A 51,292-nucleotide genomic window follows, 5' to 3' on the forward strand; every position below is an offset into this window, starting at 1 on the left:
TAAAACAAGATATAATTTGCAAGAGGAAGGGCTCAAACTAGATTGGTGGCAATATATACAGATACAGTCGAAATTCCAAAGAGACAGTAAAACATATATATTTAATAAGAGTAAAAAAATTTTAGGTAGTTTATTAATTACAAACCAAAAGAAATTAATAGGGAAAGCATATAAATATATGATCGAATATAAAAATATAGATTTGACGCTAAAAGATAATATGATAAAATGGTGCCAAAATATTGGCAAAGAATTTGATGTAGAGACATGGGAGAAAGTATAGATTACAAATTGGAAAATGACGAAATCAGTATGTTTAAAAGAAAACCAAATTAAGATGTTTTATAGGTGGCATCTCCCACCAAATAGAATTGCCAAATTGTTTCCAAACACATCCCCAAAATGCTAGAAATGTAAAAAGGAAATAGGTTCCTACTATCATCAATGGTGGACCTGCAATAAAGTCAAGACATATTGGAAAATGATAGAAAAAATGTTAAAAGAGATTACATTACAAGAGACAGAAAAAAAACCCCAGAATTTTATTTGTTAGGCATAACTAAGCAGAAATATAAAAAAATATATTTTTATTTAGTTGTACATATTTTAACAGCGGCCAGGATAGTCTATGTACAAAACTGGAAGGGGGAAAGTATCCCCAAAAAAGAAAACGTAGTTTAAAATTTTTTGGATTGTGCAGAGATGGATATGATGACAAGAAGGCTGAGTGACCAAGAAGAATCTGATTTTTATATTATTTGGAATATGGTTTATAAGTGGATAGATAAAAATTAAAATTAAAATTAAATGTTATGAGAAATGTATGAACATATTTGAAATTACTTTAGAATTTTTTTCTTTTGATTAATTCAATTTTATGTTTATTAGAATATATAAACAAAATTCTTCTTTTCATCTAGATTAATATGTTGATTTAATGAACTAAGAATATATTATTTTTCTGTATTTAAAATTAACTTCTAAGAAGAGAGGGGTAATTGTAACCCCTACTACATGTTTAAATGTTTGTATGTCTGTGTGTTTTTTTAATGAAAAAATCAATAAAGTCTATTATATATACATAAAAAGAATGTGGCCTCCATGGACTGGCACAACTGAACCGGTTCTATGACATCATTGTGATATCACCAGCAAATTTACTACTGGTTTGGTTGAACCGGTCCCAGCTGGGATAAACCCACCTCTGATTTACATTTACATATATCTACTGTTGACCTCACCCTATTCCTAAGAGGTCTTTAAGGGGTATATATTCCTGTCCTAATATCCCCTTTTATTCATATCCATTTCATGTATTAATAACCATGTTTATAGCTATATCTGTTATCTAATACATGTTTGACAAATACCGTATTTTTTGCTCCATAAGACGCAGTTTTTTTCCTCCCAAAGTAGGATGAAAAATCAGCCACGTCTTATGGAGCGAAGATGCAGGCAGGGAGGGGGGGGAGGCGCTGGAGCAGAGGGGGGGGCGGCGATATACTCATCTGGAGACCGCCGCCTCTGTTGCCGCCTCTCCTCTTCCCAACCCCGAAGAGAGCCGCGCCTTTCGGCCTCCGGAAGTGCTGGGCCGGGGGACGCCTCCACCCCGCAGGTTTAGGAGGCGGAGCGGCACCAGAGGAGCGTTGGCGGTTCCGAGCCTTTGGGAAGGCTACGGGAATCGCTTCAGGAGGCGGGGAGGTCTCGAAGACCCAAAACCCAGCCAGTCGCTCACAGCCGGCCGCCGCCTGTGCAAAGTTTGGCTGCGAACTCGGCTGGCTAGCTGCTGCCTGGCCCCCTCCCTCCCGGAGGAGGGTCTCCCTTCTCACCACCAGCGGCGCTCCCCCCGCCAGCCAGCCAGCCAAGCCCCGCGCCCGCCGGAGCCGGCTCTTCGCTCTCCCCCCGCCGCCCGCCGTGTTTGCAGGAGGTGGGGAGGGTCGGGCGGCCCGCCAAGGCCAGGAGGGACGCCACTGTCCCCCCTTCCCTCTCTCCGCCCACCGCTGCGCCTCCTGCTGAGCCCCCTCGGCCCCGCGCGGCGCCTGTCAGAGGAAGCTGCCCTGTCCCGGCCAGGATCTGGGGGCGAGGTCGTCGGGGTTTGAGGGGCCCTAAACCGCCCACAGCAGAAAAACAGAAAAAATAAGGGAGAAAGAAAGAGAGAGAAAGGAAGGAAGAGGAGAGATAGAAAGGGGGAGAGAGAAAGAGGGAGAGATAGAGAAGGAGAGAGAGAAAGAGAGATACAAAGAGAGTGAGTGAGAGAAGGAGAGATAAGAGAGAGAAAGAAAGAGGGACAGAGAGAAAGAAAGAGAGGGACAGAGAGAAAGAAAGAGAGGGACAGAGAGAAAGAAAGAGAGGAACAGAGAGAAAGAAAGAGGGACAGAGAGAAAGAAAGAGAGGGACAGAGAGAAAGAAAGAGAGGGACAGAGAGAAAGAAAGAGAGGGACAGAGAGAAAGAAAGAGAGGGACAGAGAGAAAGAAAGAGGGACAGAGAGAAAGAAAGAGAGGGACAGAGAGAAAGAAAGAGAGGGACAGAGAGAAAGAAAGAGGGACAGAGAGAAAGAAAGAGAAGAACAGAGAGAAAGAAAGAGAAGAACAGAGAGAAAGAAAAAGAGAAAGGGAGAGGAGAGATAGAAAGGGGGAGAGAGAAAGAGGGAGAGATAGAGAAGGAGAGAGAGAAAGAAAGAGAGAGATACAAAGAGAGTGAGTGAGAGAAGGAGAGATAAGAGAAAGAAAGAAAGAGGGACAGAGAGAAAGAAAGAGAAGAACAGAGAAAGAAATAGAGGGACAGAGAAAGGGAGAGGAGAGATAGAAAGGGGGAGAGAGAAAGAGGTAGAGATAGAGAAGGAGAGAGAGAAAGAGAGAGAGAGATACAAAGAGAGTGAGTGAGAGAAGGAGAGATAAGAGAGAGAAAGAAAGAGGGACAGAGAGAAAGAAAGGGACAGAGAGAAAGAAAGAAAGAGAGGGACAGAGAGAAAGAAAGAGAGGGACAGAGAGAAAGAAAGAGGGACAGAGAGAAAGAAAGAGAGGGACAGAGAGAAAGAAAGAAAGAGAGGGACAGAGAAAGAAAGAAAGAGAGGGACAGAGAGAAAGAAAGAGAGGGACAGAGAGAAAGAAAGAGAGGGACAGAGAGAAAGAAAGAGAGGGACAGAGAAAGGGAGAGAGAGAAAGAGAAAGAAAGGTAGAGAGAAAGAGGGAGAGATAGAAAGAAAGAGAGAGGGGGGCTTGTTTGTATATTTTCCCAATTCCCCTAGGGCAGTGTTATTGTAATAAATATTTTAGCCTACTTTTTGGCTCAAAATATTTTTTTCCTATTTTCCTCCTCTAAAAACTAGGTGCGTCTTATCAGCAGGTGCGTCTTATAGAGCGAAAAATACGGTAAATAATTAAATAAATGAATTAAATGAATGAAAAAATAAATAGCAACAAAACTTTCAATGAAACAGAGGCTCAAGATCCAGAAGGACTTGAACACTGAGCCCTAGACCAGCAAACTGTAGGTATGTCTTTTGATAGCCTAATTCCATAGCCAACTCATCCAAAATAGCAGCTCCACCTACTTTGTTCCATGGAAAAAGTAGTGTTTTTCACTTCTGCTGTTAGAAATACTTTATTCCATTGCTGATTTTCATCCTCCAAAGCAGGGTCTCCAAGCTAAGCAACTTTAAGACTGAATTTTAATTTCCAATATGTGAAGCAGTGTAAAACCAAAATGCCTCCTCCTCTTCCAATAATTTCATAGATGAAATTATGACATTAAAAAAAGGAATAACAACATAAAGAATTTATAGCTGGAGGAAAGCGAAGAAACACACCAATTTCATCCACACAAAATCATTCATACCAAGAATAGTTTCAACCACAAAATGCATTTCATTGAAGGACGTGTTTAATGAGACATTCTACTCTTGCTCTTTTTTCAGATGCAGAACAATGTACCAAATGTTCAGAAGATCAACACTCAAACAGCAATCGGGATCATTGCATTCCAAAAATCATAAACTACCTTTCTTATAAGGAAAAGCTGGGGATCATCCTGGCTTCCATTGCCTTGTATCTCTCTTTAAGTACAGGCTTTGTCTTGGGAATCTTCATTAAATTCCTGGAAACACCAATTGTCAAAGCCAACAACCGGGACCTCTCCTACATCCTCCTGGTCTCCCTCCTGCTTTCCATATTGACCACTTTTTTCTTTATTGGAAAGCCACAAAGGGTGACCTGTCTCCTCCGACAAACAGCTTTCAGTGTCATCTTCTCAATAGCCATTTCTTCAATCTTGGCCAAAACAATCACGGTGGTGTTTGCTTTCTTGGCCACAAAACCAGGGAATAAAATGCAGAGATGGCTGGGGAAGAGCTTTGCTAATACCATCATCCTTTCTTGCTCTGGTGTCCAAGTTGTCATCTGCACCATCTGGTTGAGCATCTTTCCTCCATTTCCTGACACTGACATGCACTCCCAACCTAGCGAGGTCATCATACAATGCAATGAAGGCAGTGTCACCATGTTCTATTCTGCCCTTGGGTACATGGGATTTCTGGCTACTGTCTGTTTCACAGTGGCTTTCCTGGCCAGGAATCTACCTGGAGCTTTTAATGAAGCCAAGTTGATCACCTTCAGCATGCTGGTCTTTTGCAGTGTCTGGATCTCATTTGTACCTGCTTACCTGAGCACCAAGGGGAAGTATATGGTGGCTGTACAGGTCTTCTCCATCTTGGTTTCGAGTGCTGGCCTCCTGGGCTGCATCTTCATCCCCAAGTGCTACATCATTATTCTCAGACCAGATCTAAATACAAAAGAACAAATTATATTGAAATGAAATATAAATGACTTTACAGATATCTCTTTTTCTATTCTGTATTCAGCAATTGCAAAGAACAGTAATAGGTATATCAATCCAATTAGCTAGTTTTGATAGAAATCATAGTGATGGATAAATGTAATGGACTATTATTTGTAATGAATATTTTCTCTTTTATTTTTAATAAAAAACCATGTATATGAATAATATAGAAAGAAATGAAAGGAAAAGGAAAATTAAAAAGTAATAAAGGAACCAAAATTATATTTGTTTACTTATAAATTATGTAGAAAACATACTATATAATTATATATGAAATGATAATTATTAGAATAAAGCTGACTACTTTTCATTCTAATCATCACAATATAATCTAAGATTGTAGGTTATTCATAATTTTCTAATTTTGAAAGAATGGAATTTTTAAATGACAATTCTATTTAATAGCAGCATAATTCCAAAGAATATGTCAAACAGCATTATCCCCTGTCTCCAAATGTTACAATAGAATTAATGTGTTCTAGATAATTGCCATTACATGTTAGCTTTTTCTTAAAATGTTTCTTACATCTTTGGTTCTTGTAAATAAGACTCAGTTAATTTTCTTCCAAACACACTCAAATATATAAGATTCTAGTTTGCACTTCCAAAATTTGGGGGATGATTCAGGATAGATTTTTGCCAGTCTAGTCAGAGAGAGATGCTACTGATAAAACATTTTGTATATATATTTCCTTGTTTGCTGTGGAGATCATTAATTTGAGATTCCAGTTCCATATTTTTTTTCCCAGTCATCCAGATCAATCGCTTCTCCTATGTTTTAGGCCCAGGTGACCATGTCTTCTTTAACCCTTTCTTCTTCCATATTATAATTTAAAATATAACTGTAAAATCTCGAAATTGTTTTTTTCCTCCAGACCTAATAAGATTTTATCTATTTCTTGGTAATTTAATTGGAAGCCAAATTATGCCAAATCTGATCTATATATATTTATGGTCAACAATCAATATTTAGACCCTCTAATGTCAAATTCTCTGTCAGGTTTGGGGACCCCTACTCTAGAAAATAAAATAAATAATGCCTGAAACCTAATGTTTGGCCAGAAACCTTGATTTTGTTTAGTAGTCTGCAGGAAGAAGGGTTAAGACTGTTATTTATTTATTTATTTATTTATTGGATTTGTATGCCGCCCCTCTCCGGAGACTCGGGGCAGCTAACAGCAACAATAAAACAGTGTACAATAGTAATCCAATACTAAAACGATTAAAAACCCATTAATATAAAAACCAAACATACATACATACATACCATGCATAGAATTGTAAAGGCCTAGGGGGAAAGAGGATCTCAATTCCCCCATGCCTGACAGCAGAGGTGGGTTTTAAGTAGCTGAAAGGCAAGGAGGGTGGGGGCAATTCTAATCTCTGGGGGGAGTTGGTTCCAGAGGGCCAGAGCCGCCACAGAGAAGGCTCTTCCCCTGGGTCCCGCCAAGCAACATTGTTTAGTTGACAGGACCCGGAGAAGATCCACTCTGTGGGACCTAACTGGTCGCTGGGATTCGTGCAGCAGAAGGCGGTCCCTGAGACAATCTGATCCGGTGCCATGAAGTGCTTTATACGTCATAACCAACACTTTGAATTGTGACTGGAAGCTGATCGGCAACCAATGCAGACTGCGGAGTGTTGGTGTAACATGGGCATATTTGGGAAAGCCCATGATTGCTCTCGCAGCTGCATTCTGCACAATCTGAAGTTTCCGAACATTTTTTAAAGGTAGCCCCATGTAAAGAGCATTACAGTAGTCGAGCCTCGAGGTGATGAGGGCATGAGTGACTGTGAGCAATGACTCCCGGTCCAAGTAGGGTTGCAACTGGTGCACAAGGCAAACCTGGGCGAATGCCCCCCTCACCATAGCTGAAAGATGTTTCTCTAATGTGAGCTGTGGATCAAGGAGGACGTCCAAGTTGCGAACGTTCTCTGAGGGGGTCAGTGATTCTCCCCCCAGGGTAATGGATGGACAGATGGAATTGTCCTTGGGAGGCAAGACCCACAGCCACTCCATCTTGTCTGGGTTGAGTTTGTTGACACTCATCCAGGCCCCAACATCCCCCAGGCACTGGCACATCACTTCCACTGCTTCGTTGGCTGAACATGGGGTGGAGATGTATAACTGGGTATCATTGGCGTATTGATGATACCTCACCCCACGCTCTTGGATGATCTCACCCAGCAGTTTCATGTAGATATTAAATAGCAGGGGGGAGAGGACCGACCCCTGAGGCACCCGACAAGGGAGAGACCTCGCGGTCGACCTCTGAGCCCCCACTAACACCGACTGCGACCGACCGGAGAGGTAGGAGGAGAACCACTGAAGAACAGTGCCTCACACTCCCAACCTCTCCAGCCGGTGCAGAAGGATACCATGGTCGATGGTATCGAAAGCTGCTGAGAGGTCAAGAAGCACCAGGACAGAGGACAAGCCCCTGTCCTGGGCCTGCCAGAGATCATCCATTAACGTGACCAAAGCAGTTTCCGTGCTGTAGCCGGGCTTGTATCCAGACTGCTGAGGACCTAGATAATCAGCTTCTTCCAAGGACCGCTGGAGTTGAAGTGCCATCACCTCCTCAACAACCTTCCCCATAAAGGGAAGGTTGGAGACTGGACAGTAGTTATTGAGCACGACAGGGTCCAGGGAAGGCTTCTTGAGGAGGGAGCGCACAAGTGCCTCCTTATAAGGAGCTGGAAAAGACCCCCTCCCCAAGGAGGCGTTGATAATCTCCTGGACCCAGCTCCGTGTCACCTCTCAACTGGCTGAAACTAACCAAGAGGGACACGGATCCAGTAGACAGGTGGCGGAACTTACAGCTCCAATGGCCTTGTCCACTTCATCAGTTGTCACCAAGTGAAACTCCTCCCAGACAGATGGACAAAGACTTTTAGCCCCAGTCACCTCAACTGACTCATTGTCAGTCGACGGTGTTTTATAATTGGAGTCGAGGTCCGCTCAAATCCGAGTGAATTTATCAGCGAAAAACGTGTTAAAATCCTCGGCACTACTCTGCAAGGGCTCCCCAACTCCCCCCTGGTTAAGAAGGGAGAGGGTTACCCTAAACAGAGCGGCCGGGCGGGATTCCGCTGATGCAATCAAGGAGGCATGATACGCGCATCTTGCCGCCTTGAGCGCCACTTTGTAAGTCACAATATGAGCTCTTACAAGTGTTCGATCGGATTCGGACTTACTCTTACTCCATCGCTTCTCTAGATGTCTCTTCTGGAGTTTCAACTCCTGCAGCTCCTTGTTGAACCATGGAGCTCTATGGGGTCTAGTGCTGCGGAGAGGTCGCAGCGGCGCAATTCGGTCAAGGGCCTCCGCTGCAGCCTTGTTCCAGGCCTCAGCCAGAGACTCTGTCGAACTGTGGACGAGTGCATCTAGAAGAACCCCAAGCACCTTCTGAAAGCCTTCTGGATCCATCAGGCGCCTGGGGCGGAACAACTTAATCGGTTCCGCCTCCCTGCGAGGGAGGATTGGAGCCAGGAAGTCAAGCTGCAGTAGAAAATGGATTTATTGGAATGGATCATTTTGGGTTGTTCCTTTATGCTGTGAAAGTAGCAAGGAACACTTTAGATTGTTGCAATTGAGTAAGTGATTATTTTGTGAGTGGCCATTTTAATCATGAAGGCACCTTTATGACAATGCTCAAAATGTGCTTTCAAAATTCTAAGTGAGATATTTTTGTCATTTCACTGTTTTGTAGCTGCTCACTTCTAGGATGTGGGTGAATTGAATGACCTGCTTGTTTTGAGTCCATTGATATTGATATTGTTTTGAGGTTCTTGGAAAATCCTCGATGAAGTCACATTTATTTATTTATTTATTTATTTATTGTTAGAGTTGAAAGGGACCATGAAGGTCATCAAGTCCAACCCCCTGCCCAAGCAGGAACCCTTTAGCACACCAGTCAAGTGGCAGTCCAATCTTCTCTTAAAAATGTCTAGAGTGTTGGAGTTCACAACCTCCGCTGGTAGGTTGTTCCATTGGTTGATCGCTCTGACTGTCAGGAAGTTCCTCCTTATCTCCATGTTGAATCTCTCCTTGGTCAGCTTCCAGCCCTTGTTCCTCGTCCAGCCCTCTGGTGCCCTGGAGAATAAAGTGATCATGATTGTCAACATGATTGTCAAGCCACTCCCATCTGGTCACATGGCTGCAAGCTTCTCTAACCGGGTCACACGACCATCAAGACACACACACAAAATAACCCATGCCCACAGTTTGGTAGCAAAAAATTTGGTAGCCCTTCACTGGGCACATACTACCACATGTGGTGGACATGTCATGTGGCCAGGATCTATTGGAAGAAAGTTCAATGTTGGTTAAAAGAAATTACACTAATTAATGTAGAGTTAAAACTGGAGATATTTCTATTGGGTATAATAGATTAAAAATACACAACGAGAACAGATATTTGATTATAATTCATATGACCACCACGGCAAGAATCTGCTGTGCACAAGATTGGAAAAAAGAAATCGTTCCCACCAATCTACAGGTTATAAACAAAATATTTGAAGTGGGAGAAATGAATAGACTAACAATGAGAATAAAGAAAAAGAAGATTCAGACTATTACAAAATATGGGACAAATGGTATAACTGGTTGGATAATGTGAACAAAAATAAATAAAATACATAGCATAGAAGTGATATTCATAAGAACATATAGAGATGGAAAAACATGAATACACGATAATATGTGATAGTTAGAAAAGTTTAGAATTGAAGATTGTTTATTGTATTTATTTATTTATTCAATTTTTTTAAATATAAAGGTGAAGTGAATTAACTATAGTATTATTTAATATTAATAATTGTAATATTAATGATAAAAACTACAAAACACCAAATATGAGTATGTAGCTAAGTTAAACAATGTGAATAACTGCATAAGATATGGAAAGATATAAGTAAACAATAAATATTTATATAAAAAACAATAAACATTTATATAAAAAAAAGAAAAGCAAAATTAAGATCTTCTACCTACACAACAAGAACAATTGAACATTGAATGCCATTGAATTTTAATACTTTGCCCAATAAATGAATATCTGATGCATGATGTCTGAATCTGTTTGTTAACTATGGGGATTTTTAGTTGTAATTTTATATAGATTTCTATCATGTGTATATTGTTGTAAGCCCCCCTGAGTTGCAGGAGAAGGGTGGCATCAAATGAATGGATGGATGGATGCATTTGCTAAGAATACATGCAGAACAATGTACCAAATGACCACCAGATCTCCATTCAGATATCAATCAAGTTCATTGTATCCCCAAGATTGAAAACTACCTTTCTTACAAGAAAAACACAATCCTAAGCTGCATGAACAGCGGGATACACTCCAAGACCAGAGAGGTAATAGTACCACTCTATAAGGCCCTGATCAGACCGCAACTGGAGTATTGCATCCAGTTCTGGTCACCACACTTCAAAAGAGATATAGAGACTCTGGAAAGGGTGCAGAAAAGAGCAACTAAAATGATTAAGGGACTAGAGACCAGGCCATACGAGGAAAGGTCGCTGGAACTGGCATGGATAGTGTAGTAAAAAGAGGGGCTAGGGGGGACATGATAGCTGAATACAGGTATTTAAGGGGTTGCCATGGAGGGGAGGGGGTTACACTATTTTCCAGGGCACCAGAGGGCCAGACGAGGAACAATGGTTGGAAGCTGACCAAGGAAAGATTCAACCTGGAGATAAGGATGAACATCCTGATGGTGAGAGCAATCAACCAGTGGAACGGCCTGCCAGCGGAGGTTGTCAACTCCCCAACTTTGGACATTTTCAAAAGGAGATTGGACTGCCATTTGGCTGGGGTGCTGTAGGATTTTCTGCTTAAGCAGGGGGTTGGTCACGATGACCTGTAAGGTCCCTTTCAACTCTAATAATTAATAAATAAATAAATAAACAAACTGTGGGAATCATTTTGGCTTCCATTCCCTCATTCCTGTCTTTAACTACAGGCTTTGTCTTGGGTATCCTCCTTAAATTCCCGTACTCACCTATTGTAAAAACCAACAATCGGGACCTCTCCTTCATCCTCCTTGCTTCCCTTCTGCCTGCTTTCCTTCTTAACCTCTTTCCTGTTCATTGGAAGGCCAACAAAACCAACCTCCCTTTTCCGACAAATGGCTTTCAGTATAATCTTTTCATCTGCCATTTCTTCCACCTTGGCCAAAACAGTCACAGTGGTGTTAGCCTTCTTGGCCACAAAACCAGGGAACAAAGTGCAGATATGGTTAGGGAACTGGAGGCTAAAACATACAAAGAACGGTTGCAGGAACTGGGCATGTCTAGTTTGATGAAAAGAAGGACTAAGGGCAGTCATAGGCTCCTCCCCCAATGAGGGAGGGACACCATCTGAGGAGTGGAAACCATCAGATTTTGGCACAGGAACAGCACGACTGACAGATTCCGGGCAAAAATTGCCATTTTTTTGTTTCTGTGAACGCAGCCAAAAAAACTAAAAATAGCCAAAATCTTGTTTACGCTCACAAGATTTATTTATTTATTATTTGGATTTGTATGCCGCCCCTCTCCGAAAACTCGGGGCGGCTCACAACAAGTGAAAAAACAATCCAATACATTAATCCAATTAATTAAAATATTATAAATTTAAGAAAAACCCTTATACTAACATACACACACACAAGCATACCATATATAAATTCAACGTGCCCAGGGGAAGATGTTTAGTTTCCCCATGCCTGACGGCAAAGGTGGGTTTTGAGGAGTTTACGGAAGGCAGGAAGAGTAGGGGCAGTTCTGATCTCCGGGGGGAGTTGGTTCCAGAGAGTCGGTGCCGCCACAGAGAAGGCTCTCCCCCTGGGGCCCGCCAACCGGCATTGTTTAGTTGACGGGACCCGGAGGAGGCCCACTCTGTGGGACCTAATCGGTCGCTGGGATTCGTGCGGCAGAAGGCGGTCTCGGAGATATTCTGGTCCAGTGCCATGAAGGGCTTTAAAGGTCATAACCAACACTTTGAATTGTGACCGGAAACTGATCGGCAGCCAATGCAGGCTGCGGAGTGATGGTGAAACATGGGCATACCTGGGTAAGCCCATGACTGCTCTCGCAGCTGCATTCTGCACGATCTGAAGTTTCCGAACACTTTTCAAAGGTAGCCCCATGTAGAGAGCATTACAGTAGTCGAACCTCGAGGTGATGAGGGCATGAGTGACTGTGAGCAATGAGTCCCGGTCCAGGTAGGGCCGCAACTGGTGCACCAGGCGAACCTGGGCAAACGCCCCCCTCGCCACAGCTGAAAGATGGTTCTCTAATGTGAGCTGTGGATCGAGGAGGACGCCCAAGTTGCGGACCCTCTCTGAGGGGGTCAGTAATTCCCCCCCCAGGGTAATGGACGGACAGATGCGATTGTCCTTGGGAGGCAAAACCCACAGCCACTCCGTCTTATCCGGGTTGAGCTTGAGTCTGTTGACACCCATCCAGGCCCCAACAGCCTCCAGGCACCGGCACATCACTTCCACCGCTTCGTTGACTGGGCATGGGGTGGAGATGTAAAGCTGGGTATCATCGGCATATTGATGATACCTCACCCCATGTCCTTGGATGATCTCACCCAGCGGTTTCATGTAGATGTTAAATAGCAAGGGGGAGAGGACCGACCCCTGAGGTACTCCACAAGGGAGAGACCTCGGAGTCGACCTCTGACCCCCCACTAACACCGACTGCGACCGGCCAGAGAGGTAGGAGGAGAACCACTGAAGCACAGTGCCTCCCACCCCCAACCCCTCCAACCGGTGCAGAAGGATACCATGGTCGATGGTATCGAAAGCCGCTGAGAGATCGAGGAGCACCAGGACAGAGGATAAACCCCTGTCCCGGGCCCGCCAGAGATCATCCATCAACGCGACCAAAGCGGTTTCCGTGCTGTAACCGGGCCTGAAGCCCGACTGCTGGGGACCTAGATAATCGGCTTCTTCCAAGGACCGCTGGAGCTGGAGTGCCACCACCTTCTCGACAACCTTCCCCATGAAGGGAAGGTTGGAGACTGGACGATAGTTGTTGAGTACGGCTGGGTCCAGGGAAGGCTTCTTGAGGAGGGGGCGCACAAGCGCTTCTTTATAGAGTGATGGAAAAACTCCCCTCCCCAAGGAAGCGTTGGTAATCTCCTGGGCCCAGCTCCGTGTCACCTCCCTGCTGGCCGAGACCAACCAGGAGGGACACGGATCCAGTAGACAGGTGTCGGAACTCACAGCTCCAATGGCCTTGTCCACTTCATCAGGTGTCACCAGATCAAACTCTTCCCAGACAGGTGGACAAGTACGTGCCCCAGTCACCTCGACTGACTCATTGTCAGTCGACTCTGTTTTACAATTGGAGTTGAGATCGGCCCGGATCTGAGCGACTTTATCAGCGAAAAACGTGTTAAACTCCTCGGCACTACTCTGCAAGGGCTCCCCAACTCCCCCCTGGTTAAGAAGGGAGCGGGTCACCCTAAACAGAGCGGCCGGGCGGGATTCCGCTGATGCAATCAAGGCGGCATGGTACGCGCATCTTGCCGCCTTGAGCGCCACTTTGTAAGTCTTAATAAAAGCTCTTACAAGTGTTCGATCAGATTCAGACCTGCTCTTCCTCCATCGCTTCTCTAGACGTCTCTTTTGGCGTTTCAACTCCCGGAGCTCCTCGTTGAACCATGGAGCTCTACGGGGTCTAGCGCCACGGAGAGGTCGCAAAGGCGCAATCCGGTCAAGAGCCTCCGCAGCAGCCGTATTCCAGGCCTCCGCAAGAGACTCCGCCAAACTGTGGATGAGTGCCTTTGGAATAACTCCAAGCGCCGTCTGAAAGCCCTCTGGGTCCATCAGGCGTCTGGGGCGGAACATCTTCATTGGTTCCGCCTCCCTGCGGGGAAGAATTGGAGCCAGGAAGCCAAGCCGTAGTAGAAAATGGTCTGACCATGACAAAGGCACTGCTTCTAAGCCCCTTAGTCTCAGACCATTACTCAATTGCTCGGAAAGGAATACCATGTCAGGTGCATGCCCCCCCTCATGAGTCGGACCCCGTACTACTTGAGTCAGGTCCATGGCTGTCATGGTGGCCATGAACTCCTGTGCCAACCCAGAGGTTTTGCCGAGTGACGGCAGGTTGAAGTCCCCCAAGACAATAAGTCTGGGGAACTCCACCGCCAACTCGGCTACCTCCTCGAGTAGCACAGGCAGGGCTTTTGACACGCAGCTGGGAGGCAGGTACGTGAGAAATAAGCCCACCTGAACCCCTAAGTCCAACTTCATCAAGAGTGACTCGCAACCCGCAATCTCTGGAGCAATGAGTCCACGTAGGCAAAGGCTCTCCCTGGCTATAATAGCCACTCCTCCCCCCCTTCCCTGGGGTCGAGGTTGGTGCCATATCTGAAACCCAGCTGGGCAAATTTCAGATAGAGGAACACCTCCCTCTGGGCCCAGCCAGGTTTCAGTAATACATGCCAGGTCGGCCTCCTCATCCAGGATCAGATCCCGGATGAGGAGAGCTTTATTTACCACCGACCTGGCATTAAGCAGCAGCAACCTGAGTCCAGGGCCAGAGTTACACTCATCACCAGTACCCAAGATTGGGCTCACAGAGCCGGAACAAGGGACCGTTATTAAGCAACGGTCTCTCGTTCCCCTGGAACGGCTAACTCTGTGACCCCCGCCATATCTGCCTCTCCCCAGCAACACAGGGATATTCCGGCCCTCTGCCACCCCAGAGATCAATGCCCCTTCCTCTCCTGTCTCCCGAGCGTCAGGTGGGCCAAATCTATCACTCATACTACTGTCGCTCATCCCATCCATACCATACTCCCCCCCACCCCAACCATTACACTCATACCAATCATTCATTCCATGCACAACATTGAATCTACTCCAATCATCCATTAATTAGAGACCCCCCCAATGTTAAAAAAGGATTAAATTAATAATAGATAAAAATGCTGATAAAATATGACATAATATAAATACATATAAATAAAAATAGAAAATTTCACAAGATTAATAATTAATAGTATAAAATAGTATAAAATAGTAAAAATTGTATAAAGATTAATAATTAATAGTATAAAATAGTATAAAATAGTAAAAATTGTATAAAATCAGTTCTTAATATTAATTATTAGCTAATCATCGGTTAATCAGTCGGCCCAGGTGTAGTGTCTTTGTAGGTCTTCAATATAACTTAGATCTTAAAAAGTCTTAAAAGGCTGCTGTTTCCCCCCCCCCAGATTTTGTTGATTTTTGCCATTGTGTGTGTGTGTGTGTGTGTTGTCTATCATATAACATATATCAATCATATATCTATATGGAGATTTCAGAGTTCCTGCTAATGTTGGAAATCTCTCTTGGCAGTAGAATATATCAAACGATTTCGTAAGGGAAGCTTTGGAGAAAATTTTATTTTATTTATTTTATTTATTTATTTATTTATTTATTTATTTATTTGTTTGTTTATTTGTTTATTTGTTTATTTATTTATTTATTTATTTATTTATTTATTTATTTATTTATTTATTTATTTTGTCCAATACACAATGAGGGTTTTAGTGAGTATATATCAATATACACATAGTAAAATACATGATGAAGGTTATAGAGGAGATACTCATAGTAAAATATATCTAAGAAAGAATAGAAAAGAAGATACAGTGGTCCCCCGCGTTTCGCGATCTCGATCATTGCGAAACGCTATATCGCGATTTTTCAACCCGGAAGTAAAAACACCATCTGCGCATGCGCGCCCTTTTTTCTATGGCCACGCATGCGTAGATGGCGCCGGGCAGATCAGCTGCTGGGCGGCTTCCCTGGGTCTTCCCCCTCTTGCTGGCGGGAGGGCGAGCGGCGGGCATCAGCGAGGAGTTTGCGTGGGCGGCGGGGAAATCCCAGCGCCGCTTCCCAGCTGAGTCCTGAAGCCAAACGCGGAAGTTCGCTTCAGGACTCAGCTGGGAAGCAGCGCGAGCGCACGGCGTGGGCGGGCGAAGGGCGGGCGCGCGGGCAGGCAGGCGGCGGACAAGCGGCGGGCGGACAAGCGGCGGGCGCGGCAGCAGCGAGGACTTTGCGTGGGCAGCAGGGAAACCCCAATCTTCGGCTCCTCGCTGCTGCGGCGGAAGTAAAAACACCATCTGCGCATGCGCAGATGGTGTTTTTACTTCCGCACCGCTACTTCGCGAAAAACGATCATTGTGAGGGGTCCTGGAACGGAACCCTCGCGATAATCGGGGGACCACTGTATAGGAATAGAATATACAGGAATAGAATATATAGAATATATAGAATATAGTAACAGAATATATATATATATATATATATATATATATATATATATATATATATATATATATATATATATATGTAGATTGTTCTGAGTTCGGGTTTTGCCCTGTGTAATATATACACATACATACATACACACACACACACACACACACACACACACACACACAGAGGAATAGAGTATATCATAAAAGAATTGTCCTGTCTCACTTCTTGGCTCATCCTCAAACTTTCCATCCCATCTGTGACTTCTCCCAATGGGCAGCTGCTTGTTGAGCCACTTAGAGTTAAGGGAGATGGTGTCTCTTCTTGTTGCCATTATCCAAATCATAATGATTGATTTTTTTTCTTGATGCTAAGTCTCTAAAGACATTTTTCTTCTTCCACAGAACTTTCAGATTTCACATAAACACAGCCATAATATCATATCAGCTTTGTTACATAATGTCTTTGCCCTGAAAAATCTTGGAAGGAAATGAATGCTGAAAGAGAGATCCTTTTAGAATAGGCAGGGGCTGTATTTGTTCCCCCATTTAAGACATTAAATCTTGCTGGATTCAGTCTGGATTAGGAAAAACCTCTGAAACTTCTGTTTTGAAAAGAGGCTTTGGGGTTTTTTTCTTCATGCACTTCTTCTTTTCCAAAAGAGACCCAGGGCTCCAGACTCGATCAGGAACACAAGTCATGTTGCTGCTTCTGCTACTTCTGTGGCCACTGGCAGCTTGGGGGAGTCTCAGAGCCAAATGCCTCCTGACTCTGAAGAGGGACAAGGTGGATCCAAAAAACCATTACAGTCCAGGAGAGTTTCTCATTGGGGGCATAATCTTTGCAACACAGGCTACATTTCATCCACTAAGCTTTGACACAATACCTGTGATTCAATCGAAACAGTAAGTCGATCTTCCTGCACTGCTTTTATTTATTTATTTTAAATGTATTTATTAATTTTTTTTCATTTTAAAAACAGTACATAATCATATTTACAGGTGAATCCGCATCATATATACATTTCTATCAATGTTGTTTGTATGATTGCTTTTAGATTTCTTGGTGTTTTATTTCAATGTTTAGTTTGAAACAACCCATCCAAATATATAATGAAACAGTCCCTCAAACTTCCCACCAAGCTGGATTGAAAATATTATTGTAAAAAAGGTGGTAAATTGTAAATACAATGTTATTTCTATGAATTATGTTCTAATACACTCACACTTTCAGGATGACAGATACAGAGTATTCAAAAATGTTATCCTTCTTCTTTGCCATCCAAGAGATCAAACAGAATCCCCACATTTCAACCAATGTCACCCTGGGTTATAGTATCTATGAAAATTATTTCAGTGTACAAATGACTTCAGAGATTTTGCTGGACCTGCTTTCAGAGGGGGAGGCCAATGTTCCCAACTACAGCTGTGGAAGGCAGAGAAACATTATGGCCGTTCTGGAAGGGGCTGAAACTGGAATCTCCAACCAGATTTCAACCATGTTGGGCACCTACAAAACCCCACAGGTGTGTGTTTGCCGAGGATACAATTTTAGTCAATTTTCAGTCAAATATCCACAGCTGTAAATGAAGAGCAATGTTTTATCATCAGAATTGTATGAATGAAGAATTAAGTAGTTATTAACTAATTAAGAGTTAGGAGATGTGGTGTCTCAGTGGCTAAGATGCTGAGTTTGTCCATCAGAAAGGTCAGCAGTTTGGCAGTTCGAATCTCTAGCGCCATGTAATGGAGTGAGTTCCCGTTACTTGTCCCAACTTCTGCCAACCTAGCAGTTCGAAAACATGTAAAAAAATACAAATAGAAAAATAGGGATCACTTTGTAGGGAAGGTAACAGCGTTCTGTGGGCCTTTGGCATTTTGTCACGCTGGCCACATGACATGGAATCATCATCAGACACCACTGATTCTTTGGCTTAGAAATGGAGATGAGCACCACCGCCTAGAGTAGGGAATGACTAGCATGTATGTGTGATGAGAACCTTGTCCTTCGTAAACTACTCAAGACCCACCTATACCGCCAGGCATGGGGGATTTGAGACATCTTTTCCCCAGGCTCCTTATAATTTATGTTTGGTATGTATGTGTTGTTTGGTTTTAACATGATAGGGTTTTAGTTATTTGTTTTAATATTAGATTTGTGCCACTATAATATTGTTTTTATAATTGTTGTGAGCAATGTTCCCTCTAATTTTTTTTCTGTGTGGGCGGAAAAGTATAGTGTCTGAGCGGCAGTCCCTTTGGGACTGGGCGGCATAGAAGTATAAATAAAAATAAATAAATAAACAAACAAACAAACAAGAAAAAAATTCCCTTCTTTTTTATTAAAAGAAATTAATAATAAAACAAAACCAAAATCTATTACTATTATTACTATATTCTCCTCTTTTTCCATCCCTGTCTCCTCCCCCCTTGTGTGTGTGTGTGTGTGTGAACTCTTGAACCATTTCCAATAACAGGTGAGCTATTAGAAATGGTTCAAGAGTTCACACACACACACACACACACAAATGCTGTGGTTTTTTTTCTCTGTTATTATTTGAGTGCTTTTTACCATATGCTTTAAATCAAGAGTCATTTCTCTCTCTTTCTCTCTCCCCCTCTTGCTCTCTCTCTCTCTTTTTCTCTTGTTTTCTTTCTATCTATTGCTTTCTTTCTCTCACTCTTTCTTTCTATCTCTCTTTCTTTCTCTTCTCTCTCTTGCTTTCTCTCTCTCCCCCCTTCTCTCTCTCTCTCTCTTTCTCATTTATTTATTTATTTATTTATTACTTAGATTTGTATGCCGCCCCTCTCCGAAGACTCGGGGCGGCTCACAACATGTAAAAAACAAATCATAAGCAATCAGACAATTTAAAATATTTAAATATTAAAAAAAAAACCCATATGCTAACAGTCACACACACAGACATACCATGCATAAATTAAACGTGCCCAGGGGGAGATGTTTCAGTTCCCCCATGCCTGACGGCAAAGGTGGGTTTTAAGGAGTTTACGGAAGGCAGGAAGAGTAGGGGCAGTTCTAATCTCCGGGGGGAGTTGGTTCCAGAGAGTCGGTGCCGCCACAGAGAAGGCTCTTCCCCTGGGGCCCGCCAACCGACATTGTTTAGTTGACGGGACCCGGAGAAGGCCCACTCTGTGGGACCTAATCGGTCGCTGGGATTCGTGCGGCAGGAGACAGTCTCGGAGATATTCTGGTCCGATGCCATGAAGGGCTTTAAAGGTCATAACCAACACTTTGAATTGTGACCGGAAATTGATCGGCAACCAATGCAGACTGCGGAGTGATGGTGAAACATGGGCATACCTGGGCAGGCCCATGACTGCTCTCGCAGCTGCATTTTGCACGATCTGAAGTTTCCGAACACTTTTCAAAGGTAGCCCCATGTAGAGAGCATTACAGTAGTCGAACCTCGAGGTGATGAGGGCATGAGTGACTGTGAGCAATGAGTCCCGGTCCAGATAGGGCCGCAACTGGTGCACCAGGCGAACCTGGGCAAACGCCCCCCTCGCCACAGCTGAAAGATGTTGTTCTAATGTGAGCTGTGGATCGAGGAGGACGCCCAAGTTGCGGACCCTCTCTGAGGGGGTCAATAATTCCCCCCCCAGGGTGATGGACGGACAGATGGGATTGTCCTTGGGAGGCAGAACCCACAGCCACTCCGTCTTATCCGGGTTGAGCTTGAGTCTGTTGACACCCATCCAGGCCCCAACAGCCTCCAGGCACCGGCACATCACTTCCACCGCTTCGTTGACTGGGCATGGGGTGGAGATGTAAAGCTGGGTATCATCCGCATATTGATGATACCTCACCCCATGTCCTTGGATGATCTCGCCCAGCGGTTTCATGTAGATGTTGAATAGCAGGGAGGAGAGGACCGACCCCTGAGGCACCCCACAAGGGAGAAACCTAGGAGTCGACCTCTGGCCCCCCACTAACACCGACTGCGACCGGCCAGAGAGGTAGGAGGAGAACCACTGAAGGACAGTGCCTCCCACTCCCAACCCCTCCAGCCGGTGCAGAAGGATACCATGGTCGATGGTATCGAAAGCCGCTGAGAGGTCAAGGAGCACCAGGACAGAGGATAAACCCCTGTCCCGGGCCCGCCAGAGATCATCCATCAACGCGACCAAAGCGGTTTCCGTGCTGTAACCGGCCCTGAAACCCGACTGCTGGGGACCTAGATAATCGGCTTCTTCCAAGGACCGCTGGAGCTGGAGTGCCACCACCTTCTCGACAACCTTCCCCATAAAGGGAAGGTTGGAGACTGGACGATAGTTGTTAAGTACGGCTGGGTCCAGGGAGGGCTTCTTGAGGAGGGGGCGCACAAGCGCTTCTTTATAGAGTGATGGAAAAACTCCCCTCCCCAAGGAAGCGTTGGTAATCTCCTGGGCCCAGCTCCGTGTCACCTCCCTGCTGGCCGAAACCAACCAGGAGGGACACGGATCCAGTAAACAGGTGGCGGAACTCACAGCTCCGATGGCCTTGTCCACTTCATCAGGTGTCACCAGATCAAACTCTTCCCAGACAGGTGGACAAGTACGTGCCCCAGTCACCTCGACTGACTCATTGTCAGTCGACTCTGTTATACAATTGGAGTCGAGATCGGCCCGGATCCGAGCGACTTTATCAGCGAAAAACGTGTTAAAATCCTCGGCACTACTCTGCAAGGGCTCCCCAACTCCCCCCTGGTTGAGAAGGGAGCGGGTCACCCTAAACAGAGCGGCCGGGCGGGATTCCGCTGATGCAATCAAGGCGGCATGGTACGCGCATCTTGCCGCCTTGAGCGCCACTTTGTAAGTCTTAATAAAAGCTCTTACAAGTGTTCGATCGGATTCAGACCTACTCTTCCTCCATCGCTTCTCTAGACGTCTCTTTTGGCGTTTCAACTCCCGGAGCTCCTCGTTGAACCATGGGGCTCTACGGGGTCTAACGCCTCGGAGAGGTCGCAAAGGCGCAATCCGGTCAAGAGCCCCCGCTGCAGCCGTGTTCCAGGCCTCCGCGAGAGACTCCGCCGAACTGTGGACGAGTGCCTCTGGAATAACCCCAAGCGCCGTCTGAAAGCCCTCTGGGTCCATCAGGCGCCTGGGGCGGAACATCTTCATTGGTTCCGCCTCCCTGCGGGGGAGGATTGGAGCCAGGAAGTCAAGCCGTAGTAGAAAATGGTCTGACCATGACAAAGGCAACACTTCTAAGCCCCTTAGTCTCAGACCACTACTCAATTGCTCGGAAAGCAATACCATGTCAGGTGCGTGCCCTCCCTCGTGAGTCGGACCCTGAACTACTTGAGTCAGGTCCACGGCTGTCATGGTGGCCATGAACTCCTGTGCCAACCCAGAGGTTTCGCCGAGTGACGGCAGATTGAAGTCCCCCAAGACAATAAGTCTGGGGAACTCTACCGCCAACCCGGCTACCTCCTCGAGTAGCACAGGCAGGGCTTTTGACACGCAGCTGGGAGGCAGGTACGTGAGAAACAAGCCCACCTGAACTCCTAAGTCCAACTTCATCAAGAGAGACTCGCAACCCGCTATTTCCGGAGCAATGAGTCTACGCAGGCAAAGGCTCTCCCTGGCTACAATAGCCACTCCTCCCCCCCTCCCCTGGGGTCGCGGTTGATGCCATATCTGAAACCCGGCTGGGCAAATTTCAGAGAGAGGAACACCTCCCTCCGGGCCCAGCCAGGTTTCAGTAATACATGCCAGGTCGGCCTCCTCATCCAGGATCAAATCCCGGATGAGGAGAGCTTTATTAACCACCGACCTGGCATTCAACAGCAGCAACCTGAGCCCAGGGCCAGAGTTACACTCATCACCAGTACCCAAGATTGGGCTCACAGAGCCAGAACAGGGGACCGTTATTAAGCAACGGTCCCTCGTTCCCCTGGAACGGCTAACTCTGTGGCCCCCCCTCTGTCAGTGAGGGGGCTGTGAGAGCGCTTTCTCTGAGCGCTTCGGGAACGCCTGCCCTGCCTCTACTGCAGCCCCTTGCTGAAAGTCTGGGATGAAAGCGCTCCCAGAAAAGGGTCTGCGAGAGGGGCGGGGTGGGCATTCCCGAAGCACGTGGAGAAAACCCTTTCGCAGACCCCTGGCTTGGAGCGCAGAAGTGGAGGAGGAGGAGAAGCCGCAGCCATCGCCACGGGAGAAGCCGTGCCCCAAGGCAGGAGGGGGTGGAGGAGGAGAGGGGGTGGATCAGGCGGGCAGGGGGCAGGGCCAAGAGGCCAGGGGCACAAGGGGGCTGGAGGCACCATGGGGAGGCAGGGGCGCCCGCTGCTCTCTTTCCTTCCACTGCTGGCGCCTCCCCGCCCCTGCACTCCCCCCGTGGGCTGGCAGGGGGATGTGGAGCGTGCACCTATGGAAAAGGGTGCATGGGGGGTATTTTGGGGCGCACGTGTGCGCATGGGCGCAGTTTACAGGGGACGCTGGTTGTGAGCCCCCCCGAGTCTTCGGAGAGGGGCGGCATACAAATCTAATAAATAATAATAATAATTATTATTATTATTATTGGCTGAAGAATAGACATCAGAGAGTTATTGTTAATGGCGAGTATTCTGAGCAGAGTCAGGTTACAAGCGGTGTGCCACAAGGGTCTGTTCTGGGTCCTATTCTTTTTAATATGTTTGTGAGTGACATAGGGGAAGGTTTGGTAGGGAAGGTTTGCCTATTTGCCGATGACTCTAAAGTGTGCAATAGGGTTGATATTCCTGGAGGCGTCTGTAATATGGTAAATGATTTAGCGTTACTAGATAAATGGTCAAAGCAATGGAAACTGCAGTTTAATGTTTCCAAATGTAAAATAATGCACTTGGGGAAAAGGAATCCTAAATCTGAGTATTGCATTGGCAGTTCTGTGTTAGCAAAAACTTCAGAAGAGAAGGATTTAGGGGTAGTGATTTCTGACAGTCTCAAAATGGGTGAACAGTGTGGTCGGGCGGTAGGAAAGGCAAGTAGGATGCTTGGCTGCATAGCTAGGGGTATAACAAGCAGGAAGAGGGAGATTGTGATCCCCTTATATAGAGCGCTGGTGAGACCACATTTGGAGTAGTGTGTTCAGTTCTGGAGACCTCACCTACAAAAAGATATTGACAAAATTGAACGGGTCCAAAGACGGGCTACAAGAATGGTGGAAGGTCTTAAGTATAAAACGTATCAGGAAAGACTGAATGAACTCAATCTGTATAGTCTGGAAGACAGAAGGAAAAGGGGGGACATGATCGAAACATTTAAATATGTTAAAGGGTTAAATAGGGTTCAGGAGGGAAGTGTTTTTAACAGGAAAGTGAACACAAGAACAAGGGGACACAATCTGAAGTTAGTTGGGGGAAAGATCAAAGGCAACATGAGAAAATATTATTTTACTGAAAGAGTAGTAGATCCTTGGAACAAACTTCCAGCAGACGTGGTTGGGAAATCCACAGTAACTGAATTTAAACATGCCTGGATAAACATATATCCATCCTAAGATAAAATACAGGAAATAGTAAAAGGGCAGACTAGATGGACCAAGAGGTCTTTTTCTGCCGTCAGTCTTCTATGTTTCTATTATTATATTTACATTTGTTTGTTTGTTTGTTTGTTTGTTTGTTTGTTTGTTTGTTTGAGTTAAAACGGATCTTGCAGGTAATCTAGGGCAACCACCCGCTCAAGCAGGGATCCTATACCACCTCAGTCAGATGGCAGTCCAATCTCCTCTTGAATATGTCAAGTGTTGGGGCATTCACAATGTCTGCTGACAGACCATTCCCTTGGTTGATCACCCTCGCCATCAGAAAGTTCTTCCTTATTTTCAGGTTGAATCTCTCCTTGGTCAGTTTCCATCTGTTGCTCCTGGTCTGGGCCACTGGTGCTCTGAAAAATAGTGTGACTCCCTCCTCTCTGTGACAACCCATGAAGTATCTGTATACTGCTATCATGTCCTGGCCCTCCTTTTTGTTACTATCCATGCCCAGTTCAGGTAACCTCTCTTTGTGTGTCTTGTTTTCTAGTCCCTTTATCATGTTGATTGCTCTCTTCTGAACCTTTTCCAGAGTTTCTATGTCCCTTTTGTAGTGAGGTGACCAGAATTGAATACAGTACTCCAGGTGTGGTCTGACTCGGGCATTAATTAACCTTAATTAAGAGTTGGGAAAAAGAATCCAAACAGATACATCTTCCTAGCAAATATCTGCACTGTGTATCTCTGTTGGCTGTATAGAAGAACAAAATGCTCCACTGAAGTGAGTGGAGAAGCAATGAAAGATAATAATGACCAGAGGCCACCCTACAAATGCTTATTTATTGTAGGGAGCAGAATAATTCTTTCATTAGGACAAGATATTTGAATTTATGGGTCTCAAATAAAATAGCATCTCCTTTTTTGTCCATTTCAGATCAGTTACAGTTATTTTTCCCAGATTTTGAGTGACAAAACTCAGTTTCCTTTCTTCTACTCTGTGCTCCCTGCTGAAGGAATCCTATACCCTGGGATGATCAAGCTGCTTCTCCATTTCAGGTGGACCTTGGTTGGTCTGATTGCTCCAGACACTGAGAATGGAGAACATTTCATGAGGACATTGAATGGGATGCTGATAAGGAATGGCATTTGTCCAGTTTTATCGCAAACCTTTCCCAGAACATTTCAGGAACTGATTTTAGATTTTGAGTTATCCCACAACTGGAAAAAAGTGAACATCTTTATTTTTAATGCAGACTATACTTCAATCAAAATAGGGTTTGATATTTTAATGATAATCTATGAATCATTTACTGAATCTCTTAGAGGAAAAGTCCTTCTCACCACCATCCGCTGGGACTTCACTATGTATTTGATGGAAGAGAACTTTCCTCTTCTATACATCCATAGCACTTTTTCCTTTTTGATGAGCAATATTAAACTGCTAGACCACCGTCTATTTTGGAAGTTATATTTTTCTGCAAGACGCTTTGCAAGGAACTCCTTCCTATGTTCCTACCGCAAAGATGCGTTTTCGGTGAAGGACTTTCAACGATGTAGACAGAAAGAAGAACTGGAGGGTATGAAGAAAGAGGAGATATTCCAGATCCTGACTCTGGATAACTATTTCATTTACAACACCATTTCGGCTGTGACACGAGCCTTGAATGCAGCTTATTTATCCAGATTGAGAACTAGGAGAACAATATTTAAAAATGGTAAAAAGCTGGAAACTCCTATGTTGAAGTCATGGCAGGTATTTCATTTCTATTTCTTGCTCTCCCTTTTGCATCTGTTTCACTCAGCTCATTTCTTTTGCAATATATTCTTTGTTAACACCTTGGTAAATATATTTTTTCTATATAGAAACATAGAAACATAGAAGACTGACGGCAGAAAAAGACCTCATGGTCCATCTAATCTGCCCTTATACTGATTTTATACTATCAATTATTAATTTATGAATTTTTTCTACTTTCTATTTTACATTTGTATATTGTGACATATTTTATTAGTGTTTTTAATTATTACTAATTTAATTCATTTTTAATATTATTGGGGGGTCTCTTAATTAATGGATGACTGGGGTGGATGTAATATTGTGCATGGGATGAATAATTGGTATGAGTGTGATGGTTGGAGTGGGTGGGGTTATGGTATGAATGCGATAAAAGGAAATGGTATGAATGATAGATTTGGCCCACCTGACGCCGCAGAGGCAGGAGGGGAGGGGGCACCAGTCTCTGGGGTGACAGAGGGTCAGAATATTCCGGTGTTGCTGGGGAGAGGCAGATATAGCGGGGGCCACGGAGTTAGCCGTTCCAGGAGAACGAGGGATCGTTGCTTAATAAAAATCCCCTGTTCTGGCTCTGTGAGCTCCATCTTGGGTACTGGTGATGAGTGTAATTCTGGCCCTGGGCTCAGGTTGCTACTGCTCAATGCCAGGTTGGTGGTAAATAAAGCTCTCCTCATCCGGGATTTAATCCTGGATGAGGAGGCCGACCTGGCATGTATTACTGAAACCTGGCTGGGCCCAGAGGGAGGAGTTCCTCTCTCTGAAATCTGCCCAGCCCGGTTTCAGATATGGCATCAACCTCGACCCCAGGGAAGGGGGGGAGGAGTGTCTATTATAGCCAGGGAGTGCCTTTGCCTACGTGGACTCATTGCTCCAGAGATTGCGGGTTGCGAGTCTCTCTTGATGAAGTTGGACTTAGGGGTTCAGGTGGGCTTGTTTCTCACGTACCTGCCTCCCAGCTGCGTGTCAAAAGCCCTGCCTGTACTGCTCGAGGAGGTAGCCGGGTTGGCAGTGGAATTCCCCGGACTTATTGTCTTGGGGGACTTCAACCTGCCGTCACTCGGCGAAGCCTCTGGACTGGCACAGGAGTTCATGGCAACCATGACAGCCATGGACCTGACTCAAGTAATACAGGGTCCGACTCACGAGGGAGGACACACACCCGACATGGTATTCCTCTCCGAGCAATTGAATAATGGTCTGAGACTAAGGGGCTTAGAAGCATTGCCTTTGTCATGGTCAGATCATTTTCTACTATGGCTTGACTTCCTGGCTCCAATCCTTCCCCACAGGGAGGCGGAACCAATTAAGATGTTCCACCCCAGATGCCTGATGGACCCAGAGGGCTTTCAGACGGCGCTTGGGGTTATTCCAGAGGCACTCGTCCACAGTTCGGCGGAGTCTCTTGCGGAGGCCTGGAACAAAGCTGCAACAGAGGCTCTTGACCGGATTGCGCCTTTGCGACCTCTCCGTGGTGCTAGACCCCGTAGAGCCCCATGGTTCAACGAGGAGCTCCGGAAGTTGAAACGCCAGAAGAGACGTCTAGAGAAGCGATGGAGGAAGAGTAGGTCTGAATCCGATCGAACACTTGTAAGAGCTTTTATTAAGACTTACAAAGTGGCGCTCAAGGCGGCAAGATGCGCGTATCATGCCACCTTGATTGCATCAGTGGAATCCCACCCGGCCGCTCTGTTTAGGGTGACCTACTCCCTTCTTAATCAGGGGGGAGTTGGGGAGCCCTTACAGAGTAGTGCTGAGGATTTTAACACATTTTTCGCTGATAAAATCGCTCAGATCCGGGCCGACCTCGACTCCAATTGGAAAGCAGAGTCGACTGACAACGAGTCAGTCGAGGTGACTGGGGCCCGTACTTGTCCACCTGTCTGGGAAGAGTTTGATCTGGTGACACCTGATGAAGTGGACAAGGCCATTGGAGCTGCGAGTTCCGCCCCTGTTTACTAGATCCATGTCCCTCCTGGCTGGTCTCGGCCAGCAGGGAGGTGACACGGAGCTGGGTCCAGGAGATTGTCAACGCTTCCTTGGGGAGGGGATCCTTTCCAACATCCTATAAAGAGGCGCTTGTGCGCCCCCTCCGCAAGAGACCTTCCCTGGACCCAGCCGTACTTAATAACTATCGTCCAGTCTCCAACCTTCCCTTTATGGGGAAGGTTGTTGAGAGGGTGGTGGCACTCCAGCTCCAACGGTCCTTGGAAGAAGCCGATCATCTAGGTCCCCAGCAGTCGGGTTTCAGGCCCGGTTACAGCTCAGAAACTGCTTTGGTCGCGTTGATGGATGATCTCTGGCGGGCCCGGGACAGTGGTTTATCCTCTGTCATGGTGCTTCTTGACCTCTCAGCGGCTTTCGATACCATTGACCATGGTATCTTTCTGCACTGGCTGGAGGGGTTGGGGGTGGGGGGCACTGTTCTCCAGTGGTTCTTCTCCTACCTCTCCGGTCGGTCGCAGTCGGTGTTAGTGGGGGGTCAGAGGTTGACCGCGAGGTCTCTCCCTTGTCGGGTGCCTCAGGGGTTGGTCCCCTCCCCCCTGCTATTTAATATCTACATGAAACCGCTGGGTGAGATCATCCAAGGGCATGGGGTGAGGTATCATCAGTACGCTGATGATACCCAGCTTTACATCTCCACCCCATGTCCAGTCAACGAAGCAGTGGAAGTGATGTGCCGGTGTCTGGAGGCTGTTGGGGCCTGGATGGGTGTCAACAGACTCAAACTCAACCCAGATAAGACGGAGTGGCTGTGGGTTTTGCCTCCCAAGGACAATCTCATCTGGGGGGGAATTATTGACCCCCTTGGAGAGGGTCCTCAACTTGGGTGTCCTCCTCAATCCACAGCTCACATTAGAGAACCATCTTTCAGCTGTGGCAACAGGGGCTTTTGCCCAGGTTCGCCTGGTGCACCAGTTGCGGCCCTATTTGGACCAGGACTCACTGCTCACAGTCACTCATGCCCTCATCACCTCGAGGTTCGACTACTGTAATGCTCTCTACATGGGGCTACCTTTGAAAAGTGTTCGGAAACTTCAGATCGTGCAGAATGCAGCTGCGAGAGCAGTCATGGGCTTACCTAGGTATGCCCATGTTTCACCAACACTCCGCAGTCTGCATTGGTTGCCGATCAATTTCCGGTCACAATTCAAAGTGTTGGTTATGACCTTTAAAGCCCTTCATGGCACTGGACCAGAATATCTCCGTGACCTCCTTCTGCTGCACGAATCCCAGCGAACGATTAGGTCCCACAGAGTGGGCCTTCTCCGGGTCCCATCAACCAAACAATGTCAGTTGGCGGGCCCCAGGGGAAGAGCCTTCTCTGTGGTGGCCACGACTCTCTGGAACCAACTCCCCCCAGAGATTAGAACTGCCCCTACTCATCAGAGGTAAGTACACCTAGGCAAACCTATAGCACGTGTGCCACAGGTGGTACACAGAGCAATATCAGAGGGCATGCAAGATGTTGTTCTATATCATCTCCAGTGCGCATGCTGGCCAGCTGATTTTCGGCCTTGGATAGGCTGTTTCGCCCTCTAGAGGCTTTGCAGAAGCTTCCCTGAAGCCCCGGAGTTCGAAAAGGAATTAATAATAGGAAAGTGAACACAAGAACAACGGGTCACAATCTGAGGTTAGTAGGGGGAAAGATCAGAAGCAACGTGAGAAAATATTATTTTACTGAAAGAGTAGTAGATGCTTGGAACAAACTTCCAGCAGATGCGGTAGGTGAATCCACAGTAACTGAATTTAAACATGCCTGGAATAAACATATATCCATCCTAAGATAAAATACCGGAAATAATATAAGGGCAGACTAGATGGACCATGTGGTTTTTTTCTGCCATCAAACTTCTATGTTTCAATCTTCTATAATAGTTTTGAAAGGAATTACAGGTTTCTTGGGACATTTTACAGGGTTTTTATTCTGTGTTCATCAGCATATTTGCTTCATTCCTGTGCAAATGTGAGGATCCATCCTATGCCCCTTTTTTTATACCCTCACTTTTTCTTCTATTCCAGCTTCATTCTTTCCTTCAAACGTCTCAATTTTATAATAATTGCATCAATGGGGTGTATTTGAATGAGAAAGGAGAGCTGGTAGCAGACCTTTCCATTATAAACTGGATGAAATTAACTAATACAACTGTCAACAGAGTGATATTTGGGTATTTAGAAAGACCAGGATTCTTAGATGTGAAGTTTACAATCAAGGAAACAGCTCTTGCAAAGTTGGAACTATTGAATAAGGTAGGGGGAAATAATTCATTCAGCTCTTTCTGAAAGTCTTATCAGGATGATTCCACTATTAGTGCAGAGAAAGATATATATATAGTTTTAGCAAGAAAAAAATGCAAAATCGAAAAACAGAAAAATATACATCTAACACAAATAACAATATAAAATAAAAATTGTGTACAAAAAAGAAAAAATATCAAACAAGTTTAACATTGAACATAAACATTTCATTCCGGCTGGATGCTGGAAAAGAAAAACCCTGATAAATTCTCTTCCCCTTTATTATTTATTTATTAGATTTATACATTTAGGCAAGAAAAAACAAAAGTACATATGTATAGACTGGGTTAATCCAGGCTGAATAGTAGTTACTTTGAGAAGGATTTTGGAGTCTTACTGGACAACTAATAAAATATGAACCAATAGTGGCTCATATTTCATTATATGATATATTTCACTCAGAACAGAATATCCTACACAACTAGACTTACAATCGTAGGTTTAGATAGGTTAGAACTACGTCGCCTTAAACACGACCTAAGATAGCCCATAAAAAAAAGAGATTCAATCTGGAAGTAAGGAAGAACTTTCTGTTGATGACATCGCTCATTGACTGGAATGGTCTTCCAATGGAGGTTGTGAATGCCCCATCACTCAACAAATTCAATAGGAAGTTGGATTGCCATCTGGCTGGGGTGGTGTAGGGTTTCCTGTTTAAGCAGGGGGTTGGACTTGATGGCCTGAAGGTCCCTTTCAACTCTCTCTCTCTCTCTCTCTCTCTCTCTCTCTCTCTCTCTCTCTCTCTCTCTATATATATATATATATATATATATATATATATATATATATATATAGATAGATAGATAGATAGATAGATAGATATAGATATAGATAGATAGATAGATAGATAGATAGATAATCATCTGCTACAATGTCCTTCCTGTCAATGACTATTGCAACTTCATCCACAGCAACACACAAGCACACAACAGACATAAACTTATGGTAATCTGCTCTAAACTTGTCTGCAGGAAATAAGACTTTAGTAACCAAGTAGTTGATGCATGGAACTCACTACCAGACTCTGTAATATCATCCCTTAATCCCCAAAACTTTACCCTTAGACTATCCACTATTGACCTCCCCCGATTCCTAAGAGGTCAGTAAGGGGTGTGCATAAGTGCACCAGAGTGCCTTCTGTCCCCTATCCTAATGTTTCTCTTTTACTAATATCATGTATGTAAATATTGTTATATCTTTGTATATCATCAATGCATACTTTACAAAACAAACAAATAAAAAATAAATAAAGTGTGTGGCAGCCATAGATCCCTGTAAGCTGAGTTATGCGTCATAGCATGCTTAGCTGCAGCTGTCAGCACGCATTTTTTAACCCTGCCCAGGAGCCAATCTCCTACCTTTTGCAAAAGCCTACCTTTGGCGATTGGCTCCTGGGCAGGGTTCAAAAAACGCACGCTGACAGCCGTTTCCCCCCCTTTCTTTCTGCCAATAATAAGTCGGACTCCTCGTTACAAGGCTCACTTGAGGAAGGCTCTAGCAAAGAGGTCTCCCTGTAGCAAGGAAGGAAGAGATAAATATAAAGGGAGAGAGGGAGGAAGAGAGAGAGAGAGAGAAGATAGGAAGGAAGAGAGAGAGTGAGAGAGCAAGAAAGAGAGAGAGAGGAGAGAGGAAGGAAGAGAGTGAGAGAGAGTGAGAGAGAGGAAGAAAGCAAGAGAGAGAGAGGAGTGGAAGGGAGAGAGAGGGAGAGAGAAATGATAGAAAAAAAAGGGGGGGAAAGAGAAATGAGAAAATGATTGAGGCAGAGAATGACAGGAAAGAGAGAAACAGAGAGAGAAGTGACTCTTGATTTAAAGCATATGGTAAAACACTTAAATAATAACAGGGAAAAAAAAAACCCAGCCCTCACCTGTTTTTATTAATAGTTATGTTTTTGGATTTGCTGGTTGTTTTAGTTTTAATAGTAATAGAGTTTGGTTTTGTTTTATTATTAATTTCTTTTAATAAAAAAGAAGGGATTTATTTATTTATTTATTTATTTATTTGTTTGTTTATTCCTTCCTTCCTTCCTTCCTTCATTTATTTATTTATTTATTTATACTTCTCTGCTGCCCAGTCCCAAGGGGACTGCCGCTCAGACACTATACTTTTCTGCTCACCCCGAAAAAAAATTAGAGGGAACATTGGTGGCAGCAGTCAGAAAAGCCAATGCTATCTTAAATTGCAATAACAGAAGGTTACAATCAAGAACAAGTGTGGTACTAATACCATTCTATAAATCCTGAGTAAGACCACACCACAAATACTGCATCCAGTTTTGTTCACTACGCTATTAAAAAGATGTTGAGACTTTAGAAAAAGTTCAGAGGAAAACAACTAGGATGATTAGGGGACTGGAGACTAACACATATGAAGAACAATTACAGGAACTGGACATAGCTAGTGTAGTGAAGAGAAGGACCAGGGGAGACATGACAGCAGTGTTCCAATATTTGAGGGACTGCCACAGAGGTAAGGAGGGGGGGGGTGACACCCTATTTTTCAAAGAACCCAAAGGCCAGACAAGGAATAATAGATGGAAACTCATCAAGGAGAGAATCATCTTAGCAGTAAGGAGGAATTTTCTGACAATGAGAACAACCAACATTGGAACAGCTTGCCATCAGAAGTTGTGGGTATTCTTGTTTCTGGTAGAAATTCAGCAAGTGCAAATAACTTTTATCAAACACATTATTTCATAAACAAAGAAACTCCATTTTATTCTCTTCTCTTCCGGTTATACACATATTTCATCCTAGCGTATCTCTCCTGGCTCTGTAATCTCTCTTAATTGCATTCTTTACATTCCTTCTCCTGCTATGCTAGACAAGATTTATTTCATAAAAGCATGCTCACTAAAAAACAGCAGACAGACAGTTATCACACAGAATTTTTGGCTTACTTGGAGAGCGACATAAAAAATCAACATCCTTTTGTTCGGCAACATTGAAACTCCACCCTTCTTTTTTACTAGTCCCATGACGTGCCAATTACCTCACTCAATTATTTAACCCATTCACCTCCTTAATATCTTCTTCCAGACCTTTGCTCTCTACGTTTCTGAATTCTTCTGAATTTAGGATTAACCCAGCGTGCCTCTAATTCTCCCTCAATAGATCCTGAACTCAGAGCCCCATCCTGTGGCTGGCCTCCCACCTGTTCTACTACCTGTAACCCCTGGCCCTCCACTACTTTATAAACACTATCTAAATCTGAGTCCTCAATATCTTCATCATCCTCCAACTGATCAAGAGTATGTACAACACTGGGTGCTTCATCACTGGAAGCTTTCAAGTGAGTCTGGATTTCCATCTGTCAAAAATCGTGTAGTGTCCCCTTCTTGATCGTGGGATTGGACTGGATGACCTACAAAGCCCCTTCCAACTCTGTTAATCTGTGAGAAATATATTAATTAATTCACAGTTAATTAATTAATTAATTAATTAATTAATTAATTAATTAATTAATTAATTAATTAATTAATTAATTAATTAATTAATTAATTAATTAATTCACAGTTGGAAGGGGCTTTGTAGGTCCTCTAGTACAATCCCCCGATCAAGAAGCGGACCATACACCATTTTTGACAGATGGAAATTGGTGTGTGTGTGTGTTCTGTTGGGCTCTCTGGTAGACTCCTCCCAAAAATTCACAGGTACAAATTTCAGACACACACACGTTTGAAAATTCAAGACAATGTTCTTTATAATGAAAATTCACTTAAACCAAGCCCTCTTTTGGTATAGCAAAGAGCACTCGTCTCCAAACAAACTGGTAATTTGTACAAGTCCCTTATCAGTTCTGTGATACTTAGCTTGCAGCTGTGAGGCAATTCACAGTCCTTCTTCTTTCACAAAGTGAAACACACTTTGCCCTGGTTCAGTTTCAAAGCAGGGGGAAATCAGCACACAAAAGGTCAAAGTCAGTAAAGCAGTCACGAAACAGAACGATCAGATAATCCTCCACAATGGCCAAACCCACAGGCTGCTATTTATAGCAGCCTCATTAATTACCACAGCCCCACCTAACCACAGATGGCCTCATTTTCTTTGATAATAATCTCTCAGTTGTTGTTGCCTATGCATCGCTCTCTGCATGTGTGGCTGTATCATTAACTCTTGTTCTGAATCCAAGGAGGAGCTAGATAATTGATCTCCTTCTGAGCTGTCTGCCACACTCTCCTCCTCCCTGTCACTCATGTCTTCTTGGTCAGAGGAGCCTTCATCAGGAGATTCCACCGGGGGCAAAACAGGCCTGCAGCATGTGGATGTCTCCCCCACATCCACAGTCCTTGGGGCAGGAGCTGGGCCAGAGCTAACCACAACAGGGGGGCAGGGGTATTTTTATTTTTTTCTGAAGTGAACTGGCAGTGAGGTAAGTTAGAAACCACTCCTGATGTTAATACTGTACACTTTTTTAAATTAATTAATTATCTGTGAATTAAATCACAAGGCAACATGATTCATCTCACCAAAGCAAAGAATCTATGGACATTTCCCTCATGTATGGAAATAGAAAATTTACAGTAAATTTGTACTCTGGGAAAAAGAGAAAATAAATAGGAAAACAAGAAGAGGTTTGATGAGTTCCAGGGTGTTCAAAGGCTTCACACTTAGTAAAACTGGAAGATTCCCAAACCTTTCTTCCTTTGCTCTTTTTCTAAAATAAGCTCCTTTTCAGTGTTCTTTTTCTTTCTTTATTCAGGCCCTGCCTCCTTCCAGGTGTGTGGAAAGCTGCCCTCAGGGATTCATGAAGGTGACTCAAGAGGGAAAGCACATCTGTTGCTACAACTGTCGTTTTTGTGCAGAAGGGACCATCTCCTCCAAGGAAGGTGGGTGAAAGAATTAGAAAAAGCAGACTTTCCTGAGGACCATATACCCTGATCCATGAAAGACTTGGCTTTTCTTTTAAAAAAAATCTTCATATATTACAAATTTATTTCATAGTGAATTATATGGAAAAAAATATTCAGGCTAAACTGAGATAGGACATTAAATGATATAGTACTCTCAAAGCAAGGTTGAATCAATCAAGGTTTATTTGCTAACAGGACAAGGAAGTCAATTCAGTCAAGAAGCAATGGAGTATTGAGAGCTCTATACAAGGACAGCTCTCCTATTTATACAATCTAGCACAGCAACAGGCAGTTTTACAAAGATACATTTTAAGAGCCAAAAGAAGGGAACCAATCAACATGCAATAAACAAATCTGAACTTTTGACTTTTACCCTGTCTGGGTAGCTCACCCAGGCAAATATCTAACACCATATTTTTCAGATTATAAGATGCACCAAGATTTCAAAGAGGTAAGTAAAAAAAAAAGTTTTTGTACACCCCAGCCTCCCAAACTCTCTGTACACCCCCCTTTGTTTTGCAAAAACGAGCCCATTTTTTCCACAAACATGGGGTGGGCAAAGGGTCTGGGGGGGCATGCAGAGAGCTCTTGGGGGCTTGGGGAAGTAAAAAATGCCCCCATTGTTTTGCACAAATGGGGGTATTTTTGCCTTCCCCATTGTTCCTCATTTTTCACAAAAATGGGATGTGGGGCCAGAGCTTTTAGAGGCCAAAAATTGTTTTATTTGGTGTAGAAGACACACTGGCATTTTCACCCTCCTTTAGGAGGGAAAAAAGTGTGTCTTATACTCCGAAAAATACAATATTTACGTCAGGAGTGGTTTCTAACTTACCTCACTGCCAGTTCACTTCAGAAAAACATAAAAATACCCTCTGCCCCCCAAAAAGCCAAAACCAAGATTGCACAGCATGAGAAGTGCTGGAAACCCAGCTCCTGTGCATGAGCAAAAAGGGGGGGGGGGGACAGGAAAAATATCAAAAAATCAGAAAAAATAATGTGGGAATAACATCCATTTAAAAAAAAAAAGTATGTGGTCTCCATGGACTGGCACAACAGAACCGGTTCTGTGACATCATTGTGATGTCACTGGCAAATTACTACTGGTTTGGCTGAACCGGTCCCAACTGGGAGAAACCCACCTCTGATTTACATTTACATATATCTACAGTTGACATCACCCTATTCCTAAGAGGTCTTTAAGGGGTTTATATTCCTGTCCGAATGTCCCCTTTTATTCATATTCATTTCATGCATTAATAACCATGTTTACACCTATATCTGTTATCTAATACATGTTTGACAAATAAATAAATAAATGAATAAATAAATAAATAAATACATACATACATAAATACATAAATAAATACATAAATACATACATACATACATACATAAATACATAAATACAGTGATACCTTGTCTTACAAACCCCTCGTCATACAAACTTTTCGAGATACAAACCAGGGTTTAAGATTTTCTTGCCTCTTCTTACAAACTATTTTGACCTTACAAACCCACTGCCGCCGCTGGGATGCCCCGCCTCCGGACTTCCGTTGTCAGCAAAGTGACCGTTTTTGCGCTGCTGGGATTCCCATGAGGCTCCCCTCCATGAGGAACCCCATTTCCAGACTTCCGTGTTTTTGTGATGCTGCAGAGGAATCCCAGAAGGGGAATCCAAGCAGCGCAAAAACGGGCACTTCACTGGCAATGGAAGTCCGGAGGTGGGGTTTCCCAGTGAGGGGAGCCTCAGTGAAATTGCAGCATTGCAAAAACACAGAGGTCCGGAGGTGGGGTTTTGAGGACTTCGGTGTTTTTGTGATGCTGCGATTTCACTGATGCTCCCTTCGCTGGGAAACCCCACCTCCGGACTTCCGTTGCCAGCGAAGCGCCCGTTTTTGCGATGCTGGGATTCCCCTGCAGCATTGCAAAAACACAGAAGTCCGGAGGTGGGGTTTCCCATGGAGGGGAGCCTCATGGAAATCCCAGCAGCGCAAAAACAGGCACTTCGGCTGGGCAAAAGGGGTGAATTTTGGGCTTGCACGCATTAATCACTTTTCCATTGATTCCTATGGGAAACATTGTTTCATCTTACAAACTTTTCACCTTAAGAACCTCGTCCCGGAACCAATTAAGTTTGTAAGACAAGGTATTACTGTACATAAATACATAAATACATAAATACATAAATACATAAATACATAAATACATAAATACATAAATACATAAATACATAAATACATAAATACATAAATACATAAATACATAAATACATAAATACATAAATACATAAATACATAAATACATAAATACATAAATACATAAATACATAAATACATAACATAAATAGCAACAAAACATTCAATGAAACAGAGGCTCAAGATCCAGAAGGACTTGAACACTGAGCCCTAGACAAGCATAATGCAGGTATGTCTTTTGATAGTCTAATTCCATATCCAACTCATCCAAAATAGCAGCTCCACCTACTTTGTTCCATGGAAAAAGTAGTGTTTTTCACTTCTCCTGCTAGAAATACTTTATTCCATTGCTGATTTTCATCCTCCAAAGCAGGGTCTCCAACCTAAGCAACTTTAAGACTGAATTTTAATTTCCAATATGTGAAGCAGTGTAAAACCAAAATGCCTCCTCCTCTTCCAACAATTTCATAGATGAAATTATGACATTAAAAAAAAGGAATAACAACATAAAGAATGTATAGCTGGAGGAAAGTGAAGAAACACACCAATTTCATTCACACAAAATCATTCATACCAAGAATAGTTTCACCCACAAAATAGTTTCACCCACATGTTTAATGATAGATTCTACTCTTGCTCTTTTTTCAGATGCAGAACAATGTACCAAATGTTCAGAAGATCAACACTCAAACAGCAATCGGGATCATTGCATTCCAAAAATCATAAACTACCTTTCTTATAAGGAAAAGCTGGGGATCATCCTGACTTCCATTGCCTTGTATCTCTCTTTAAGCACAGGCTTTGTCTTGGGAATCTTCATTAAATTCCTGGAAACACCAATTGTCAAAGCCAACAACCGGGACCTCTCCTACATCCTCCTGGTCTCCCTCCTGCTTTCCATATTGACCACTTTTTTCTTTATTGGCCAACCACAAAGGGTGACCTGTCTCCTCCGACAAACAGCTTTCAGTGTCATCTTCTCAATAGCCATTTCTTCAATCTTGGCCAAAACAATCACGGTGGTGTTTGCTTTCTTGGCCACAAAACCAGGGAATAAAATGCAGAGATGGCTGGGGAAGAGCTTTGCTAATACCATCATCCTTTCTTGCTCTGGTTTCCAAGTTGTCATCTGCACCATCTGGCTGAGCATCTTTCCTCCATTTCCTGACACTGACATGCACTCCCAACCTAGTGAGGTCATCATACAATGCAATGAAGGCAGTGTCACCATGTTCTATTCTGCCCTTGGGTACATGGGATTTCTGGCTACTGTCTGTTTCACAGTGGCTTTCCTGGCCAGGAATCTACCTGGAGCTTTTAATGAAGCCAAGTTGATCACCTTCAGCATGCTGGTCTTTTGCAGTGTCTGGATCTCATTTGTACCTGCTTACCTGAGCACCAAGGGGAAGTATATGGTGGCTGTACAGGTCTTCTCCATCTTGGTTTCGAGTGCTGGCCTCCTGGGCTGCATCTTCATCCCCAAGTGCTATATCATTATTCTCAGACCAGATCTAAATACAAAAGAACAAATTATATTGAAATGAAATATAAATGATTTTATAGATATCTCTTTTTCTATTCTGTATTCAGCAATTGCAAAGGACAGTAATAGGTATATCAATCCAATTAGCTAGTTTTGATAGAAATCATAGTGATGGATAAATGTAGTGGACTATCATTTGTAATGAATATTTTCTCTTTTATTTTTAATCAGAAACCATGTATATGAATAATATAGAAAGAAATGAAAGGAAAAGGAAAATTAAAAAGTAATAAAGGAACCAAAATTATATTTGTTTACTTATAAATTATGTAGAAAACATACTATATAATTATATATGAAATGATAATTATTAGAATAAAGCTGACTACTTTTCATTGTAATCATCGCAATATAATCTTAGATTGTAGGTTATTCACAATTTTCTAATTTTGAAAGAATGGAATTTTTTAATGACAATTCTATTTAATAGCAGCATAATTCCAAAGAATATGTCAAACAGCATTATCCCCTTTCTCCAATTGTTACAATAGAATTAATGTGTTCTAGATAATTGCCATTACATGTTAGCTTTTTCTTAAAATGTTTCTTACATCTTTGGTTCTTGTAAATAAGACTCAGTTAATTTTCTTCCAAACACATTCAAATGTATAAGATCCAATCTGAGTTGTCACTGGATCACAGGTTTATTCTTTCAACCATTTGGACTTGTGTTGGAAGTGATTCTCAGAGAACTTCTGACTCTCCACATTCAAACATGTTCCACACTGTAACCAGGGATGGTTTTCACTTCCTTTCCCTACCTGTTCACCAATGTGAGCATGGATGCTCACACATGCCACCTGCGCAAAGCCTCCAGCACATGCACTTTACTCTCACACAGGCCTTCAGCACATGCACCCAGCCTCAAAAACATGCACAAATAGGATAGCATAGAGCTGGGGCCGGTGGACAGGTTCACTTGCAATTTCTGCTATCAGTTCAGGTGAACAAATCTGAACTGGCTGAATGCCACCTCTGACTGTAAATCTGCACAAAATGATATTCAATGGAGAAAATGTTCGGAAACTTCAGATCGTGCAGAATGCAGCTGCGAGAGCAATCATGGGCTTCCCAAGGCATGCCCATGTTACACCAACACTCCACAGTCTGCATTGGTTGCTGATCAGTTTCCGGTCACAGTTCAAAGTGTTGGTTATGACCTATAAAGCCCTTCATGGCACCGGACCAGGATATCTGCGAGACCGTCTTCTGCCGCACGAATCCCAGCGGCCGGTTAGGTCCCACAGAGTTGGTCTTCTCCTGGTCCTGTTGACTAAACAATGTTGTCTGGCGGGACCCAGGGGAAGAGCCTTCTCTATGGCGGCTCCGACCCTCTGGAATCAGCTCCCCCCAGAGATTAGGACTGCCCCCACCCTCTTTGCCTTTCGTAAACTCCTTAAAACACACCTCTGTCGTCAGGCTTGGGGAAACTGAGACATCCCTCCCTTGCCTATGTAACTTTGTGCATGATATGACTGTGTGTATCTATTTTATCTGTGGGGTTGTGGTTTTTTTGTAATGTAAAACTGTTATTTTAGATTTTATTTATTAGATTTGTTACCATGTATTGTTTTTATCACTGTTGTGAACTGCCCCGAGTCTGTGGAGAGGGGCGGCATACAAATCTAATTAAATAATAATAATAATAATAATAATAATAATAATAATAATAATAATAATAAATGAAATTTAATGGTGAAAAAAGTAAGGTTCTACATTTAGGCAAGAAAAACAAAATGCACAGGCACAGTATATATGATACATTGCTCAACAGTAGTAACTGTGAGAGGGACCTTGGAGTCCTAGTGCACAACCATTTAAATAGGAGCCAGCAGTGTGCAGCAGCTGCCAAAAAAGCCAGCACAGTTCTAGGCTGCATTAATAGAGGGGTAGACTCAAGATCATGTGTTAATACCACTTTATAAGGCCTTGGTAAGCCCACACTTGGAATACAGTGATCCCTCGATTTTCGCGATCTTGATCTTCGCGAAACGCTATATCGCGATTTTTTAAAAAATATTAATTAAAAATATTTTCCCACCCGATGACGTCACTCTCTTCCTTTCTCATCTTTCTTTCTCTCTCTCTTTCTCTCTCTTGCTTCTTCCTCTCTCACACTCTCTTCCTCCATCTCTCATCTCTTTCTTTCCTTCTCTCTCTTTCTCTATCTCTCCCCCTCTTGCTCTCGAGCGGCGGGTGGCGGGCGGGCGAGCGGCGGGCGGGCAGCAGCGAGGAGCCGAAGATCGGGGTTTCCCCTTTGCGTGGGCGGCGGGGAAACCCCGATCTTTGGCTCCTCGCTGCTGCGGCGCTGCCGAGCAGATCAGCTGCTGGGCGGCCGAAGGAACCTTCCCTGGGTCTTCCCCGCCACCCACGCAAACTCCACCATCTGCGCATGCGTGGCCATGGAAAAAGGGCACGCATGCACAGATGGTGTTTTTACTTCCGCACCACTATATCGCGAAAAATCGATTATCGCGAGGGGTCTTGGAACGGAACCCTCGCGATAATCGAGGGATCACTGTACTGCATTTAGTATAACAATAACACTAGCAACAATAATCAGTTGGAAGGCATGTTGGAGGTCTTCTAGTCCAACCCCCTGCTTAGGCAGGAAACCGTGCACCACTTCAGACAAATGGTAATCCAACATCTTCTTAAAAATTTCTAATTTCGGAGTATTCACAACTTCTGGAGGCAAGCTGTCCCACTGGTTAATTGTTCTAAATGTAAGAAAATCTCTCTTTAGTTCTAAGTTACTTCTCTCCTTGTTTAGTTTCCATCCATTGCTTCTTGTTCTACCCTCAGGTGCTTTGGAAAATAGTTTGACTCCCTCTTCTTTGTGGCAACCCCTGAGATATTGGAACACTGCTATTATGTCTCCCCTGATCCTTCTTTTCATTAAATAGACATACCCAGTTCCTGGTTGCTATGATGCAAAAAGGATGTTGAGACTCTAGAAAGAGTGCAGAGAAGAGCAACAAAGACGATAAGGGGACTGGAGGCTAAAACATATGAGGAGCAGGTGACCAGATTGCTAAAATTGCTAAAGTGGGACACCATTCGCTGGGAAGGGGGGTTTCTTGAATAAAAAATTGGTCTATGTGGAGTAAAGAAAATATCCTCACTCTCTCTCTTCCTCCCTCCCTCCCTTTCTCTTTCTCTCTCTTTTTCTCTCTCCCTGCCTCTTTCTTTTTCTCTCTTCCTTCCTCTCTGTTTTTCTCTCCTTCCCTCTATCTATCTTTCTTTCTCTTCCTTCCTTCCTCTCTTTTTTCTCTCTTTCTCTTCCTTCATCTCTCTCTCTTTCTTTCTGACTCCCTTCTTCCCTCCCTCTAGCTTCTTTCTCTCTCTTCCTTTTTCTTTCTTTCTTTCTTTCTCTCTCTCTCCCTTCCTCTTTCTTTCTCTCTCTCTTTTCTCTCTTTCTCTCTCTCTTTTCTCTCTTTCTCTCTCTTCCTCCCTCCCTTTCTCTCTCTATCTCTTCCTCTCTCCCTCCCTCTTTCTCCTTCTTCCTCTTCCTTCCTTCTCTCTCTTTTTTCTCTCTCTTTCTTCCTGCCTCTCTATTTCTCTTTCTCTCTCTCTCCCTCCCTACTTCTCACCTTTTCTTTCTTTCTCTTCCTTTCTCTCCTTTTCTATCTTGTTTTCTCTTTCTCTTCCTTCCTCCCTTTCTCTGTCTTTCTCTCTCTCCCCCTGTTTCCACCCTCCCCCCTCTCTCTCTCTTCCTCCCTCCCTCCCCTGTCGTTTCAGTGAAGCTGGGCTTAGGAAAGGGACAAAATCGAGAGTTCATTTTAAGGTCACGCCGAGTTGGTGGGAGGGTGGAGGAAGAAAAGGAGGAGGGGGAAGGAGAAGGGGCTCAGCAGCTGGGCCACATGGGCCTTTCGCATCGAAGGAGTCGGCCAGAAGAACTGACACGGGAGGAAGAAGGGTAACTTCCTGAGCTACCGAAGCTTGTCAAATGCCTGGTCGTCACTGCTCTGTGCCGCTTCAACTTTCTCCTAAAACTGCTAGGTGGAGATCTGTTAACACAGAGGTCTGTTAAAATTGGGACATTTTTGAAACCATGCGGGAGTTGGGACAAATTATTAAAAAGCGGAATTGTCCCATCAAAAGTGGGCCATTTGGTCACCTTACGGTAAAGACAGCTGAGAAGATTATAAGTAGCTCGCTTGCCATTATTCAGGATTCTGCTTATAAGTGTTATGTGCTTAGAGCTCAAAGCATTGTTAGAGACCCCACACATCCACTTTACAATTTTTTTATGTTGCTGTCCTTGAAGTATTTATTGCAGGACTATTAGATTTTGTAACAACTTTGTTCCTAGCAGGATTCTTTTTTTTAAAGATGTATACCATATTTTTGGGAATATAAGATGTACCAGAATCATCTTAGTTTGGGAGGGGGAGGAATATAGGGGGGAAAACTCTACCTACCAGGTATTCATTTGGCTAGGGTCCTTAGTCTGGTTATCCCCTGTTTAAGGCTGAACAAAAATCTTATTTAGAGAGAGTAGAAATTAAAACAAGCCTGCAAAGATGTAGGGCTGAAAAAAAAATCTTATTTGGACTAACAATGAGAAAAATCCTGCAAGCCAAGAAGATCATTAGCACCTTGTTAGAGCTGGGGAAAAAAGCTTCAGTGACTACTTCAGCTTCAACCACAACAACACAAGAGCACACAACAGATTTAAACTTAATATTAACCGCTCCAAACTTGACTGTAAAAAATATGACTTCAGTAACCGAGTTGTCGAAGCATGGAACTCATTACCGGACTCCATAGTCCAAAACCCCCAACACTTTACCCTTAGATTATCTACGGTTGACCTATCCAGATTCCTAAGAGGTCAGTAAGGGGTGAGTACAAGTGCACTAGAGTGCCTTCTGTTCCCTGTCCTATTGCTCTCCTATATCTCCTATACCTTTCTTCTATTTCTATATCTTTCTTCTATTCTTTCATTGATATGTTCTATTACTTTATCTTCTTTTCTATTATTTCTTAGATATATTTTACTATGAGTATCTCCTCTATAACCTTCATCATGTATTTTACTATGTGTATATAGATACATACCCACTAAAACCCACATTGTGTATTGGACAAAATAAATAAATAAAAATAAATAAAAGATACATTCAGAGTATAAGACACACCCAAATTTTCAGCCTCCTTTAGGGTGGGAAAGGTGCATCTTATACTCCGAAAAATATGGTATGTATACATTCAAACTTTAACATTTGGAGTCACATATTACAAGTTCTCCCTTTGGGGCACTTGTGTGTTGACTTATCTGGGGTTCAAAGAGTTAACAGTCCCTTTTCCTTGCCATTATTTGAATCTTAGTAATTAATTTGTTGACTTTAGTTTAAATCCCTAAAGATGTATCATAAACTTGAACACCATCATGTCAAAAATGCTTTGATGTTAACATTTCAAAAGCATTGTTGGGTGGAGTCGACCTCAGAAATGCTTCAAAGATAAATGGCTCAAGAGACAGAGATAGAATCTGAGTGTGGTTTCAGAACAAGCAGATATTTTATTTCCATTAGCTGGTCCCTGTCTTTCAAGAGGTTTTGGTTTCTTCCGCCTTTCCTTCTTATTCTTTGTTCAAAAGCAGACGCAACATTGAAGGCTCAGTCAGGAATACAAATCATGCTGCTGCTAATTTTACTTGTGCTGTTTCTGTGGGCCCAGGGAGCCTTTGGGATGCACAAAGCCAAATGCCTCCTGACTCTAGAGAAGGGTGAGGTGGACGCGCATAACCTTTACAAGCCAGGAGATTATTTTATTAGTGGCATAGTCTCTACTATGGATGTTAGGTTTCAATCATTGACCTTCGACAGAAGTCCTTCAACAAAATTCATTGAGTAAGTCTAATTAATGACTAATGTGTAGGTTTTTCTTCCGGCCTTTGCAAGGTCACTGTTGATGATGTCAGAAAATTCTGGATGTGGGTGTGAGAACTTTATCTAGCCCAGGAATCTGGCCTGCTGGTTGCCCATTTTGCATCTGGGGAAAAAAAAGAATTATAAAAATAGTCCTTGGTTTTCATTCGTTTAGTGACAGTTCAAAGTTACAACGGCCCTGAGTAAAACCTTCTGACTATTTTGCACACTTAAGACCTGTTGTTCGTGAGAAGATTGCAAAAAGGAAGCACATGATATTTCACCAGAAGAGCCCTTCACTCTTCCACTCAAAACAGAATATCCTACGAAAACAGACTAACAATCCTGGGCCTAGAAAGCCTAGAACTACGGCGCCTAAAACACGATTTGAGTATTGCCCACAAGATCATATGCTGCAACGTCCTACCGGTCAATGGCTACTTCAGCTTCAACCGCAACAACACAAGAGCACACAACAGATTCAAACTTAATACGAACCGCTCCAAACTTCACTGTAAAAAATTTGATTTCAACAATCGAGTTAGCGAAGCATGGAACTCATTACCGGACTCAATTGTGTCAACCCCTAACCCCCAACATTTCTCCCTTAGACTCTCCACGATTGACCTCTCCAGATTCCTAAGAGGCCAGTAAGGGGCGTACATAAGTGCACTGGTGTGCCTTTCGTCCCCTGTCCAATTGTCTTTCCTTTCTTTCACCTAACATATATATTCTCTTCCTTTCATATATCCTCTCCTCTAAGTTCACTTTTACCCTTATATATATTGCCACATGTCTATTTTTCTTCCTATGTATTTGTGTATTGGACAAATGAATAAATAAAAATCTCCCTGCACTGCATTAGAGCCACACCATTTCCAATGAATGTCTGCAATGCCAGCTCTCTAACAGTACAAACTGATCTCCCCTTGGGCTTCTCCTTTTACAAGTTTAGTTTCTGATTTTTACATTGGATCCCCCTATTGCACACTTCAGGTGATGAAAAGCATCTTGAGCTGTCAAGTCTCAGAACTCACTCAAGACATTTGTCATCAACCATTTTCCTTTATCACATATGAGCAGAGCAAAAGTCTAGACACAGAGAAACAGACTGTCCTCCTCAATAGAAACATAGAAGTCTGACGGCAGAAAAAGACCTCATGGTCCATCTAGTCTGCCCTTATACTATTTTCTGTATTTTATCTTAGGATGGATAGATGTTTATCCCAGGCATGTTTAAATTCAGTTACTGTGGATTTATCTACCACGTCTGCTGGAAGTTTGTTCCAAGGATCTACTACTCTTTCAGTAAAGTAATATTTTCTCATGTTGCTTTTGATCTTTCCCCCAACTAACTTCAGATTGTGTCCCCTTGTTCTTGTGTTCACTTTCCTATTAAAAACACTTCCCTCCTGAACCTTATTTAACCCTTTAACATATTTAAATGTTTGATCATGTCCCCCCTTTTCCTGTTAATAATTCTTTTTAAGAGAGGTTTTTTTAACCCTGCTGTTCTGTTCGGGTCTTATGTGACCCGAAGCCAAGTTTGAGTCCCTGTAAAAATTTTTCCCTGCATATCTGAAACTTGAAATTTCATGACTTTTCATCATTTCAGGGGTTCTCTCTACCAGAATTTTTTTTGGGGGGGTGGGGGGCTTAGTTTTTGCTGGGCAAAAAAAGTCACACTTCTTCTGTTCCTGGGTCACCCTGACCCGGACTGAAAACTCTTCATTTGCAGTGCTTATGTTTGGTCTTTTTGAAAGCTGTTTTCACTTGGAAAGTAGTCTGAACATTTCTGCACACAATGATATGAAAATTGAAATGAAAAAAGTAAATCTTATTGGTTTATTTTGCTGATATAATGCACCCCCCCCCCCGTTTTTGTGATTTTTTTTTCAATTTATGGATAGTTTTGCTTGCACAATGCATTCTATTTTACTAAAGTTGGTGTGGGATTGGTAGCTTGAACATTTCTGAATACAAGAAAAATATAAAGGAACTGAAAAAAATGATTCTTATTGGTTTTTTAAAATCAGAAATAAGGCCTCCCCCCCCCCCTCGGCTGCTTGCAACCATTTTCACTTTTTATTTTTTTATGCTCCAAATCCGAAATATTCTTTAAAATCTTAGGCATTCATTTACTCAATTTAACAATGCTGATCATCAAAAAAATATTTGTGGGGGTGGGGGAAAATTTTTTTCTGGGCAAAAAAAGGTCACATTTACTCTGTTCGGGTCATATAGACCTGGACCAAAATGATTTTTTTTAGGTACTTGAATTTGGTCTTTTTGAAAACTTTTTCCACTGGAAAACTAGTTTGAACATTTATGAACATAATGATATGAAAATTGAACTGAAAAAATTGAGGCTTATATTTATATTTGGATCAAAAAGCACCTCCCCCCATGCTTTCTGAATTTTTTGTCAATTTATATTTTTTTAGGCTACAAATCTCTAAGGAATATTCCTCCAAAAGTTTTGATATACTAAATTGAACAATCCTAAACATAAGAAAAATAGAAATGAACTGAAAAAAATGATTGTCTTATACTCGAGTATAAGCCTACTCGAGTATAAGCCTATTTGAGTATAAGCATGGGGGCCCATTTATGAGCAAAATAAACCAATAAGGATCGTTTTTTTCAGTTCAATTTTCATATCATTATGTTCAGAAATGTTCAAGCTACCAATCCCACACCAACTTTAGTAAAATAGAATGCATTTTGCAGGCAAAATTATCAATAAACCTAAAGAAAATTCACAAAAACGGAGGGAGGCATATTTATGTGCAAAATAAACCAATAAGGATCATTTTCTTCAGTTCAATTTTCATATCATTATGTTCAGAAATGTTCAAGCTACCAATCCCACACCAACTTTAGTAAAATAGAATGCATTTTGCAGGCATAATTATCAATAAACCTAAAAAGAAATTCACAAAAACGGGGGGGAGGCATATTTATGTGCAAAATAAACCAATAAGGATTAATTTCTTCAGTTCAATTTTCATTCCATTGTGTGCAGAAATGTTCAAACTTGTTTCCAGGTGAAAAAAGCTTTCAAAAAGACCAAATATAAGTACCAAAAATGATCAATTTGCAGTCCGAGTCAAATAGACCCGGGAACATAAGATTAGGGAGTTTTTTCAAACAGAACAGCTTAACATTCCAATAGAAGTAAACCATTAAATATGTTTCCCTGTTTCTCTGTTTTATTATTGTGGTTAGCTGCCCCGAGTCTACTAATAAATAAATAAATAAATAAATAAATAAATAAATAAATAAATAAATAAATAAATAAATAAATAAATAAATAAATAAATAAATAAATAAATAAATAAATAAATAAATAAATAAATAAATAAATAAATAAATAAATAAATAAATAAATAAATAAATAAATAAATAAATAAATAAATAAATAAATAAATAAATAAATAAATAAATAAATAAATAAATAAATAAATAAATAAATAAATAAATAAATAAATAAATAAATAAATAAATAAATAAATAAATAAATAAATAAATAAATAAATAAATAAATAAATAAATAAATATGTTTATCCCAGGTATGTTTAAATTCAGTTACTGTGGATTTACCAACCACGTCTGCTGGAAGTTTGTTCCAAGGATCTACTACTCTTTCAGTAAAGTAATATTTTCTCATGTTGCTTTTGATCTTTCCCCCAAGTAACTTCAGATTGTGTCCCCTTGTTCTTGTGTTCACTTTCCCATTAAAAACACTTCCCTCCTGGACCTTATTTAACCCTTTAACATATTTAAATGTTTCAATCATGTCCCCCCTTTTCCTTCTGTCCTCCAGACTATACAGATTATATATATACAATCTGGGAGATGCCTATCTAAGCATAAGGCAGACACTATATTTTCTGTCTTCAATAGAAGATGGGATGAATCAAGGATTGGGGGGGGGGGGGGGTTTCACACCAAAATTTACTGCTGGGATAAAAGAAGTCCCAGTTGAAAATCTAGGTATTCATGGAGTTTGCAACTGCCTCACATTCTGAGAGATCAATCAATCAGAATAGAGCTGGAATAGACCTTCGAGGCCTTCACTCCTCCACTTGAAACAGAATACCCTACAAAAGCAGACTATCAATCCTAGGTCTAGAAAGCTTAGAACTACGTCGCCTAAAACATGATCTAAGTATTGCCCACAAGATCATATGCTGCAACATTCTACCTGTCAATGACTATTTCAGCTTCAATCGCAACAACACAAGAACACGCAACAGATTCAAACTTAATATTAACCGCTCCAAACTTGACTGTAAAAAAATATGACTTCAGCAACCGAATTGTCGAAGCGTGGAACTCATTACCTGACTCAGTAGTGTCAACCCCTAACCCCAAACATTTTTCCCTTAGACTATCCACGATTGACCTCTCCAACTTCCTTAGAGGTCAGTAAGGGGCGTGCATAAGGGCACCAGTGTGCCTTCCGTCCCCTGTCCAATTGTCTCTCCTTATCTCATTTATCTTTTCTTCCTTTCAAATGTGTTCACCTATACTTTTATATCTTTTCTTCTATTCTTTTCTTTACTTATATTATTACATATCTTTCTCTTCAATGTGTATTATGTATTGGACAAAATAAAAATAAATAAATAAATAAATAAATAAATAAATAGTCCAACCCCTTGCTCATACAGGAGACTCTATTTTAGAGGTCTCCAACCTTGGCATCTTTAAGACTTGTGGACTTCAACTCTCAGAATTTCTCAGCCAGATTTTCAAGTATTAAAGTTGCTAAGATTGGAGACCAGTGCCCTATACCATTTCAGACAAGTGACTTTCCAGTTTTTTCTTTAAAACCTCCAGTGATGAAGTATCCACAACTTCCGAAGGCAAACTGTTCCACTGGTTGATTTTCCTCACTATTAGGAAGTTTCATCTCAATTTCACGTTGGTTCTTTCCTTGATTAGTTTCCATCCATTGTTTCTTGTCCTTTCCTCTGGTACTTTGGAAAATACAGGGGGATGGACAAAGAAAATGGAAACACCTTGAAGCTCTTCTGTGGAATCCAGATTTGTGAAGCTCCCTTCGAACAGTTTTTGTGGAAACTGGGTTCTATACGTGTCTATTGAGCTCTGCAGTGATTTTAGGAGCTGCAGTCTTGCGATCTACTCTAACAATTTGCTTTACAGTCCAACGGTCTCTCTCAGCCAACTTCGTCTTTCGACCAGACATGTGCTTGGCTGAGGACGCTTTCCCTTCTCTTTCAAAAGCAGTCATGACTTTTGAGACATGACCTCTTGAAATGCCAAACATTCGGGCACTTTCTGTTACACTAGCGCCTGCCATTCGAGCACCAACAATTTGGCCTCTTTGAAAGTCTGAGAGGTCTGCCATTTCTAGAAGGTTTCCTTAATTTCCTTAAATTTCTGTAAAAAAAAAGGTAGTTTAAAAAACATATCAAATAACAGAATTTTTAAAAAACATTTAAAAATATGAAATGTTTTGATTGATTTGAACATGTTCAAACATTATGATGCCAAAAAGTCAAGTGTTTCCATCTTTTTGTCCACCCCCTGTAAATTGACTCCATTTTTGTGGAAACATCTGAAACACTGGAATACTGCTATCATGCCCCCCTAGTCCTTTCACTACAACTGTTCTTCATATGTTTTAGCCTCTAGACCCCTAATCATTTTTGGTGCTCTTTTCTTAATTACTTAAGAAATTTCAGGAATTGGTACATTCCAGCTCACTGAAGAAACTGCCATTACTCAATTTCCAGACGAGTTTACCTGGATGACTGAGAATCTTATCAATCTGAATGCTTAATCCAATAGCATGAATAATGACAATGTCAAGAATAACCCACTAAGAATAAACTACCCGCACCCAAATCCTGCAACCCTTCTTCATATGATTTGCCTTCAAGCCTTTAATCGTCTTAGTTGCTCCTCTTGGTACTTTTTCCAAACTTTCAACATCTTTTTTCTAATAGAGTAACCAAAACTGGATGCAGTATTTCAGATGTGCCCTTAATAAGGTTTTATAAAGCAGTATTAATATTTCATGTGATTTTGATTCTGTAACAATAATTACTTTATTTTAGCCATTCAGTATCTTAAAATTTAATATAGTTTCAAATAATCTTAGAACTGAAACATAGAAGTTACCTGCAGATATCTCGTATCTTTATTAAAATACATCAAATATAGGATAAAATGCTTGAAAACAAACTAATTAAATGAAAGTTCAGACAAGACGGAGTGGTTTGGGTCTTGCCTTTCAAGAACAATTCCATCTGTCCGTCCATTACCCTGAGGGGGGGAACTACTGACCCCCTCAGAGAGGATTTGCAACTTGGGCATCCTCGTCGATCCACAGCTGACATTGGAACATCATCTTTCGGCTGTGGCGAGGAGGGCGTTTGCCCAGGTTCACCTAGTACACCAGCTGCGGCCCTATTTGGACAGGGAGTCATTGCTCACAGTCACTCATGCCCTCATCACCTCGAGGTTTGATTACTGCAATGCTCTCTACATGGGGCTACCTCTGAAAAGTGTTTGGAAACTTCAGATCGTGCAGAACGCAGCTACGAGAGCCATCGTGGGGCTTCCAAGATTCGCCCACGTTTCTTCAACACTCCGTGGCTTGCATTGGCTGCCGATCAGTTTCCGCTCACAATTCAAAGTGTTGGTCATGCCCTTTAAAGCCCTACATGGCAATGGACCAGATTACTTCCAGAACCGCCTGCTACCGCACGAATCCCAGCGACCGATAATGTCCCACAGAATTGACCTTCTCTGGGTCCCGTCGACTAAACAATGTCGTTTGGGAAGAGCTTTCTCTGTGGCAGCCCCGGCCCTCTGGAACCAACTCCCCCTGGAGATTAGAACTGCCCCTACCCTCCCTGTCTTTCATAAACTACTCAAGACTCATTTATACCACCAGACATGGGGGAGTTGAGATAGCTCTTCCCCCTAGGCCATTACAAGTTATGCATGGTATGTTTGTGTGTATGTTTGGTTTTATAATAGGGATTTTTAGTTGTTTTTTATTATTGGATTGTACATGTTGTGTTTATTATCGTTGTTAGCCGCCCCGAGTCTGCGGAGAGGGGGGGGCATACAAATCCAATAAATTATTATTATTATTATTATTTATTAGTGTAACCAACTAACAAGATCCAAACATTTTTGTTGTTTTA

The 51,292-nt window shown here is 42.7% G+C and overlaps 1 protein-coding gene across 1 annotated transcript; it reads left to right on the forward strand.

Moving 5' to 3' along the window:
- The first annotated feature begins 17,336 nt into the window (after positions 1-17,336).
- LOC139159116 (vomeronasal type-2 receptor 26-like) lies at positions 17,337-38,230 on the forward strand. Its single transcript, XM_070736476.1, has 5 exons — positions 17,337-17,627; positions 24,483-25,301; positions 29,364-29,591; positions 34,341-34,467; positions 37,335-38,230. Exons 1-5 carry the CDS (start codon positions 17,337-17,339, stop codon positions 38,228-38,230), a joined length of 2,361 nt encoding a protein of 786 aa, XP_070592577.1.
- The last annotated feature ends 13,062 nt before the right edge of the window (positions 38,231-51,292 follow it).

Source organism: Erythrolamprus reginae, chromosome 2 (assembly GCF_031021105.1).
Source record: "Erythrolamprus reginae isolate rEryReg1 chromosome 2, rEryReg1.hap1, whole genome shotgun sequence".
NCBI classification, from domain to species: Eukaryota; Metazoa; Chordata; class Lepidosauria; order Squamata; family Dipsadidae; genus Erythrolamprus; species Erythrolamprus reginae.

Bases quoted from the DNA above. Each gene is read 5' to 3' on its own strand.
- LOC139159116 (XM_070736476.1), top strand. From the start codon at position 17,337: ATGACAGATACAGAGTATTCAAAAATGTTATCCTTCTTCTTTGCCATC. The intron at 17,628-24,482 runs GTGTGTGTTTGC...TGTCCATTTCAG, and splicing joins GCACCTACAAAACCCCACAG to ATCAGTTACAGTTATTTTTC. The intron at 25,302-29,363 runs GTATTTCATTTC...CTTCTATTCCAG, and splicing joins CTATGTTGAAGTCATGGCAG to CTTCATTCTTTCCTTCAAAC.